At 43.7% G+C, this 72,089-nt stretch overlaps 1 protein-coding gene across 1 annotated transcript; it reads right to left on the bottom strand.

Annotated features, from left to right (window-relative positions):
• Window positions 1-10,798: 10,798 nt before the first annotated feature.
• Tspan5 (tetraspanin 5) lies at window positions 10,799-50,542 on the bottom strand. The gene is made up of 9 exons (XM_019210193.2): window positions 50,385-50,542; window positions 46,751-46,790; window positions 43,721-43,771; window positions 23,577-23,723; window positions 18,775-18,945; window positions 16,583-16,708; window positions 14,697-14,744; window positions 14,486-14,602; window positions 10,799-11,031 (listed from the first exon to the last, which is right to left on the bottom strand). Exons 1-9 carry the CDS (start codon window positions 50,540-50,542, stop codon window positions 10,966-10,968), a joined length of 924 nt encoding a protein of 307 aa, XP_019065738.2. The 3' UTR covers window positions 10,799-10,965.
• Window positions 50,543-72,089: the final 21,547 nt, after the last annotated feature.

Raw genomic sequence — 72,089 nt, forward strand, 5'->3', positions numbered from 1 at the left:
CTTTTCTTCCCCTTTTGTGGCTTTATATAGGAGCTTATCCATAAGTGAGAAACTTGGGATCCAAATATGGCAGAATTCCATTGCTCCCAGAAAATTTTTGGGGGGGTACTAGGAATTAAACTCGGGACCCTGTGCTTACAAAGCAGGTGGCAGAAACCCTGAGCTAAATCCCTGGCCCAGAAACCTATTTGGCACCAAATGGTTGGGATTAGGAGGGCACAGACAGCCTCTTCTACTCTATGCCTATGTTATCCTTTGCCACTATGAAGCCTAGATATTTGATCTCTTGTTGGCAAATCTGTGTTCTCATTGTTGGGGCTGCTAAAACGAGGTCATCTACATACTGCAGCAGGGTGTAATTGTCCCCTGGTATGATGAAAGTTTGAGGTTAACAGTCAGTGCCTCTCCAAAGATTGTAGGAGAGTTTTTTAATCCTTGGGGGAAGTGTAGCCCAGGTGAGTTGTTTTTTGATGTCCATGACAGGATCACCCAATTGAAATGAAAAGATGGGCTGACTGATCAGTGTAAGGCAGAGACAGAAAAAGTCATCTTTCGAGTCCAACCAAGTAAACCAGGCAGCATTTGCTGGAATGAGTCAATTCAATGTGTACAGATTTAATACTGTTGGGTGTATGGTTTAAGTGGCCTGATTTGCAGCATGAAAGTCCTGTGCTGGTCTATATTCATTAGTTCCTGGTTTGCATACCAGCAAGACCAGGGTGTTCCAGGATGACTGGCATCTGGTCAAGATTTCATGTTTTAAGAGCCATTTTAAATATCCTCTAGTGTCCTGTATGATTTCCCAGGGGAGGGGGTATTGGTGGACTCAAACTAGAATTGTCCCTGGTTTTAGTTCCACAATTATCTGGTTTATAGCTAACTTTGTTTTACAGCCAACATGGGTAGATTCTTTAATCCATACTCCAGGAATCTTATGTGCCAGCCCATATAGTTCATTTGATCCCAGGTATAGGGGCTTATCTAAATACAGTCTCCATTCCTCAGTTTGGGGAATGGTAAGAGTCAATACCATGGCCTCAGGGTGAGTCAAATTTAAAGTCATCTTTTTCTGTGGCTCAAAGGTAATTTTGGCCTGTAATTTGTGGAGTCTCTTCCCAGCAGAGGAACTGTGTAAGACTTGAATAAACTAAAGTGACTCAATGCTAATAGGCCAGAGACTGTGCTTCTTCATATGCTAGTTGCTAACTTGGTTAACAGCCCACCCAAGGGCAAATCGTATGACAAAAGGTGACCATAGAACATTTCCTGCATAAGATAAGCAATGTGTTTAAAATCTTGTTCTCTGGTAGTTCTGTGAATGCCCTGACTTTTTGTTTAGAAAAACCCTATAAAAAGGATCTCAGCCCCTGAGCAGTTGCCTCTCTGAGCTACCTGGCTCTGGCAGTGCTGTCTGGCCAGACTAATAAAGGTCTGTTTACCATCTAGCCTGGTATGTTCCTTCCTGGGTTTCTCATTCCTCCGTCGAGCTCCTGGAGCCTCACTGGGTTTTAGGACCCAGCATCATGAAAGCCTTTTCGGCTGTTCACGCTCCATGGAGTGGAAGTGAGACTTAGGTCTTACAATTGGGCAGTTTGGAAGATACAGGTACTCATGTTGGACCTCTTTTCCCCCTATGAAACACCTCTTAGAACAGAAAAATGCCCTCTTTTCTGGGACTTTAGGGGCTCTGACAATAGTCACATGATTTTTGGATATCAACTCAATGGGCTGTGTCTCTACTGAGGGATCAGCTTCACTATCAGAAGGTCCATCAATTAGCCCCTGCTTTCATTGTGACCATAGGCTCTTGGAGGCCTAAGCAGATGGAGCCTAGTCTTGTCTAGTTCTTGTAACCTTTAGTTCCTGCCAGTCCATTGAGGCCCGCATCTGGTTCCTCCCAGAGGTGACAGCCTTTGCAGGTAGCCCCTGGTTTTAGAATTTTTATCATCTCTGTCATCATTTTCTGGGCAATCATCTTTCCAGTACCCATACTTTCTACATCATGAACATTGATCCAAATGTAGCATCGGTTGACCAGCAGATCCTAGTTCTGTTTGGCTCCTATTCTGCCTGTGTTCCCACCCCTGCCCTTCAGTGATTTCTACCTTTTGTTTTCTGTTTTCATGAGTACTGCTGTCAACAGTTTGTTGTTGTTGTTGTTGTTTTTGGTACCAGGGATTGAACTCAGGTACTCGCACTTGCAAGGCAAGCCACCAAACCGCTGAGCTAAATCCCCAGCCCTGTCAACAGCTCTTATTATATTTTGTTTTGGTGTTTTTTGTTGTTTTGTTTTGTTTTGTTTTTGGCTCTGGTTGGCCTCCTACTTTGTTTTCCAGTTTCAGTTAATGTACACATTGGTGGACACTTCTAAAAGTTGAATTGTTCATACTGGCAAAACACTCTAACTTCTGTAATTTATACCTGATGTCTCCTTGAGCCTGTCCGCCAAGGCTGCATTTACCATGTACTGATTTAGAGCCTCTCATAAAATTGGCTAGGACTTACACTAGTTTTCTAGAATGGTTTTGAGATTTTCTTTCATATTTATTGCTTTCTTTCTGCCTTCTTTGAGAGTTTCTCTGTACTTTTCTAAGCTTTTTAACTGAGCTGAAACATTAAGTTTCAATTGGGATTTGCCTCCCAGAAATTGGCCCTGAGTATACTTGAATATTCATCACACCCTCTGGGGGTATTATTTTCTAGCCAGTGGAGGGCTGTTTGGGTCATTCTTTTGTGCTCTTCAGTGTTAAACAGTTACAGAAGGAGACAGCAAGTGACACACAGAGAGGCAGTAGAATGGAAGTAAAATAAAAAAGTTTACTCCATCCATGGGGATCAACCACACCTAACGGAGGTGCCCTGATCGACTCCCCCATTGGGTTACAACTCCTTCTTTTATAGGGTTTTACAGCTTTGATCTTACTCAGTTCATTACAATGCATTTTCACAGATACCCAAAACATGATAGCAAGGCAGTTGAATTTTTTTTTTAGTTTTTTTAGTTTAGTTTAAAATTGACATGTATAAGTGCCAAAAATGAGATGTTTTTAATACTTTGACTCAGTCATTTCACTATTAGGAATCTAATGTAAAGAAATAACTAGAGCTCTGTACATAGTATAAGTCATTGCAACTGTATTTAATTGAGAAGAGTGATGTTCTAATAGTGACAGGCTAATTAAAGGTTAATATACAACAAAAGTGCTCAAATGTTGTAGATTCAGGACCCTGTTATACTTGTGAAAATAGTGTGGTCACTGAGGCATTTTTGTTTATGGGAGTTATTTCTATAACTATTTACCATATGAGAAATTAAAAGGAAGAAATGTTTTGTGGGGTTTTTTTTGAGACGGTTTCTCTCTGTAATTTAAAATGGCCTTAAACTCACTATGTAACCCCTCAAACTTGCAGCAACCTTCTTGCCTCGGCCTCTGAAGTGCTGGGGTTACAGGTGTCTACCACTATGCCTGGCTATTTGGAGTTTTTTGATTTTTATTAAAACATCTTTGTACTACATAATGACAGCATTCATCATAGGGAGTTAGTCTATGTGTGTAACACATCTGAATTCTTCTGACATCTCCTTGCCTTCCTCCAAAAGCAAGAGCTCTATACAAGCAATAACAGAAAATGTAATTCTAGGAGAAATGACAATAGCAACAAGAAAGACAGAAATAAACTAAAAGATAAATATACCTAGCCTAGCCACATAGAATAAGAATTGGTGGGGTTGAGGGGAAGAGGACAGGATGGAGACTAAGGTGAAGAGGAGGTAGTTTTTCTATGGGAAAATCAGAGTTAAAAAATTTTTTTTCTACAGAGTATCTTTTTTTATTGGCAAGTTCATATATCATGATCACATTTCTCTTATGGAGAAATGCATGCACATAAGACATCTTTTTTTAAAAAAAATCTCTTTCCCTCACCTTTCACTCTTCCCTCCATCCTTTTGTTTTTGTTTATTTTTTGTTGTTTTTGAGACAGGGTCTCACTATGTAGTTGAGACTGACCTGGAACTCACTATGTAGCCCACGCTGGTCTGGAACTCACAGTGATCCTCCTGCCTCAGCCTCCCGAGTGCTGGGATTACAGGCATGAGCCACCATGCCCAGCCTTCCCTCCATCTCTTGATCCCCTTTCCATATACAAAACCTCTGTCTCGTTACTCCCTATCATCTATTTATTCTTCTCTGAAATTACACTTTGGGTTTCTCATATAAGACAAACTATGTGCTATTTAAGCTCATGTGTCTGGTTCACTTCACTTAACATTATGATCTCCAGGAGCATCCACTTAAAAGGAAGAGATTTCTAAAACCCAGAATATACAAGCACAATTCCCCTGCTGTCAGTGATGTCACTGTGACAGGGAGCCTCTGAAGAACTGCACAGAACACTCAGAATGGAGAACAACAAAATGGGGGAAAATGTCCTAGGGATTTAAAATACTTCATACTGGATGAACTTTTGGCATCTTAGGAACTCCAAAACAAAACAAAACAACAAACCCCATGGACAAAAGTTTGAGAACCCTTGATATACATCAACTTATTAAGTAATCAAAATGTTTTTACTGTATAAAATATTCGTGGACACTGAAAATACTCTAACGTAAGAGACAGAAGTAGGAGGACTATGCTGGGGACTGAACCAAGAGCCTTGCACGTGCACTACCTGAGTGGCCCCGCAGCCCTGACAAGGCTTGGTTCCTCGCAGCCCTGGGAGGCTGGCCTGGAGCCTGACCCTGCTCCTTTGGGTGCAGTCTGCAAACCACAGCACCAGCATCACCTGGGAGCCTGTTGGAACAGCCCACCCAGATCCCGACAAAGACCCTACACCAAGGCTTATGTGTGCAGCAGGTTTGAGAACAATGTCAGCACAAAAGAATGACTTGAGACCTTAGACAAGGGGTGTAGGGGACTTTAGCACTTCCTGGTGATGCCCACAGGGGATTTTAATGTGCATCCAACACTGAGAAAACACTTTCTTGCAAGGGTCTGGTTTTACAAGACGGTCACCTCCGACTCCCCAGGTGCTTCCCACCTCTGCAACATGTGGTGATCTCCCTGGTCTCATCCTAACTCCTTCAGACAGGATGATCTACAGACAGCTGAAACACTTGCTCAGGGTTCTGAGGATGGGAAGTCCTAAGATCAAGGCACCCGGGCCAGGTGTCTGGTGAGTATAGTGCCTTCCTTGCATCACCAGGTTCCCTCCGGACTTTGTGAGGACACCAGTCCCACTGTGGACTCAGCCTTCCTGACCTGACCTCTCTCCAAAACTGTCACAGGGGAATGAGGCCTCAATAGAGGTATTCGGAGGACACAAACATTCAGACTACAACAGTTTGGTTCCACCATGTCTTCCAAGAATCTGAAGAACAAGAAGAAAAGATGTATTTCTTGTCACCCACAGAGATCTAAGGCAATCTGACTGCAGGTTTGCAAAGTCTCAGGGAATTTTTGCCATGGGGTGGGTGAGAGGTTGAGACTAAAATTAGCTTATTTGCCTTCCACAAAATACTGTGACAGTTCTGGGCAGGTTTTTGGCTTATTTTCTAAAGACATTCCTTTGAAATCAGGTTTTTATACCTACACTATCCAGTTCCACCAAAATTTCCACTTTCAGGTCATCTTCCCAGATCAGGTGCTAACATCATTTCCTAGGCCCAGTGGCTCAGGGGGCTTTGAGCACCTGCTGGTCTCTGGCTTCCCCAGCTGCAGTCCCCAGGCCCCCCTTGCTGGACCCTCCTGCTGCTCCTCAGGGCCTTCTCACCCTTGCAGCACCAGAAGACTCCCTGCATTGCAGCCCCAGGTCCCTTTCCTCCTCCCCAGCAGCACCACTGTGGAGGAAGGTAGTTAGCTTTTGATGAACTCTAAATTTCCACCCATGGGGCTCCCCCTCTTGCAAAGTCAGTTACACCTTTTTTGAAACTTACACTGCTACTTAGCACAGTGCCTGAACACAGTGAACACCCTGTCATTTTGAAGGAGAGATGAGTTATGCAACCTGGAAGACAGTTTGCAGCTGGGAGTCAACAAACCAGTGGGCTGATCCAGTCATCAGACAAGATTAAGAAAAGCACAATTTATGCAAGCAATTTCATTTATACAGCTCTGATCACCATAGCAAGGTTCACATCTTCAAATAAATACAGGAGGCAGCCCTGGACTTGTAATCACAATGAAATAAAGCAAAAAGTTCTAATTGTCTTACAAAACATGGCAAGGCTACAGGAGAGCAGCCCCATGCTGTGTCAGGTGTCTGTCCTGTTCACAGGCAGCACGTGCTTTCTGGCCATCCCACACAGCAAAGGGCAGCAGGCCTGTGGTTCCCCTGAAAACCAGCACAGGTGACCCAACTGAGTGTCAAGGTGCTAGAACAAAGCACCACCAAGTGGATGGCTTAAACAATCACTTATTCCCAAATCCAAAATCAAGGTGTTGGCAGGTTTGGTTCCTTCTGGAAGCCTAGGGAGCCCTGAGCATTGGCGGTTTTGGTAACCTTGGCTTTCCTAAGCTTGTGGATGACTCACCCAAGCTCCACCTCTGTATGGTGGCCATCTCATGTGCACACCTGTGCACCGCCCTGCCCTTTTATAAGGCCACCATCGCCCTGGGTAGGAGGGAAGGGCCTAACTACAAGCTGGCCTGCACGTCCCACTACAGCTCAGCTGCAGGGTCAGGGCACAGACATCCACAAGGGCAAGATGCCATCCCCCAGCTTCACAAAACAAGCTGTGTTGTTTTCGGCAGTGTGACCAAACAAAAACAAAAACAAAAACCACTTACCTACCTAAGCAAAAAGGGATAAAACACTTACTTTTCCTAAGGACACGACATAAACCCTAAACCTCCAGTGTTTCCTACGTGTGTATGTAGTTGCTACCTCCCTGAAGTTTTGACACAGTCCAAGTCGTGAGCTGCAGTTCTACATAGTGCACACTAGAGGGCAGGCCACTAAAATGTTCCTGTTGGAAGGAGTTGCTGGGCAAAAAGACAAACACTATATTTAAAAGGTTTCTCCCAAGTATAATGTGAGCGCGCCTTGGGCAAAGGGCACCTGCTGGAAACACCATGTTGTTTGCAGCTGCTGTTCCCTTCAGGGTTAATTTACACAAGCTCGTCCTCCGCGTGTGTTCCCAGGAAAGGAATGTACTGGCCCTGGTTGGCTGTGAGGGGCTTAACGTGAGCTCCTGGATGTGGGAGTGGACTGACCACGCTTCCTCTCACTGATGGCAACTTCATAAGTGGTCCACTCAACAGAAACACCCCAGAGGAAGCTGTAATTAATTCCTTAAATTAAAATGTCCTGAAAACTAGTTTGATAAGTTCTACCTCTGTAGCAAAAAAAAGGAAAGCGAGGCGAGTGTAAAACAGCTTCCGCCCGTGCTGAGCAAGGTTCTCTTCCCTGTTCCCTGCTCCTCCGCTCACAACATTTGACCCCGTCTGTGGCCATGCATACATTTTCCACAGTTTATGTCATGAGAAAACCAACTCGCTGTTTCCAGGCCAACACTGTCTTCTTTCTCAAACCCCAGGTCCCCCTGTGCTGAGGACAACACCTAGAAACAGCCCTCCAGCCTGCTCCAGGCTGCTGGCCAGTGCTGTGGACAGGTTCCCAGTTCTTCCTCGGTGGTCTGGACAGGATCTCCCTGGAGAAGGAGCGCTTCATGGAGTAAATGACAAAGGTCACCGGGGAGGGCTCCTCACTGTTCAGCCCGACTTCCCAGGGCTCTCGTCCAAGTGAGCCGGAAACAGTTGCTGAGAGAAGCTCCACAAAACTTCAGAATTGTCCCATTTCTGCTCATAGGAATACAGAGCATGAATGATCAAACATTCTGCATAATAAGAAGACAAGAGATGCTTTTAAGAATCCCCTTCAGGGAAGAAGGCCTAGGACCATGAGCAGGAAGCATGTGGAGGGAAAAATCTAAGCCATTCGCTGGGAGAATGATGAGAACTTCCAAGTACTCTGCAATGAAAAGTTCTACTTTTAAATCCTATTCTTTAGAAATAATTTATCATTTTTATATTATGGAAGCAATAATGTTTGTGGTAACCAAACAATAGAAATAAAGGGAAATCGAATAATCGTCCTCCAAAGTCTACCATCATCTACACCTCGAAAAAATTTCCTGCACACTTTGATTTTTGTAGACTGAGCAGTAATCTTTCTCCTTTTTAGGGCAGAATTTGTAAGAGAATCAAGGAGGGTCATCTCATGTAGATGATTTAAAACTTCAAGGAAGGAGGAGTATTTAACTCCAACCACCTGACTATTTTCCTTAAAATCAAAGTAACACTTTTGCCTTAAATACTCAAAGAAAGTTCTCAGGGTACCACTGCAAGCAACTACTTCTTTCTTATGAATGATTTGTCTCCACCTAGGTTCCTAACTCCTAAGTCCCACTGAGCATTAAATGTTCAAGGGAGCTTTAGAAAAACCCCACAGCTCCCCACCCATGCTGAGGGCAGGGCCTACGGGTCAGTTTTATGTGGTTCTCGGTGACTGTACTAAGCACATGACAGAGATCTATTTAAATGGTGATGCATCTGTCACTCAGCAGCCTGGATTTGGTAGCACAAAGGGATGTTTCCCTCCAAAGCCACAAAATTTTACCTCTCCCCTTCCTGTCCCAGAAAACTGGGTCCAAATCAAAGTGTGGTTCCCAGACAACAGCATCACACAGGAACTTTCAGAAATGCAAATGCTCAAGACCTATTCTGGACCTACTCTATTAGACATCCTGGGAATGGGGCAAATACAGTCCTTTTTGGTTTGTTTGGGCTGCGGACTGAATCCAGGGCCTGGTGCATGCTAAGCATATACACACTCTACCACCAAGCTACAGCCCCAGTGCCTCCTCTGTGCTTTAATAAGCCCTTCTTGTGATTCTGCCCCACAGCTCAGTCTACAAACCACTTAGATAATTTCACAATTTCAAGAAAAAAGTAATGAAGAGACATAACACCATGTAAGGTAGAACCAAGTTTATTAATGACCGCCTTTATTACAATCTCTCTCAAGTGTAAAAATAAAAGGTGATTAATTAAAATTTATAACTCGCTTGGACTTGCTGTTTGGCCTAGACTAGATGTGTCAAAGGGTGGGGAATCTTGCCTGATTCTGAATCAACTGTTTGGATGGAGTTCATTGGAGAATGAGGTAACAAAAGACAAAAGTGCCAATTAGAGAGCTCATTCCTTCTCCGTGTTGGAAGGACATTACAGTAAGCCAGCTGTGCTGTGGGCAGGACGAAATAAGTACTCTCACATCAGAATGTGAAGGTGAAGTGAACAGCTACCTGTACAGAGACACAAACACTCATGCAGAGTCACACACAAACCCACACTGTGTTGACAAGACTTTGGAGGAACTTCTGTCCTTTCTCTGACACAGTCATCGGCCCCCAAAATGAAATCTGCTGAATTTCCACCAACTATGCCAGCTGGCTGCCCAGTTATGTGCTGGCAAATGTGGCACCAGTGTGAAATATGTTGTTCCACACACTAACTTCTGCTCCACAGAACACCAGTCAGATTAAAACCTTGGGGGCAAAAGGGGCCCTTCCTCCCTGGAGTGGGGCAGGGCTGGAGCCCATGAAAGTGGCCTCCTGCCTTGAGTCACAGAACACCCGCCAGCGTCTCCACCTCTGCTCCAGAGGGCATGTACCTTGTCCTACCCTGGTGGCTGCAGGAGGAGGACAGAGGAGCTCTGCTGTACACTTAAAAGAAAGAAAATCAAATGAAGCCCTTAAGAAGAAAATGTACGAGAAGCATCTGATTGTGTCAACACTACTTTGGAGTTGGGTTGAATTCCATCCAAAAAGAAGGGAGAAGTGTGGAAGAGGCCGCTGAGCTTGACCCTGGAGAGGCAGCAGAGCCCACAGAAACCAGAGGTGGCAGCACCAGTCTCTTCCCAGCCAGGCTGGGACACCAGGCCACAGCGCCCCAGACTGTGACCCCACGGGATAAATGCTAACCCTCAGTTTTAAGGGTCTGTAGAAGACAGCAGGAAAGGGAGATGGTGAATTCAAATTCACATGTCATGCAGGTTAAATTTATTAAAAAAAAAAAAAAATCCAGCCCAGTAAAAAAACACTTGCAAAACTTAAAAGGAACCACATTATACCCTTCACCTTTTGGAAACAAAAACAAAAACCCCCACAAACACAACAAAACAACACAATCCAGAGTATTTCAAAGAATCCAACCACTAATTTGTTGGGGTGTGGGGTGAATTTTTAATTAATGCCTCTCATTAACCTCATTTTCTCCTTGGATTTCAAAGATAAATAAAGCTCAGGTCTACTTAGAAAAAAGATCCTGCTAGGATATGGTGTCACAAAGTCTCCAATGCCTGTCTGGTGAACACGGCTTCTCAGAAGGCTATGCCCCAGGACAGACCACAGACCCACCCATGTCCCTTGCTCTACAGGACAGCAAAATCTGAACCCATAGGCAATCCACCCTCTTCTTCAGCTGATAGTTGCAGCAGTTTCTTGAGGCTCAGGGAGGACGCCTCCCTCCACTGCTCTCCCAGGAAAGGGGCTGGATCTCAGCAGTCACCCATCACTAGGCCACAGGACTCCAAGTCAGCCCTCCAGGGAGTGACGGGAGCAGACCTGCCTCTGCCTGCCCTCCAGTCACTGGGGAGGAGGCTGGGAATGGGTTCTCCACAAATTCACGTAAATGTGGACTCCCCGCCCTCCCTTCTTTTCCTTTTTGGCAGGCATCTGTCCACCCATAAATTCATGGCTACAGTAGAGATTCATGGCGCGATAGCTTTCATACTGGTTTAACAAAAAAATTCTGTCAGCGAGCAGCATTTCCCAGTTTTAGCCCCACAAGAAGCAAGTTTTTGGCAACTCTGTCTGGTGGGGTGCAGGACACCTGTGCGGCTGTGTGGGTCCATGCGGCCTGGGAATCACAGGGCTGGGTTAGTCCAGTGTCTCGCAGGGCTCTACCAGCTGGCCCGGACGGCTTCAATGTCACTAACTAAGTTCTGGGCCAGGCATATCCCGAAAACCTGAGGACGGATAAAGAAGTGAGTCAGCAAAGGCCTTCACGCGAGGGTTCTCCTTGGCCAGTGTCCCACTGTTGCAATTTGACATTCTAGAAACTGGCATACAACTCATACATGGTAATCACATCCTTTTAAGGTAACTGCAGGCCTCAGTATGTTCACAAAGCTGTCTAATTACGAGCATTTCCACTGCCCTCAAACAAACCTTGTACCAATGAACAGTCTTCCCGTTTCCCTGTCCCCACGCCCTGGCACCTACTCCTCTGCTGTGACTTAGGGTCTGTCCATCGGACATCACAGGCTGAGAGGCCCACACAATGTGCAGTGCTGGTGTCTTCTTCTGTGGAGTAAAGCTTTTCAAGGTTCATCCACATCTATCAACGGTCCACTCCTTCTTTGGATTTTTTTTCTTTTTGCTGTATTGGGGGCTGAAGCCAGTGTCTCCACATTGAGCTACATCCCCAGCACGTTTTAAGTTTTTAATCTTGAGAGAGAGTCTAAATTGCCCAGGATAGGCTTAACTGTGAACTCCTCCTGCATCAGCCTCCCAGAGTGCTGGGATTCTAGGTGTGTGCTACCACTCCCAGCCCCAGATTTCTTTATTTGGGTCAGTAGAATACAAATTCAAGTACTTTGGAGAATGTTCTGGGATAACCTACAGAAAAGCTGAGGAGAGCATGACACATGCCCAGCCTTGGGGACCAGGGAAGGCACCCCAAATCTCAGCTGTCTCTTCTACCATCTTCCAGGCTACACTTGGCAGACAGTTTCTGCTGCAGCAGGTTCAGGGGCTCCAACCTGTACACCTCTGTCATGTGGTCGGTCAGTTCTGATGGAGTTCCCACAGTGGGGTCATTTTTGCCAGTGGTCAGTGATTGGGGCTTTTGCCCCAGTGTAACCCACACCCCACTGTGCTCAGTGGTCTCCCTGCCAGGTCTGGAGTCTGGTGTCCTGCAGGCTGGCTCCACAGTCCTATTGGTGTATGGCTCCCTCTCTCTAGACACCAGAGACTTGTAAAGTTCTGCAAAGATACACTATCACCAGGAAAGCTCTGCGTGTGGACAGACAGACACAGAAGGCACTGAGCTACAGGGTGACATGGAAGCCAAGGTGGCCTCAAGTTCTGGTGCACATGAGAGGGGCGTGGGCCTAGCTGAGAAGAAACAGCACTGCAGTAGAAAAGATCTGAGGCAGTGAAGGACCTGGCTTTGAGTGGCCTACTCAAGTGGGAGGCGACTGCCATGTTCTCTCTAAGCACTGTAGAAGCAGAAAGTCATGCTGACTCTTCAAAACAATGCCTGGCCAGCCTGTTCCTTTTTGATGGCTGAATAATATTCCAGCTTATGTATATCCCACATTTTGATTATCTATTCATCAGTTAAAGGATATTTGTACTGTTTCTATTTTTTGCTATTATGAGTAATGCTGCTATGAACATTTCTTTGTGAATAAAAATTTTCAATCTTTTGGGTACATTCCTAAAAGAAGTGCTGGTCTTGTAACTCTATGTTTAATTTTCTGAAGAACTGACAAAGTGTTTTCCATTTGTAGTCCCTCTGGCAATACCTGAGAATACTTGTCCACATCCTAACCAACATCCTTTATTGTGTGTCTTTTTAATTATAACCACCCTAGTTGAAATGGAATGGCATCTCCCTGAAGCCTTGATCTGCATTTTAAATTACTAATGATGTTGCTATCTCTTTTTGTGCATATATACTGAGACCCTTTGTCCATTTTACAACTGGATTTGTCGTTTTTATAGTTGGGTCATAAACAATACTGTGGGTTATCTCTTCACATTCTTGGGAGCCTGAAGATGACCCTTGCCTCCTCCCTACTCCCTTTTTCCGCCATAGATTAGATAGTCAGACACATTGTAGACGCTGGATGGCACAGCCCCGGGAGACAGTTACACAACTATGCTTCGCTGTTCCCTTCCTGGGCATGCCCCATCACGAAACAATCATGCTACGTTCTGCCTAGGCCACATAGGCCACGTAGTACTATTTGCCCCGCCTTCCTGTTTGCCTTTCCCGCTAGATAAAGAGTGCGTGGGACTCCAGGCGGCCATTAGCTCCCACAAGCTCTGGTTCCACCTGGTCCCACCCTTCAAGAATAGTCTTAGTTTGTTTCTTTCTTTTACCATGACTCTCCCCAGCTTTGGACCCTACACCGTGCAGGATATAGCATGAGAGTATCATTTTCAACACAAAAAATTTTAATTTTGATGAAATCTCATCTACGTACATTTTCTTTGGTTGCTTGTTTTTGCTGTCATACCTAAAGTAACACTGCATAACCCCAAATCACAATGATTCATTATCTATGCTGTGTTTTATTCTAGGCTTTCACACCGCTTTAAATCTTGTATTTAGGTCCTTTTTTTTTTTTTAAAAGATAGGGTCTCGCTATGTTAGCTAGACCGGTCTCAAACTTGTACACTCAAGTAATTTACCCAAATAACTAGAGTACAGGTATTCTCACCATGCCTGTCTATATTTATAGCTTTGATTTATTTTATGTTATATTTATACATGAGATGAGGTAGGGGTCTAATATTCAGTACTTCTAGCATTATTTGTTGAAAAGACTATTTTTTTTCCCCGTGAGTAGTTTTGGTTCCTTTGTCAAAAATCAACTGACCAGACACAAGGCCATGCCCAGACTTTCGATTCTATCCCAGGGGTCTATAGTGGCTAAGCTTACTGAAGTACACAGCATCTTCACTGCTGTAGCTGTGTAATAAGTATTGACTGGGAAGCATGAATTCTCCCACTTTGTTCTTTTTTAAAGTTTGCTTTGATGATTCTGGGTCCCTTGCATTTTCGCAGGGTAGCTTGTCCATTACTGATAAAAAGCCAATTGCAATTGTGATAGGGACACCTTTCCATTTATTTAGGTCTCCTCTATGTGCCCTGTTTGTGATCCTCTAAGGAAAGTGTCATATCAACACAAAGAGCCAAGCCACCACCTGCCTCGCAAGTGCAAGGACCTGAGTTTGATCCCCAGTACCAAACATAAAACAACAAAGAGCCCAGCCATAAGACCACCCACAAGGACACATGCCCTCCCTCTCTGGCTGGCACTTCAGCAAGCTGGTCCAGGAAGACATCGAGGAACTCCCAAAGCCTCAGGCCCTCTGCAGGCTCCATGCTGACCACCCACATCTGCCCCAGTTACCACATGCAGTGTCACGAAGCCTACAGAAAGGACAGAATAGCAGAGGTAACCTGTGACCCAGTCCTCCACCCTGCAAAGGAAAACAGCTTCCTAAATTATTTCAGGATCTCGGCAGACCCTTAATCAAATGCAAAGCAAATACTTTAGGTCTACCCCCAGCCCTCCAACATGTCTTAAGCAGTGACATGCAGGTGAGTCAGTGAAGCTCCTGTCCTGGTGAGGGCTCTCCTGGGCATCGCTCCCTGTACTTCCCCCCTCAGGGTGCCTGTCTTACCTGCAGCAGTGCAATGCCTATGAAGATGCCAGCCACGATGGTTAAATTGTCCTGGAGCCACTTCTCAAACTGGGGCACACAGCCTTTCGTGTAGATTACAATCTGCTGGTCGACTTCCTTCAGAAGGGAAGAGGACAGCAGAGGTCACCAGTACAGCCCTATGCGTGTGCAAAGCTTCTGCTTACCCCCTGTGTGCTAAGAGTCCACTTACTGGTTTCTGCCTGGCGTCATAGCCACATTGAGTGTTGATGACATCTTCCTGGGGAAGAAACAAAGAGAACAGTGACACTCACTCCCAGGAAGCAGGAAGCTCGGGGAGGACTGCACAGAAGACCGGTCAGGGGCCTTTGTACAGGAGCGTCAGGTCACAGACCAGGCTGTAGGTAAAAGCTTTGTATGTGTTGTGCACACAGTTCTTCCCTTTCACTTTTCATTTATTGGTATGTTTCCAACACATGGGGATTCCAGGACACTGCTTGTGGGGAATTGGTACATGGACACAACACATCACAATGCTTTTTCGGCCCCTTCCTCCTTCTCATCTCCTAATCCCCTTCCCACACAGGGAGCATCTGTCTCCCTATTTCTTATTATTTATCTTTTATTTTCTCTTTACTTATATATTGGGTTGCTCGTGTAAGGGAAACCACGGGATATTTAAGCTTGTCATCATTGTAACAGTCTTCACAAGTTGTAAAACATGCCCTGTTTTACAAATGAGACAGACTGAAGCTCAGGGAATATAAAAAAAAATTGTGAGTTCTTTTGGAAAAAAGGAAGCTCAGGATTCAAGTGTCACGAACCTCAAGAAGCTTATGGGGTTTAGGGCAATGTGGGTGTGGATAAAAACCAAACAGAAAGGACACAGAGGCTATGCTCTGCTTTTTAGGGTTACCCTTTTCTTCCTTCTGTGGCAATAAAGTGGGTTTTCTTAGCTCTGAGCTCATGGAACAGGAAAACCTGTGACTGAAGGAGAGGCCTAAAGCTTTGAGCACGTCTGAGTTCCTCCAGGGGACTGCTAGCCAGGCAGGTGCTGGAGATGGGAAGGCACTGCACGGTGGTGATGGGGGTCTGGTGGGTACCTCAGGCTTAGAGGTGCGTACCATCCACCTAGCTGGCTTCCTGGGAGGAATGAGGCAGCAGGAAGGAGTCAGGGCCAGGGAGCACATCCTCAGGGATGCTATCTCCTGCAGCCTGAAAGAACTGTGCAGGATGACTCCCAACGAGCAGCCTGAGGAAGGTCTGCTGCCCCCAAGACCAGGCCTTCACCACACTCACTTAGCTCAGCTTCCCGGGACAAGGGCAGGCCTTGGGCAGGACACTGGGGAATAAAAGGGCCACAGAAAGGCTGACGAGTCCAGACAGGCTGCAGCCACGAGCTCCCCGGTGAGTGCAGGAGCACCCCTCACACCCACATCCTACCCACGGGTGAGCCTGGCCTCTCACCTGCAGGACGGACTGTGTCTACAGTTATTCTACACACCAGAAGCATGGTTTGACCCATCTCTAACCAAATCCGTGGTGGAAGGGGTGGCTTACTAATGGATTTTACATATCTTTGTTTTAAAAACAGAACATGAACAGTAGTAAGTATGACACTGAAGTCTGGGCAGCTGTGGTCTGGCTAAGGAGTCCAGCCCGATCCTGTCTTACACCCCTCCTGCTCTTCGTGTTCCCCCTGGAATTTACCCAGAAGAAAAGGGGTTACAAATCCCAAACCACGGCTCTGAGCTCCCTATGGAAGAGATGATGGGTGACAAAGGAGGGCACCTGGGCCGGCACCCCATTCAACCCCTGTTATGGGTGTGAGCTTGGCAAGTCCCTTTCTTACCTAATAGGGAGAACAGCAGTGGTGGCTCCTACTATAATGTTATGAACTTAAATGAGCCAGTGCACATAGGCTTTGAGAAAGAGCCTGAATGTTTTGCCAAAATAACCCCTGCAGTTATTGCTTTTCTCAGAAAGATGTGAACGTTGCACTCACTAGAGAAGCTACAATTAGGCACAAGCAGGTAAGAAGCAGTTCCATGAGAAAACTCCTGTAGCCATCTGCACACAGTGTGATGCAGAGGCCAACAATCTGTGGCTTTTGCTTACCGCTGGGTCTTTAGTGCAGCAGGAGAACGGTACACCACATCGCTCTCGACTTGCATTGGAATCTGTGCAATTGAAGTAAATATTTAGGTTCCAATCATCAGCTCCAAAAGCCCCACAGCACTGCCACTAGAGCAAACAGGAGAGAATTAGAACATCTCCATTTGGAGCAGCCAGGCAGCTGCGCTCACACCCTGCACGCCCTCCAGAACAGCTCCCAGCCCCTGCCAGCTCCAACATTTTCTTCTGTCTCAGAATCATTTTTAAGCCACACTGCACCTAAACAATCCCTGTAAAGAGCTTCCAAAGTAAGACTGAAGGTGTTTCAGCATGTGATTTAAACAACTGATGAGCCCCACAGAATAAGAGGGAGAAGGGATTGTACAGCCAGGTCTGTTAGAACAAGACATGTTTGGCTTGTGTACATTCTAGAAGGATAAATCAGAACATTCTAGAAGCACAAATAAGATACCAACAACAGTGGTACAGTCTGAAGAAGGCAACTGAGGTTGTAGTAGGGTTAAAATTTTGATCTCCACACTTTAATGTTTTTTAAAAACCCAATTTATTGAGGTATATCTGACCTACAGTACCCCACACATTTTCAAAGTGTATAACTTGGTAAGTTCTGACATACATATATTGTGAAACTGTTATCAAAATCAACATAGTGGCTATGTGGACTAGGGTGTAAGTCACTAGTGAAGCACTTGCCTGGCATGAACAAGGCCCTGGGTTCAACTCCCAGTGCCACAAAAGCAAACAAAAGATAGGGAATACAGTATGTCCTTGGCCTCAGGTTTAGTTTTCATTACAGTTTATTTCTGCCTTGAATTATTAAAAACAAAAACATAAGTTTGCATTTTTCAACCTTAAGTAAGTTATCTAATTAAAAACGATAACATGAGCTATTAAATTCAGTCATAATGAATGGGGCTTGATTTAAGGGTTACCCCAGCGGTCCCTTGCTCACTCCCCTGAGCTTACCCACCTTTAGATCTTAGTTAAATAAATACTAAGCCTTGACTTCTTCAAAACATTAAACCCCATGCTACACAAATATAATCATGTGAAACAATAGTATTTTGGAGCAGAACAAATAATGTTTCAGGAGAACATGTAGACGCATGTTCTTGAGCCTCATCTGGTCCTCTGGGGCTGGGCTGTGCCTGGTAAGTACAAAGCTCTATCAGATGTGTCATGCACAGTGCAGGAAACCACCTGGGAGGTGTAGGCTTGCACTCATAACCTAGGCTCAAGCTCACACTGAGCCACAGCTTACCCCAGGCAACTGCTGCCACCATCAAAGAAAACTAACGCAGCTCAGCTAGGTGCTGGGCACAAATAAGGATGCCCTCCCTTTGTCCAAGGTGGCCCCAGTGCATAATGGAGAACTGTTGAACCCACACAGGCCTAATATAAAACCACGTACATCTTATGAGAGTGTTATGACTCCCCGCAAGTTAGACAGTAGCTATTATTACTTCCATTTCACTACTGAGGTTCTATGAGCCCAAGGTTCCTGAGACCTGGTATTTCCAGGGCCCTCCATTTTACCATTTTGATTTTGAGTGCAATGGGCTCTACCACTCTCTCTGCATGGCAGAAGCCGTCATACAGTCAGGTTCAGACAGCTGAAGGGTGGGCAGGACTCTCGCACAGATTCTCCACTGCTTAGAGCTTCTCCTGGGGCTGAGAAGCTTCTAAACTTTGGGTTTTAATTTCATTTGCTATAATAGCGGGTAGGCATCTTTTAGGAACCTTTTGGACAAATATCCAACTAAGTATGTCAATATGACCTGTAAAGTACGGAAAGTTACAAAACAGGGTGGTCAGGAACAAGAGAGAACCCATATTTAATAACCAAGTAAAACCTTATTATGCCTACTGCAAAATAGCTGTCTTCAAAGGCAAGTAGGCAAGGACAGCTGTGATTATCACCTTTTGCTTAAGAATTGTCCTCTTTGTTCCTCTAACTGAACAGAAATTGAAACAAGTAAAAGCAGAATATTTCCATGTAGGGTACAAATCCTGTGAGTCATAAAGCAACTGAGAAAAGAATAAACAAACAAAAAGCCATGCAGAAAAGTCAGAGGCAATTTCCAGCTGGCAGAGATGCAGAGCCAGAAGAGTATTACAGAAACCATCCCTTTGTTAAGATTGTCAACTTGAGAATAAACCAAATTTAAACTTACATATTCCTGGGTGAAGTCTATGAGGTTTTGCAAATCAATATCATCCCTGTATGCTCTGATGTTGTTGTTTATAAAGAAATACAGCTGGTCTTTGATCCAGTCTTTGAAAACAAATGCCAAAACCCCAGCAGTGAGCTCCAGGAAGAAAATAATTCCCAGGAACACAGAAAACTAAGACAAAAGACACATACACAGAGAGCAGTTACAAGGGCTGTTTTGATCATATGTAGTTAAATGGTTCGTTCCCCTCTGAAAAGGTTTGTAATTATATTTGATTGTTACACATCTCCAAAGCAGATAATCTTCAGTTTCTCAAAATTTGTTAATAGAATATTACATTCCAATAAAGGATTTTAAAAATTAAAAATCACTTCATAATCACATTCTAGAGTCTCTAGTGTTTTGTTTGATAATTAACCAGCTAAATCCATAAGCAAACATGAATAATAGGAATTGCTCAGCAGACCCACATCAAGGCCTAGTGAATTTCTTGGGATTAATACACTGCCAGACTCTTCAGCAGTGACCTGCCCCTGCTTTAATAAGCCTTCTCCTAAGTTAAAAGATAGATCATCCCAATATTTTGCAGTTGCCTATCACTCTTACTGTGGTATTGATGCTATGTGCAACATATCCCTTTTATGGATTAAAACACCATTTTAGTTTTCCTTTGCACCTGCTGTGCAGTGTAAAATAACAGATCTAGATGGAGAAGTCAAAGAGGAACTGTGTGTGGGGATGTGTGACCATGACACGAACATAATTTCCAACCACAAAAGCAAAGCGAAACCAAGTTAAAGGTGTTCTTGTAATGCCAGCTGCATTCACCTTCCTCTTAGGAACACCAAGCTCAGGAAATATTTTAAATAACATCAAAATTCAGCCGAAGGGAGACTTCTGGCTAATGGAGCCAACACAACTTGAAGGCTATCACCCACGAGCGCTGTGCTAACTGCTCGTAACTCTGGAGAAATTTCTCTTCCATTTAGAGGTCTTGGGAGAGCCTTGTCTTAGTCATACTGACATGTTCATGCGCACAGATCCTTCCACCTCCTACGCTCCCACATCCTGACCTTCTGCAACTTTCACGCCAAAACAGCTTATGAGAAGTGGGGCTGCGAGGGAGCAGAGGGACGCCGCAGGCAGACTCTTCTGGTGATGACGGTGGAGGGTGACTCTGGGTCACACCTACTGGGCAGCTACAGAACAGGGAGTAGCTGAGGAGGCAGAGGGGACTCAGCAGGCAGACACCAAGCAGTCAGCCAAGAGGCTATGTACAGGGGAAGAGATGCAAAGGAAACAATATAATTGCTTAGCAAAAGAAAAAATAGCAAAAACAGTTGTTCATTCAGCAAATGTTTATTGTATGACCCACAGTGGGTCACACTCTGTGGTAAAGTGGGCTCTGCAAAAGCAAGGGTAAGACTAGGCTCCTGCTGTCGAAGACGACACAGTCTTATCTCATCTGGGGTGGGTGGAGGATGCAGGTGGGAGCAGGAGACGGGGCCACTCCACTCATCACAGGGCAGAGACTCATCTAGGGACCATGGGCTGCGCTGTGAGGAGGGGAATGGGAGGAGGGCCAGGGAGAAAATCAGCGCCTGGCGAAGTCGGGGGCCCCAAGGCCAAGGCCCCACTTCTAGATGCCTCAGTTCAGCCCTTTAGAGCTCCTCATTATCTGTCCTCAGTGAGATCACAGGAAATGAAAGCTAAACAGTTCTTAATTATCACTCATTGTTACCAAGGACTTCAAATTAAGCTTTACTTAATAGGGGAAAAAAGATCAAAAAACACTTCACACCACTTTTGATCCATGCCCCCTCCTAGTGTGAAACAACCCCCTTCTCTTTTCTGAGGACCACCCTAAACATGCAAATATGCCAGCAATTACACCACAAAATGACAAAAATCACAGCTGGTGTGCATCTGAGCCCATACAAACCATCAAGGCAGAAGCTGTGTAAAGTTCTTAGGAGATATTTGCTCTCACCGCTTTAACGGTTAGTAAGTTCATCTTCCAGTTCCCCTGGTAAATTTTCTCATGAACATAATATACATATCCAATACACTATCCAAATTCAATCCATACGAAGGAACATGCACACCCCAGGCCTGTGAGCCCCTTATGTTCAAAGGTACAGAAACTGAGTTGCAGGCTTCATTTTGGGTCTCAACCAGGAAGCTCTGCTTCTATTTCAGGGTCTTGGCTCCTCAGTTTCCCCCTGCAACCCTCCAGAGTCTTGTGGCATCAGCTCTCCGAGGCTGTTCAGAGGCATGGTGACATTCACTTGATTCTCATAGGCCCCAAAAATTCTAGTCCAGTTTTTATATATAGAGGCCATTTAAAGTATTGCCAAAGATGTAAAAAGGCCAAGAAATAATACAGTTCATTTCTAACAGTGGATTTTATAAAGGGAGTGCTGTTGTAACTGAAACTACATTCAAATGAATCATATTAAAGGGGTCCCACATTTTGGGCATGGAAGCTACACCTGCAGGCAAGTAAGAGGGCCCGAATACGCTACCTGGAAGCTGAGTGAGGTGGACTCAGCCTTTAGAGCTCCCTCATGCCATGAAGGCTGCTAGGCTGGCAGCCGCATGGTCAGGGACAAAGTGCTCCCGGGGCTCTGTGGGTTGTTGGCCAGGTGGAGGATGAAGTGTGTGTGTCTGTAAAAGGATGATCTGCAGGTCAGCCAGAAGAAACTACCCACTCCCACTCTCAGCAGGGTCCACATACCAGGATTGAGAACTAGCTGTCATTGAGTTGCATCTCAGACCAAGCACAGGCACCCCTAGATTTCCCTACTAGCATGAGCCACATGAACTTTCAAAAGAATCGTCTTCCTGACCTTCATGAGCCAGAGCTGCCCAAATCGGAAATGGAGGAGCCAGGGCAGGCACAGCGAGTCCTATCTTATTAATGCATTTTCAAGGAAAGGTGTCAGAGGATAACAGGGAGGAGAATCACATATGGAATGGCTATTGGAACTAGTTCTAGAATATGCTCTGGTTTTAAAGGAAATGACCCTAGATCAGTGATGGTGAACCTTTTAGAGACGAGTGCCCAAATTGCAACCCAAAACTCATTTATTTATTGCAAACCTGAATACTGAGGTTTTAGTTGAGAAAGGACAACTCATACATTAACATATTTGTGTATTAAAAGAAAAACACATGTGCCAAAGGTATGCCATCAGTGCTTTGGATTGAAAGTGATTCTAGTAATCTGCAATGTTATAGAAAAATGGTTCCTGGAAATTCCTAAGCATCTTCCCTCACCACTGGAGGATGGGAGGTCCTTTTGATCTTTTTTCTGTTCTTGAGGGCCGTGGACACTTCACACATGGGACCATAGTGCCAAGTCACACACTGATGAGCACACTCATGTGTCTCTTAACCACAGTTCTACTTCACTACACAAAAACGTGTCATATGCCAAGTGTTCTTGGAAGGGGTCTCCAAATGGAAGGCTTTTACTTTTTATTCTCTACCTTCACTTCTCATATTTATGTACCTCCTAGTGAAATCCCTCGTCTACAAATAAAAGTGCTATCTTGGTTCATGAAATTGATTCTTTCCACAATTCTAGTTGCAAACTGAGTTGGACGAGAACTAAATCAAATTTAATGGTTAAGTTTAATGTAGATCTTATGGGGACAGTTCCAGTTCAGTGTGTGACCAGAGTCATGTGCAAAATGGAGTTCATGAACTGAGGCAGCACTGTATTCCTGTCACAGTGGACCCTTGGCTTCTGAAGTCAATCAGTTTTTGAGGGCTGGCCGTAACTAAGTCAATACAGCTGAGTGCTGGATGTTTACCTCAGTACATGCTGTAGATAAGAGGAGGCAGATGAAGCTTCCATTAACTTAATTAACACAAGCGGTTCATGTGTCAGGCCAGTCATAACTTGAAGGTCCACTGTAACAGTGTTATTCAGAGCATAAAGATTCCATAAATAGTCTAAACATTATGTCAGTCCTATGAAGGAGAACTTTGTACTGGCCAAGAACAACAGAGATTTACTTTTACTATTCTCCATATTTACTAAAACTTACTACTTACATGTTTAACCTGGACAGTTCAGCATCCCTGTGCCCATGCATGGTTCTCTAGATCACCCACCTGCACAGCTTGCTATTTATTGTAGGGGGAAATCATGAAGAGGAGGAGGACATGCACATACTATTAGACCCTCCATGCATGGCACAGGTAGGAACATTACTAGCACGAAGTAGGCATGTCCAGGGTGGAGGTGGAGGGAGCACAACACACAGGGCCTCCTTCAAGATAAACAGGACCTGGCCCTGCTTGTGTGAGTGGCTGTGGTACGGCACCATCACCTCTTCTTCTTCTTTTTTTTTTTTTTTTGGTACTGGGGATTGAACTCAGTTCCTTGCACCACAAGGCAGGCAGGGGAACCACTGAGCTAAATCCCGGCCACCATCTCACCTCTTAAGGTGAGAGTCTGGATTCAAGCTGAAAGCAGAGACAGATACTTACAAACTTCAGGAGAAAGGTGTTCTCCCGCAGTGCCCCAATGCACCCTGCAAACCCCAAGATGAACATCACTCCTCCCACCACTAGGAAGAGCCACACTGGGTCAAAGCCGCCGAGGTCGGTGATCGAGGAGATGTTGGACAGAACTCCTTTTTTTTTTTTTTTTTTTTTTTGGTACTGGGGATTGAACTCAGTTCCTTGCACCACAAGGCAGGCAGGGGAACCACTGAGCTAAATCCCGGCCACCATCTCACCTCTTAAGGTGAGAGTCTGGATTCAAGCTGAAAGCAGAGACAGATACTTACAAACTTCAGGAGAAAGGTGTTCTCCCGCAGTGCCCCAATGCACCCTGCAAACCCCAAGATGAACATCACTCCTCCCACCACTAGGAAGAGCCACACTGGGTCAAAGCCGCCGAGGTCGGTGATCGAGGAGATGTTGGACAGAACTCCCTGGAACAGAAAAGAACACATAATGCGCCAGGATGTGAGAGCTGTGTGCTCACAAGTGTGCAGTACTGCATTTGCCTTTCTCCCTCTCCCAAAGAAAAGCTTCAGAGGTCAGCTGATTATCAGGCAGCATGTGTGAGACACTGCAAAGAAAAAAGGAGAGGGAAAAGGAGAAAGGGCCGGGCAGGCAAGGGAAGGAAGAAGGAAACAGAAAAGGGCGAGGAAGGGAGGAGAAAAAGACAACAAGGAAAGGGAAAAGGGAGGAAGGAAATGTATCTGCTGATTTCAAGATCTAAATATATTTATCTTTTTGGCAAAATTCTACAAAGCCAAAAAAAAAAAAAAAAAAAAAAAAGAGAGACCCCCTCAGACCTTGTACAGAGAGGAAACATGGATGTTACTTTTTCTTCTATGTCCTCAAGTATAAATAGTGTTGAGCAAAAAATGAGTATGAGAAAAACACCTGTGACACCCTCAAAGGAAGGGGCATCATCCTCAGTCCCAGGCTTGCAGATGTTGGCAGCTGGCCACTTCAGGGTACCTCCCAGCTGTGTAAGGAGAAACCCAAACCCCAGGACCCATCAGAGCAGAGCCTGTGACGATGCAGAGCCCCAAAGCCCACTTATGTGATTCGTGCTGATGGGTGCTCGTTCAACCTTTAGTTCTCAGAAGCAGTTCCTAACAAGTGAAAAAAGTCAACCCTATTATTCTTCACCCCAAACTACCAAAGGAGCCCAGAGTAATTTAATTGTATTTCTCCACAAATAGTGCTGCCACTTACTGAAATCCTTTCTCTCTATAGTGTGAAACCACACCAAATATCCCCGGAACCTGTTAGAAATGATGAGATATTTCCCTTCCAAATGATGTATATACTTATTATTCATGCACAGGGACCAGCTACTACTATTTTGAAACTGAGGCTTAAATAAACAACATTATCAATATTTTAATTTTTTGATTAGTTTTCAAGTCCCACATCAAAACATCTCCAGAGCATCATGGTGTAGCTTGCTGCAAAATAATATTAAGCATTTGTTTTCAAGGCACTTCCAACAACTTGGAAGACTAGGAACTACTCATCTGATTTTATACTGGAGGAAAATGGAACTGGTGATGAGCTGAAGGTCACATGATTAGTTATTCTGGAACCAGAACAGAACATCTATTTCAGAATTTCTTATTTACCAAGCTGGGATCTCATGTACTTCCTTCCCAGTGCTAATCAATACCTGAGGTTAGGAGTTTTAAGTTTCAATCCACTTTAATGTTGTGGAAACATTTGGAGTATTCTGTTAGGTTTTTCTGTTTGCTTTTTAGGAGCATATCAACTTAAGAACAATAGCAGCATGTTAGTAACAGAGCACACACAAATAAAAGAACAAAGAGCTCCAAAAGGTCAAGGGTCTAAGGACTGAGAAGTTATCAAAGCATGGGGAATGGAGGGGATGCTCACCCACTTGTCTAGTGACATCACCGAAGGCAGCCACACCCTCTATGGGACTGCACAGTCCAATGGCTTGGTCCAATCTTGTGTTTCATAGACTTCCAAGCTCTGAACTAGGAATGCTCACTACAGGTGGGCAAAGGCTGAAGGAAACATAGATATAAGGAGGCCAATTCTCCACTTATATAGTACAAATGACACAGAAAAATCTTGCTAGAGAAGTCAAGACAAAACAGTGTTAAAGGCCCAGTGTTAGAAGAAAACCAACCTTTTCCTTCACCAAGGTTAAAGTCTTAAAAGTTTTGGACCTGTTCAGCTACTGGAGAGAGGGTTTGAAGGTACATAACACTTTTAAAATGTGAAAAGCTAACTTATGTATGGGAGAAGTAGTAGACTTGATTTACCTGGCACCAGAAAGAGGAGGTAGCCACAGGGGAAGCACCAGAGAAGGACTGAGTTCCATCTCTATTGCCACCAGGTCTCCAGCAGTAACTAGAGATAGCTGTGCACAGAAATATGGGTTCCTCTTATGGGCAGCTGATGCTGTGACCTCTCAGCTGTGTTTTCAGCAGGATTGCCAAAGTGGCTGGGAAGCTGGGACTTAATGACTCTCAGGCTCCTTCCAAGTTAATACTATTCTATGATTTCATCCATTTTTAATGATCTTTTTATTTCTCACTTGTACTCAAGTCTGAGCAAGGATCAGATTGTTCCCACCTTCCATGATCCACAGCTGCACACAAAGGATTTAACCTTAGTAGATAATAGGGGCAATTATCTGGGCAGCTCCGCAAAGGAAGCAAACAAGCAAACAAACCTCCTCATGTCCAAAATATCAAGACAAAATTCATCTCCAAAAGGCAAAAATTATGACCCCAATTATCAGTAGATTCCTTGATCATTTGACCTTTCTGAGTTTAATTGGGTGGTGAGAATTTGGCTTCTCAAACTCATTTTAATACTTATTCTCCCTAGCCTGCAGGGACAGTTTTAATTGAGAGGTCTTCAATGGTTTCTATAGAAACTACAATCATTTGGGGACCTCCCTAGACTGCAGATTCTACTCATTTATTTCTAAATTCCAGTAAAAGATGGCTAGAGACAGATATTACTAAGAATTGGGGTGGGGAGGGTAATATTCTATAAAGCATAGGAAAGACCATTAAGCACTTTATTTTAAATGGATTAATAATATATCCAGGTAGCAACCAACTGTAAACTAATTCAAATCTTTTTTTCAGGGGGGTGGTCTGGGTGAAAAAAAAATATATCCTTTATTTTATTTATTGCATTTTTTAATCAATAAAGTTGTAGGTAGTTACCCTCGCAATATGTTTTGAAGTTATATACATTGCGGAATGACTAAATGTAGCTAACTTACACATTATCTATTTTATGATGAGAACACATTACATCCATTTTCAGCATTTTTCAAGTGCTCATAGATTATTGCCAGGAAGGGCAGTGCACACCTATAACCCCAGTTATGAATTCACTGGGAGGCGGAGGCAGGATGACAAATTCAAGTTCAGCCTGGGCAACTTGGTGAAACCTTGTCTCAAATTTAAAGAGGGGGCTGAGAATGTAGGTCAGCACCCCCTAGGTTCAATCCCCAGTACCAAATGGAAACAAACAAAACAAAACCCTCATAGTTAACAATATAGTATTAACTATAGCCAGAAATTCAAATCTCAGACACACTGTGAAGTCAACGCCCAAGCAGTTGTTTCCCTTGGCATGAGGCTTACCACCTAGACAGAGAAGTGGAAAAGACATCTGCACAATGCAGCTTTACTGTTTCTAAGAGCAGGAAGACTGCACAGAACCAAAGAACCCTGGCAACAACAATGCTGGGTTATAAATATGATGCAGCGCTAACAGGCCAGCCCTCTGGAGGCTTCACAAACGGGGCCTCTCATTGGACTTTCTAATTTTGTTAAGCTCAATTTAACAATCGAGGAGTCTAGCACAAGCTTGTTGAAGAATAAATATAATTAAGGCTTGTAGTTAACAAGAATCTGAAAGAAGGACAGTAGAAGCCGTGCACACCTTCTGCTGGGCAACACGTCCTCCTCAGAGCGAGGCTTCCTTCTGCCCTCCATTCACTCCGCAGCCCCCTCCGCAGAGCTGCCACTTCCCTCACTGAGCCCCTCCTTGGAGGCCTGGACTTAGGCCAGGAGTCTCTGTCCAGGGGTTGAGCCGGTGTTTTCACCGTGTGGTCTGCGTCAAGAAAGCCAGGGCTTAGGAAGAAACAAAGCCTGGGGCGGGGAGGGAAGATTCCAACAGCATCCTAAATCCTAGGTCCCTGGGTGTCACTGCTTGTTACTCCATGGCTCTTAGAAGGGTTTTCTCGGGTCCTCGGAATACAACAGCACGGAATAAGCCAGCTGCAGCATTCCCTGCAAATGCACCCATGTGCAGGGGTGGCACATATGTGGCCAAAACTAAAGCTCACTTTTTAAATGTGGCGGGGATGGGCAGAGGGGAGTGCTGGCTTTAAAATGGTTGCTTTACCCAGTGGGCTATTTGGAGTCAACCTCGCAGTGAAACAGTGTAAACAGTCTTCAGTGAACTCACGAACGCGGACGGTGAGCATTTCTGATGAAAGCTCTAACACGCAGCCTGCTCTCACCCCACTTCTCCATGTAAACCAGAATGTTCACCTCGAATTTAAAAACCAACTTTTAAAACTGCAGCTTACTGGGAAAACAAAAACAAAAACAAAAACAAACCAAATGCCATCTAGTCAGTCTTTTCTCTATCCCGAACTGCTGCTGAGTTAGCAGGGTACACAGAGTGCCCTGGCATGGGAAAGGCACAGCAAGTTCTTATTTTTCATGTATCTGAAACCTGTATAGGAGGTTGAGCTCCGGAGCTAAGGGAGTCAAGGTATGGCTGGGCAGGTAATGTCAGAAAGCTCCACTTCATGGAGCCAACTGTTCAGCAGATGGGGTACACAGGCAACAGGCTGAGCTGCTGGCCAAGGCATCTCCTGTAATCATTTGTTTTGGCTGATACAGAAATGGGACTTTGACCAGCAGTAGCAGAGACAAGGAAAAAAGTAACATGAGAAAAATACATTCAAAAGAGTGCAAATTCAGAATACAAGAGGAATTCTTACACATATATTTAATAATATATGAAGACTACTTTTATAAGAACGGGTATAAAGGAACATGTTCAAACATCCTTCATATCCACACTGTATAGCTCCATGTCATTGTTCCTAGGACCTCTGGTCTTCTCTCCTGCCTCTAACCTCACAGCTGTGCAGAGATCAGAGGGAGAAACAAACTGACCATAACATAAAGCACTGCTCTAAAGACATATGAATAGCAGTCAGTTTGAAAGAAAAATACATCCACCAGACTGGCCATTCCTCAAGTCAGCTTCTGGACAACTAGCTCTCCATGCATCAATGCCTCCGTTTGCAACTTACAGAAAGGGTGCTCCAGGGGGAACAGTGATTTCCATTGTGCATGAGGTGCCACACAGTATCACCGGGAAAAGGGGCCAGTACGCGTCTGCAGAGAAGGAGGATGTCCGAGGCAGCAGCGTTGTAACAAAAGTCAGGGAGACAAACAACAATGTGCCCGCTTGTGTCCCTCAAGGTGGAAAGAGACTTTGATGCCCCAGGAAGGCAGACAAACATGCCCGAGTGGGTGGAGAGCCTTCCCAAGTCAACCCACACAGCACTCAAGCCCTCGGGACGCACTCGAAATTTCCCATGTCCAGGCCACATGTGAGGCAGACAGACACTACCACAGTACTGCTATTTTTTAATTTAATTTTTAAACTAATACATAAAAATATAAAATTGTACATACTTTTGGAGTACAATTTAATTTTTTGAGACATGTAAACCTTGTGTAGTGTTTAAATCAGGGCAAACACATGTATTAGACATCGTTTCTTTAGGATAAAAATATTCAAAATCCTTTCCACTGGCTTTCTGAAATAGCTATTATTTATAGATATGGTCACCCATTGTGCAACAGAGCCCTAGAACTTCTTGTTCCTAACTGCAACTTAGCACCCATTGACCAACCTTTGTCTCTCCACTTCTAAGACTAACTTCTCTTATATCCCACCCACAAGAGAGATAATGAAGTACTTGGGTTTTTGCACCTAACTTCTTTCACAACATAATGATCTCCCGTTCAATCTGTGTGGTCACAAACGACAGAATTTCATCTTGTGACTGCACAGTATTCCACTGTGTGTGTGTACCACATTTTCTCTGTCCACCCATCAGCTGGTGGATACTTAGATCACTTCCACTTTCTCGCTATTGTAAATAGTGCTGTCTCTTTGATTGCACATGAGTGCAGATGTCTCTTTGATACACTGATTTCATCTCATTTGAATATATACTCAGCAGCGTGACTTCCAGGCCATTTGGAAGTTGTATTCTAAATTTTTTGAGCAACTGCCACACTGTTCTCCATCCTCCCCTGTACTTGTTATCCTTTGTCTGTCTGGCGTTGAATCTCAATTCTACTCACTTCCTAGGTATATGATCTTCGTTGAGTTACCTTATCTGCCTAACCCTCAATTTTCACATTTGTGAAATGATATACTGTGTCATAAGGTTTTTATGGAGATGAAGAAAATAATCCAAGTAAATCCAAACACTCTTAAGAATTCAATAAAACTCTATTGCTGTCTTCGTTATCATCACTATTACATGAGAATGAGACGAAGTTGCTGCATGTTACCCAAGCTCCTGAGAAGAGAGTTTAATCGAGCTGTGTTGCAGAGTTTTTCTCCGAGCACTTTCTTCTCTGAGCTCCTCTGAAGGAAAGTTGTGGTCATGCCAGATGGAGGGGTATGCTAATTATCTTTTGAGGGGAACTGAAAATAACCAAAGACTCATAGAAGAAAGGCGGTAGGGAGAGTCGCGAGTAGGGAAAAGGCAGGGTTGGGTGGAAGGCGAGAGCACATGGGGTGGGGCTGCAGGAGCCAGGGAGTCAGGGTTGTGGCAGCCCCTGGGCACACTGGATGTGGGACTCACTGCTCTGGGGTGGCCTCCCTGCAGCAGGGCCACACCCTACCTGTGTGATGGGCAGTGCAATGGTTTGAGGAACACAGCCTGCCTCAGTAAAAAACAAGACCAGCCCTCCCTCGCCCCATGACTCTGTAATAACAGAATATGTTCTTTGCAGTGATTTCCTCTTGAAGAGGTCTCTACGCATGCATAGAAAGAAACAGGCAAACAAAGTTCCAGAGGGTTCCAAACCAATGCACTTCAGGGGTGTCTGTGGGTTTTTTGTTTTTTTCCTTTTCAGCACCAGCACAGAGCAGCCTCTGTATGCCACCTGGCAAGCTCAGCTGCTTCTCTGTCAACCCACACAGAAAAGAAACACAAAAACAGCGTGAATACCCTGAGGCATGGAACTCTTCTGTTTGTACACATAGAAGCACATTCTTTTCAACTGCCAGATGAGAAATAGGGGACGCGCTTGTGAAATGTGTCCCCAAAGCCAGGCCAGACGGACCCCTCTCAGACTTAGGAGCCTGCATCTTGATTCATCCCGCCCTCAAGGGCCTGGCTCCACTGGGGTCAGACTGACAACCATTTGCCTAGAGGAAGAGGGACAGAAGTGTTTCCTTACTGAAGAGGGGTGATAAGGTAGGACATTTCACAGAAAATGCAGATCCTCAGAGAAGCATGGTCTCAGAGCCCTGGAAATGTGGTTGCAATGTCCACACAAGGAGCAACTGAGAATCAGAGGCCACAGAGAAACCTGCCACTATAAAAACACATCCAAGACCCTCGAAGAAAGCACACAACAAAGCCACACTGCCATCTCCCTCCAAGAACTGCAGAGGCCAGAGAGAAGACTGGGGTGGGAAGGAAGTGTGTCAGACCCAAGCAGGCCCAGATGTGAGGAAGCAAGCGCAGCTCAGCTTGTGGCCTAGGCAGAAAGAGGTGAGTCCTGGTTCCTTTCCAGGTTGTCTGGTCAGGAAAGAGCACAGTGAGGCTCAAGTGATCATTTTCACGGCCTGTCTTTGAGGGAAGTAGGAACAATAATCACCTTTTAAAAAGGCCTACATAACGGCAAGCAGCCCCAACAGCTGGTACTGCTCACGGGCAGGTGCCCCCACACACACACTCAGCCTGCCCCCAAACACAGCAGTCGCAGGCCCCAGTGGCACCTTGCCCAAGTCCCCTATGCTCCCAGCCAGTGACAGTTGTCTTCAGGTGCACATTACTAAGATGTAGGGCACACCTACAGATGTCCCAGGCTAAGTACAAAGTTTAAACTGCAAAAGAAACGAAAGCTCTGTTAAAGACCGAATGTTCCCCCACCCAGATCCTATGTTGAAACCCTTGCCCTCAATGTGATGGTACCCAAGATGGAGCCCCTGGGATGCAATGACGTCTTGAGGGGTCAGGAGGATGGGGCTCTCGTGAGGAGAAAGGGGTCCTTATAAGAGAGGAAGAGGCCTGAGCTCACCCTCTTTCATTCGGCTATGCAAGGACACAAAAGAAGCTATCCCTCCCCGTGAAAAAGAAGCTATCCATTTGCAAACCAAGTAGAGAATGCTGTCCAGAACTGAATTGGCTTCCACCTTGGTCTGGACTTCCCAGAATGGTGAGAAACAAATGTTTGAGGCTAAAGCCATGTGTCTGTGGTATTGTGCTACGCAAGACTAAAACAGGTCTGACCATGCTTCCCTAAAAACAAAGTGAAAAAAGCAGTCCGGCCTCACAGCAGGGTGAATCTGTTCTGAACTGCAGAGGACACTATTTATTCACTGAAGAAATGCTCACAGTGTAACCTGTGAGGGGCCAGGTACTGAGTCAGCTATGGACATTTGGAATGGTAGATGTGTGACACGCTGGGGCTGGGGTCTAGAGATGAGTCCAGGGTAGACCAGGAGGGTAGAGGTCCCTAGCAAGCAGGCATCATGGGGCTCAGAGGGAGGGGTAGAGGTTGTGTCAGAGAGGTGGGAACAAGGTTGCAGGGCCCGGCCCAACAAGGTGTCTATGGGTGTAAATGTGACATGGGTGGGAGAAGAGGCTAGCAGCCTTGGTAGGAGAGGAAGGCATCCCAGCACTGGAAAGGCTGCATGAAACTGGGGGTGCTGGTGTACACCTAGAATCCTAGCACTTGGGAGGCTGAGGCCATACTTTAAGACCAACCCGGGGGGGTGGGGAGTGCCACAGAACAGCTGACGGGGTGTAGTGACCCAGGTGAGAGCTGCTGGAAACCTCCACAGCATACAGTGCACACTGTTGATGCCACTCTGGGCAGTGCCGGCCTGCCTACATTAACTCACCCTCCCAGTGCACCTGGGTGGGGGCACCATCAGCCACACCAACACGGAGGGCACAGCCTGCCAGGTTCCCCGGGGAGAAGGGCACTTATGTCAATACTAACAATACTCATTTCCACTACATGCCTTAACCGTTGAGGGGAGGACCAAGGGAACCACATGGGCTCTGCAGTGGAAATGCCAGGGAAAGACCCCTTTGGCCTCGGAAATCTGAGACCTCAGAGGCAAGGGAGGGTATTCAGGAGAACTGACCTCTTCAAGGGTGATCACGTCTGAGAGGGCAGCTCGGGGCCATCTTGATCTGCCACAAGGGCAGCTTGGGGCAGTCTTGACCCTGACGCAGAGGGCAACCATGAGGGGAGAAGACTTTGGATGGCAGGCTCTAAGTGCTACTAAAGAGGGCCAGGCCTGGGCAGGGACTGCCAAGCTCAAGGGGATCGCTAGGCAGAGGGACTCAGCAGGAAAGCTTCCAAAAGACCAAGACCTCACCTCCAGTAGCACCCAGACAGCAAATTTCTCCCTGCTGAGGGTTCTACCCAGCAGGAAGTAGGAAGGAGCCACCAGCAGTGGGGTGATACTGAGGAGAACAGGGACACCCTCAGCCTCCTCAGCCCCACGGCAGAGAGAACGCTCACTTGTGAAGCGAGGTTCAGTGTTCTCCTGTTAGCCAGCCCTGTACAGTAACGGAGAGGAAGGCAGGGATAGCTAAGAGTAGATATTCTGATCTACTTGAAGCTTTGCCCTATGAAATCCCACTGGATAAAGCTTAAAAGGATCTACACAGAGAAAAATAATTTTTTTGCTTTTTTTAAAATAAGAAGCATGAAAAAATATATAGGAAATTTATTTTTTCGGGTCCTTACGCTTGTGAGGCAGATGCCAGAACCACTGAGCTAAATCCCCAGCTCTATATAGGAAATTTAAAAGTACACACACAAAGAAATACAGTGTGGGTCCTTGAAAGAGGTGCAATGCAGTTTGGAGCTTGAAATAGTTACATGTTTTTGGTGTTAGAAATGTGCAGAATTTGTGAATCTACTGGAAGTTCTGTCTTGGTCTGGGGTGGGGGAATGGTCCTCTCACAAACAGAGGCCCCCTTTTTAGGTGAAACCCGTGAGTCCCACATCTAAGATGTAAGCCTAAAACATTTTTGAACTCTTTCAATCTGTCCCTTTATCTTAAAGGCTGGTTTCTGCCTTTTACCGATGAAGCTAATTTATGGATGAAAGAAACCTGAGTATTATCAATACATGCCTGCTGATACACTGGCCAGAACGTGTAAAATCACACAGTGACCTTCCAGGCACTGACCAACAGTTATTCAGTTTCCACCTCTGCAAACACAAGGGTGAACGGGAGGGGTTTTGTGGGTAACTGGGGACGGGACAGACAACCTCACTGCTCCTCAGTCATTAAGACCAAAGCTGTGCACAAGTCCTCTCAGCATCATAGAGCTATCTCCTGAGAGTGATTCAAAGTCAAGAGCACCCCACTCCCACCTCTGGCCCCCCACCACGAGAACTTGTCCTCTGCCACTGTGCGCTGGTCTTCTGCTGCAACACTGAATCACGCTGCTCTCACTCTTCTTCCTGGGGAGACAGAAAGGCTTTTCCTGGCGACAGGACAGGAAGCAACTGCAGGCTCTGGGGCGAGTCAAAGGCGGAGCAGGAAAAGAGCTGCCAGGAGAAAGGATCTTGCCCATCCACAGGAAAGCTGAGGGGAGGATGCATGGGCCAGGCTCCCTGTGTCCAGCTCTTTCCTCCCTCTGACGGCCCTTAGAACCCCATGCCAGGAATGGGAGGGAGGGTGAAGGAGGAGGAGACTGGAGGGTGAGAGCCAGGTTTCCAGCTTAACACTTCTAGGCCTCAGTCTCCCCACCTCCGAAACAGAACGCCAATCTTAAGATTAACTTCAGGGCCAATGTCTTCCAGAGTTCTGCCCAACTTATCTTCCAGCAAGTTTAGTGTTTTTGTTTTAATGTTTAGATCCTTAATCCACTTGGATTTTAATTTAATGCATGGTGAAAGATAAGGGTCCAGTTTTAATCTTTGGCAGGTTGAAATCCAGTTTTTCCAACACCACTTATTAAAGATACTATCTTTCCTCCACTGAGGATGGTCAGCTCCTTTGTCAAAGATGACATAGCTGAGTACATCTGGATTTGTTTTTTTGTCTTCCAATCTGTTCCACTGATCCTCAGATCTGTTTCTTTGCCAGTACCATACTGTTTATATCACAGTGGCTTTGTAGTATAGTTTCAAATTGGGAATTGTTATACCTGCCGCCATGTCTCTGTTGCCTAGGATGGCTTTTGCTATTCTAGGTCTCTTGTGGTTCCAAATGAATTTTTGGATTCTTTTTTCTAGTTCTGTGAAATATAGTGTTGGAATTTCGATTGGCATTGCATTGAATCTGTATAGCAGTTTTGGTAGTATGGCCATTTTCACTATGTTGATTCTTCCTACCCAGTAGCAGGGGAGATCTTTCCATTTTCTTTTATCCTCTTCAATCTCTTTTTTCAGAGTGCTGTAGCTTTCACTGTAGAGGTCTTCTGCTTCTTTTGTTAGATTATGATTCCTAGATATTTCATTTTTTTGGATACTACTGTGAAATGAATTGTTTCCCTAATTTCTCTCTCAGTAACTCTGTTATTTGCGTACAAGAAGGCTATTGACTTCTGGGTGTTGACCTTGTATCCAGCTACTCTGCTAAAAGTGTCAATTAAGTCTAGAAGTCTTTTGGTAGAGTTTTTTGGGTCTTCAATGTAGAGTATCATATCATCAGCAAATAATGACAATTTAACTTCTTCCTTTCCTATCTTTATTGCTTTAATTTCTTTCTCTTATCTAATTGCTGTGGCTAATGTTTCCAGAACTATATCAAAGAGGAGTGGTGATAGTGGGCATCCTTATCTTGTTCCTGATTTTAACATGAAAGCACAGGAACTAGCACAAAGAGTGAACAAGTGGGATCTCATCTTATTAAAAAGCTTCTGTACTGCAAAATAAGCCATTAACAGAACTAAGAGACAACCTAAAATGTGGGAAAAAGTTTTAACCAGCTGCTCCTCAGACAAAGGACTACTATCAAGAATATATAAAGAACTCAAAACAATCAGCACCCCCCAAACATAAAGACCCAATTCTATAATGGGCATCTGAAATGAACAGACATTTCTCAGACTAAGAAGTAAAAGCACCAAGTAAGTATATGAAAAAAACGTTCCACATCACTGGTCATTTGAGAGATGCAGATGCAAATAACACTGAGATTCCACCTCACCCCACAAAGAATGCTATCAAGAAATCAATCAATAGCAAATGTTGGCAGGGTTTTGGGGAGAAAGGAACCCTTCTCCATTGTTGGTGGGAGTGCAGACTGGTGCAATCACTATGGAAATCAATATAGAGATACCTCAAAGAGCTGGGACTAGAGGTTCCATTTGAACCAGCCATCCCTCTGCTGGGTATCTTTCCTAAAGAATTAAAAGAATCATACCACAATGATATATGAACACCAGCTTTTATAGCAGCACAGTTTGTAATAGCTAAAACTTGGAAACAGCCCATTTGCCCATCAGTTGGAAACTGGATAAAGATGTGGTTTTTCTATAAAATGAAATACTACTCAGCCATAAAGAATGAGAAATTAGATTCATTCATATGAAAATGGATACATATTGAGAATATACTCCTAAGTGAAATAAATAAGTCACACATGTATAAATCTTGAATAGTTTCTCTGGTGTGAAAAAGTGTAATAGTACATAAGACCCTAATGATATAATTGACCATGTGAAATAGGAAGAAAAAGGCTAAAGGTGCAGGGCAGCCATAAAGAATGAGAAATTAGATTCATTCATATGAAAATGGATACATATTGAGAATATACTCCTAAGTGAAATAAATAAGTCACACATGTATAAATCTTGAATAGTTTCTCTGGTGTGAAAAAGTGTAATAGTACATAAGACCCTAATGATATAATTGACCATGTGAAATAGGAAGAAAAAGGCTAAAGGTGCAGGGAAAATGGAAAGGGTAGGGGAAATGTAATAAGGGAAAAGAAAAAAAATATGACAAAATGAAAAAAATGGAAATAAAGTGTCTGTAAATGGGGAGGGGAAGAGGGGATGAAGGGAGGACATGGACAAGGGGAAAAAAATGAGAACTAAGACCTGTCACGTAAAGGTGCAAGATCCCAATAATGAATGTAACTGTACTGTATACCTTAAATGTACCAATAAACTCAGTTAATAAAAAAAAAGATTAACTCCAGGGGATCAGAGGGTATGGAAATCCTTTGATAGAGAGCTATCATTTTTCCCCCTGTGAAGAATTTCATTCATTTATTCACAAATTCCCTCTGGGCAACTGCGGATGATGCTTGATGCTGGGGCAGAGATGACAGGGTACTGTCCTCTGGGACTTTCCAGGCTGGAGAAGTAGGGTCAGGTTAACCACATGAAATGCTGCTTCCTTTTCTGCTGTAACCAGTTCAACATAGTAAGCTTGGTAGAGACCTGAGGCCACTACTGAAGGTGTCAACTCAATGACAGAGGCCACAGAATGGCCAGGGTCTACAAGAATGCTTTCACTGTTCATTTGCTTATTCATTCTTTCATAGACAGTATTTCTTGAATGCCAGGAGCTGTTCAACATCACAGGCACTGGGCAGTACCAGCAAACAAAAACTCCTTCCTTCACTGAGCTGGCTTCTTAGTAAGGACAGACAGACCATTCATTTGGGGGGCCATAAGTGGTTAAGTCCTACAAGGAGGAAAAACAAAAGGAGAGGGGAAGAAAGTTGGAAATGGCTGAGGGTAGATACCTTATACAGGACAAGGGTGGCATTGAGCAGAGACTCAGAAGGAAAGGAAAGCAGGAATGGAGGTCCCTAGAGAGCAGTCAGGCAGATGAGCAGGGATAAAGGCCTTTGGATCCTGAGACACATTTGGAATATTGTAAGACTGATAAGACAACAGATGTGGGCTGGTGCACAGGGAGAAAAGGTTCCAATAGGAGATAAGGTCACAGGGGTAATGATAAGCCCTATCAGAGGGTTTGCAGGGCAAAGCAACAGGATCTGCCTCACATTTTAAAAGAGTCACTCCAGCTGCTACATGAAGACAGACTCAGGGTGAGGGTTGGGAGAAAAAATAACTGGAAGGCTTTGCACTCACACAGGCAGGACGCTAAGGCTTAGTGAAGCAGGGTATGCAAGCATGGAGGGGGTGAGAAGAAATCAGATTCTTTTTTATAAGAATTGTAGGTCATCAGACACTAATTGCTGATGGACTAAATGTGGTAAGAGAAAAAAGGGTGTCAAGATACCTGAGCAAGCAAACTGGGAAGAGTAAGTCTGGGGGACAGGAGTGTGTTAAGTTTCAGAAGCCCCATGGTCATTTAAGTGGACCTGTGGGTGGGCTACTGGGTATGTGAGTTTGGAATTCAGGTGAGGTCACAACCAGAAATATAAATGTGGGAGTCATGAGTGACAGGTGGTGTGCATGCCCCAGGCTCAGAAGAGATCACACAGAGCATGAAGGAAGCAAAGAAGTAATGTCAGGACACAGCCTGGGTACTCCAGAATTTAGAGGTCCGGTGGACCAAACCAAGTTGAGAAGGTGCTACCTGAGGTAGGGAAACCAGGAGCGTTCGACATCTTGCAACCAAGCAAGGAAAGCCTTTCAAAAGTGGGGGATGTGCCATGTCTGCGTCCTTGCAATACTGAGAAAGGCTCCTGAGGACCTAGGTGAAAATGTGATGTGCTTCAGGACCCAGCATGGGTTCAATAAGCAAGTAATGAGTTCAACTAGGCAGATTAGTCAGAGAAAAAGTGAAGGATATAGTTTATTTACAAAGACAGGAGGCAGAAAGATCACCTGATATAATGACAAGTAGTTGGATCAGACACTGCCAGAATGATGACACCCAAGGGCACACGTAAGTGGATGAGTGTCAGCCTCAAAGGAAAGTTCTAGTGACATGTCATTGGGCTCTGTCCTTGGCCTGCTCAGTGCATCAGTGCCTTATAACCAAGCAGGATTTCCAGAGTAAATCAGAGGCTTGTTCAAACAGAGCAGCCCAGGGTCTAACCCAGACCCTTGGAAATGGAACATTCCCAGGTGGCAGGGGCAAGGAAGAGATTAAAGGAAGGTCTGATCAGGATGACAACAACCGGGGAGGCTGATCTAAATGTGCAGCTGAAGCCAAGCTGAGTAGGATGGGAGCCTGTGAGATGACAGGTGTGGGCTGTGGATCACTCTCAGCAGGAAGGCTGATGTGTCACCAAGTCATTGTGTAACACTGCATGGCTCTGAAGACAGCCAGACGTGGGGTGGATGGGGTAAACCAGGTAATTCTGCAACAAGCTGGAGGCCCAATGATTAACAATGGGTTTCAAGCTATATGCATGCTAGGGGAGAGGAGAAGTGTGCCCAGCAGTACACTCTGTGGCCCCAAAAGAGCCCTCTTAGGGGTGCAGAGGACATACTACAGGGAAGCCAGAGGTGCATGGCTGTGATGGCAAAAGGACTTAGTTCATGGCTGGTGAGGACCACCCAGAGAAACCAGACCTTGACCTGAGATTCCTCAGGACAAACACATGAAAGAACTTATTCTGTGGTCCAGCAGGGTGGATCCAGAATCACTAATGAAAATTAGTGGGACATAAACAGTAAGAACAACCCAAAGAGACAGAAATGGTGAATATTTTGTTGTGGGGACTTGTTTTAACTATATATATTCATTCATTCCTAACTAGCATTTATTGCAAGGTGCTATTGTTATGTTTCACATACATACCCATACCCTTCCTGCAATGAGGTAAATTCCCTGAGGACTGAAAACAAGTCACTCCACATTCCTGGGCCCAGCACAAGCCCTGTCACATGCTATGTGCTCAATAAATGTCATCTGAATGAATGCTTTTGTTATGATTGGAAGCTGTCAAAGGTGTTACAGAGGTGATTCATCTATACGATTAAAAGTTTCTTCCAAAGAGCAGATCCTGCAATCAATGAAAAACTATGCTGAAGCCAGTGTCCCTGGGAGTCACAGGCATTTTTTGCATCTTCATGCTTGATTTGGAATTTAGATAAAATTATTTATAATTATTTCTTATATTCAACTGCAATATTAGCCCTATTTTTAAAACTGATGGATATAAATATAGTTCACATAAATATGTTTAAATCTCCATCTATGAAGGAAACTTGATCCTTGCAGTGGATATCTGATTCTTCCAGCTGTGACCCTGTTGGAGGATTCAACTTTCCAGGCCTACTTTAAAGTAGAAGTAGATCTTGGTCTGGGAGATTCACTGATCCATGATCTGGCTTTATTGGTTTATAGGTATACATGATCCACCAACCTTGACCTGGCTAGGGTTCACCTCAAAACCTCATTCTGGCAGGGCATGTAATACCAGCACTAATGAGGCTGAGGCAGGAGAACTTCAGTGAGTTTGAGGCCAGACTGGGTCACAGTGAGTTCAAACCCAGTCTGAACAACATAGCAAGATCCTGTCTCAAAAACAAAAACACATTATTCTGCCATCTCATCAGAGGCCTGGCCCTGTGAAGAGGTTAGCCCAAAAGACTGAATGACCCTTGTAGTTATTAAAGTGATCAACACTTATCACATTCTCCTTAAAAGTCTCTCAAATAAAACCAATCTTCTGTTCATGGGTTAGTGCCCAAAACTCTAAAACTTGAGATAGCTTTCAAAACCACCTTTAGGTTCAGCCATCAGGTAGGAGTGAATGTGCTATGTGTACACATCAGGGTGAGGCAGCCATGCCTCCACTGTACAGAGGTTATGCAGAAGACGTTTCTCCTGGCAGCCTGCAGCCTATCTGCATACCATGACTGTGGAGAGGGAATGCTGCGGACCAAAGCCCAAACTTACCTCGGGCTCTTCTGAGAGCCATTTTCTTTCAATTTATCATCTGACTTAACACTCTAGGGACTACCAGATAGAAACCTCTGGAATGTACCACTCAACTGAGCAGATCTCTAGCTCTACCAACCCTGAAAGCTACAGAGATTTCACCACTCTGCTGCAGTCCCCCTACCTCTGTCTGATGTTCCTATAATGCAGATGATAAATACACGGATTCCTAACTTTCTTTCTCCCCCTGCCCCCTTCTATAAGTGTAAAGATTCATGTAACCTCTTTTGGAATTGGATGTATCATTCAAAGTAACTTGAATCCATGTTCCTGGGCCAATGTTGCTCACACATGGCTTAGAATAACTATTCTCTTACTTCCTTAAAGAGGAATTGCTGTTTTTACAATGAGACCAGTGAGGATTTACCTCATAGAGGGCACTGCAATGGGATCCATCTCAGTATCCTCCCAACAGTCTTCTCAGGTGAGATCCATTATCTCCACTGCACAGAGGAGGAAAGGGTATCCCAGAGAAGTAAATTTAGTTGCCCAAAGCCACATAGATGAGATGGTAAATGGAAGAGCCAAACTTTGAACTTAGGTTTATTGAGCCCCATCTTAGTTCAGGCTGTTAAACTGATGCCATAGATTAGGAGGCTTAAAGAATGATTAGTTTTCACAGTTCTCAAGGTGGGGAAATCCAAAGTGAAGAAGCCAACAGACCTGGTGCCCAGTAAGGGCTTCTTCTTGGTTATGTTTTCTCTTGCTGGACAGTGGGATCATCTGGCTCCAGTCCTTTCCAGTGGGGAGTAATTCTATTTGTAAGCATGCTACCTGCATAATCTAATTACATCCCCAAAGCCTACCTTCCAAATATCATACCAGGGATTAGGGCCTCCGCACAGACTGGGTGTAACATGGATACTCAATCTATAGCCAGCCCTACAGCTTCCAAACAGCAACTGAGCAATCTTAAAACAAAGGAAGACTGGGCCACTCCTTACTAAAATGCCCAGTGGTATTCTCCTTCCTAGAATATATTCAAACTTCTCCAGGAGTCTGCCAAGCCTGCCTCAGCCCTACTTCTGTCCATGTTCTCTCCGGTGTAGCCCTCCTGGCCTTCTGGGCCATCAGTGGGATCACCAAGACCTGACTATTCTCTCGCCTGGACTCCTTTCATTTTATCAGAATGCAGGGCTCTCTTTCTTTATCGAGGTCTCTGCTCCAGTGCTAATACTCAGAGAGGCTGTTGCCAGCTACACCTCAAATAAATGTCGACTACCGTTCTTTTGTAGTCCCTGAACTATAGTTGGTGCTTCTTGCTAGCAGTCTGGATGCATACCCTTGGCAAGTTACTGGCCTATCCAGTGCTTACTAGAATGCAAGCTCCAAGAGCAGGGACTCCACACCATCCCACGCTGTACCTCCCAAGCCCAAGGCTCAGACACATGTGCAGTGCTCACCATACTGTAATCCTGCCGGGCCGAGCACCCCCTTTAGTTTCCCCTGCACTTGTCCTCCATTGTACCTGCACGGCCTTGGCCAGCTGACTGGCTCTCAAGTGAAATTTCCTATTTACCGATGGTAGCCCTGACAAAGAAGGGACTGTTACTGCATCCTTCTCTGACACTGTCATCCCTCGCTCTGACTTGTGAAACATTGCCAATTTTAGAAGTTTGTGACTTTATCTGAAAAGAGACATTTAAAGCAACCAACGAAAAAAAAAGATAATTATATTTCACAAAGTGAAAAAAAGTCTTCAAAAAGACCAGTTGTCTGTTTATTGCTAAAAGCAGTTGGCTCATTGAATGCCTTCTAGCATTCTTTTCAAAGTGGACAAAAATGCATTCTTATTAAAGGACTTATAAAATGTTGGGTTATCTGGCATTTAACCAACTGTAGGGCTTTTAAAAGAGGAATTTCTGAGATTCCACCAATACAAATCCCTAAGCTTAACCAGTATAAGGCAGAAGCTAATCGCAATCCAACAGAAGATTAATATTCAACATAAATGTTTCTGGAGATAAAGTTATCACATTTGAGAATTAATTTGTCTTATACTTCATATATAATCACTGCTTTGCCTCAAAGGGTTGTTTGCTGGAGGGGGCATGTTTATTTTTCATAAAATGTTTCATGTACCATGAAGGCATTTTGTAAATAAACAGAAAGTGATACTTTCTGAGGTGGGTAGGGCCACTGAGAAAAGCCCTCTGCCACTAAGCTACACCTTGGCTAATGGCACATTTTTAAAACTCAGGATTTACTTTGAGTTTAGTTTGATATGGTCTCTCTGAACATTGTTTTGATTGTGGAAATTTCACTGGCATCTGAAAGTCTTTTGTTTGCTGGAATTTTTCAGTTTGTCTTTCCTTTCTATTTACTGATAATGGCTCTTAACACATTTATCACTTCAAAAGAATTTTTCCCTTCAAGTAGTAGTCAGGCTCATAAAAATGACTACCCAAGAGATAAGAGAGTGGTTTTTCAGGAAAACTTAGCTAACCCTTAGTTTACAGAAGTGTTAAGCCATTGCAGTACCCTCCACTTTCACAAGGTGAGATAGGCAGTCCTTACTATAGCCAAATACTGAGAGAGATAAAACACTTTAAGTACTCCCCTCAAATAGGAACCAAGAGAGGGTCCTATTTCATTTCTGAATTCCAGTGATGGCCTCACAAGGAAAGCTGTACAGAAAAAAAGGTGCAATTCAAAGTTTGGGAGGTGTGAGCACAGTGTCCTCATGTATACGCGCACCTTTGCTGTCACTTGAGACGTGTTGCCTGTATTTCCAGAATTTTCCTTTGATGATAATTGTAACTGACTCTGAGTTCTTCTTAATACTTAACAACCAGCAGCCACTACTCACATTAGTTAGCATTAGTGACAAGATGGACATTCAAACATGAATTTTTACCTGGCTTTCTTTATACCACAATGGTAACAGTTTATAACACAACACACTATAAAATACTGTACCATTTTCAATGGTCTGAATCATGCTGCAAAGAATTTAAAAACAAGAGACAGAGAGACAGAGAGAGGGGTGTGTGTGTGTGTGTGTGTGTGTGTGTGTGTGTTCCAGGTAGTTTAGTGATATTTATAAGCACTACTGAAATTCTTGAGCCTAAGTGAGGAAACATCCAATGGGAACATGGGTCTCAGGCCAACTGGCCAGATTCTAAACAAACAAACGACTGTATACTAACATTGTTACTTTTTAAATTATTCTGATGCAGTGGTCATTTTTGGCTCCATTCCTCAAGATTCTCTGAGAATATATCATTTATCTTCTAAGAACGCTCTTTTAGTGAAGATCAAGCACAAAATGTAGACATATAACATATATCCTCTAATCTAAATGATAGCCAACTTACTTTTTCATTCCAGGCCCACAGTCCAATTCCAAGGAATGCTATTCCTAAAAACTGAAACAAAGAAAGAAAGCAGTGTAAATACAGGGCAAACACCATGTTTTTACTGAGAAAAATGCGAAAGTTTTCAATCTTTTGTCACTTTACTAGAAAATAGCTTTCTCTAAAATCTGAGTAATGATCTCAATCAGGAAAATAATCACACTCATTTGCTTAAAATTATTAGACCATTAAGAAGGGCTGGAGACTCATAGGTACTTGGAAGTCATTCAAATTATGAGAAGTAATAATAGGTAGAATGAGTTATTATTCTTTTAAAGGGGAAGGAGATGTAGAAACGAGTGTCTCATAAATGAGACCCATATGCACTAGCAAATGGGGAGGCAAGCGGAGTACAGGTGGAGAGCAGCCAGGGTCTTCTCCTCAGCACTGTACCATTATGACGGGACAGGTCACAGAGGGCACGCAGAGGTCACACAGAACCCCCCACTGCTCAAGCCCCTTGTCAGTCCTTCACAGCTAACAAGGACCTTGGCAAGTTCAGTATGATCCAAGCAAATTCCTAGATTCTTCTGTTATTCAGAAGAATAGGCTACTTCATTGTAGTTCAGAGGGCTTCCACAACTCTTCCTCGTCTAAGCCATAACTTCATGCATAACTTGGTGCACAGGCTAACAGGGGACTGAGCTAAGCACTCACTCCAATACAGAGCTCAGAATTCTGTCACGCAGCTGTACTCAGGATGGGAGGGCAGTGACAGGGGAGCACATGATAACCAGGGACTCTCCACTTTTACCCAGTTCTCACTCCAGCCATCTACTCTGAGATGTATATATATAGGCTTCTCCCTTACATTTTCATGTCTCTGAAATTAGGATGTGTCTTACAATTGATAGAATTCATAATTGTTTCTTTTTCCTTAACAGTACTTGAAATAAGAGTGTCTTGTAATTGGGGTGCCACAGATTGGGAGACATATTTTATCAGATGTCTGGATACTAAGTGCAATGACTGGGACTGAGAGTGACTGGTCACGAAGAAAGACAAATCTGATTCCTGAGCTTTACAGTCAATAGAAACTCTAATTTCCTTTCCAAACACTGATGTGAAAAGAAGAGTGGGCAGGCTGACAAGTAGTTCAGTCTGATGGCAGCAGAGCTCACTGTTTATTTTATTAACATCTTGATTGAGATAATGTCGGGAAAGCTGTCCAGAGAATGCATGAAGAAAATGAGTGAGAGTCGTTATTCTTTACAGTTTCAGGGAAAACTGAGAACTGCGCACCCGTCCTGGTGGGGTCTTGGCTATTTACAGCAGGGAGTTTGACCTGGAGGCCAAGGTTAATAAATCCAAATGGGGTTAGGAAACCAGCAGGAGCAAGAGGAAAGAGGAGACTGAACAGTGACTGTAACCTCTGTACCATGGTGGTATATTTAGAAACAGAATTTTCCAAAGCTCCCCCAAATTATCTCACACTGAATAAGATAGTATGCAATGCTTTCTGAGCCCCTATGCAGAAAAGTTTGAGCCTATCCCTGGTGTGGTAAAAACTGTTCTTCCTATTTTTTCCCTCACAGGAGGGGCTGTTGAAAAAAATGTTTAGAAAGCTTTTTTTTCTTTTTTAAGAGTAGGAAAATTTTATTGAGAGTAAAAAAGCTTCAGAGGGGTATCAGAAAGGGTGTTGCCTCCCCACCCCAATTTTCAAAGATGTTTTATATAGCAAAGCCACAAGGTGAGGCGGGTACAAAGTAGGACAAAACTATAAGACCCAATGGAAGTTTACAAGGTGGGCAGGAAGTGGAACAAAACCACAAACAAACAATAAGATTACAATTACAGTCACACAGGTAATATTGATTAAATGGGTATCAAATGGGAAAATAAGTCACATACAAGGAATTTCCCATTTAGAATAGCAATCAGTGTGATAGACAGCTTTCTTGTATTCAACACCTCAAAAGAAAACCTGTGGTCAGTTTCTCTACTGCCCTGGTCAGAGTACTATTTCATTTTACCTTTCAGATCCCAAATAACAAAACAGAAAAATAAAACAACTCATCATGTTCCAGTCTTGCTCATAGGTGCTGGGTAGAGTTACCACTGGCTGGTGAGTATACAGGACCCACGGCCACCCAGAAGGCGGTGAGACCCAGAGTTCAGCTGTCACTGACGCTAACACCGACCTCACCGAGTATAACCAACTGTGCCCACTGGTGCAGTATCCAGCCACAGTGTCTGCAGACACAGATCACTGGGAGGCTGTCGTGGCAGAGGGTGTGTTCAGCCACTGACCCGCTTGCTACTTCATGTCCTGGGGGCCCCTGCTATCTACCAAGTTTTATTACCTGCCCAGCACTGCGTTTAGTTCTCTGTAAGCAACAAAGTCTCTTTTAAACTCACAGTCGTTGTACTTTGAAATAGATTCATGTTACCCGCTTTCTTGGAAAGAGGAAAATGAGGCTTAGAGAGCTTGGATAACTTATTTAGAAGCACACAGCTTCTGAGTGGCGAAGAAGTTTGATTAACCTGCCCTTACCATTCCGATAAATTCTCATTGTCCTCCTTGGAACAGAAAGTTTAGAATCAGAGGGAACAGGATCAGGACACCACCCATTCCTCCCCTATCAAGCAAAGAAGGCATTAAAAGGTAAAAAGACAGAAACCTAGCCAGAGGCATAAAAATCCCCCATGCTGGGGTCAGACAGAGGGAGGAAGAACAGAGAAAATCAGTGGGGTGGGGATAGGGGATTTGCTTTTTCCTCTCTAAAATTCTCCTCTTGGTTCTTCCAAACAAAAACTTCTTTCATGACTCATATAAGTAGCTTAGAAACCAATGATTTTCTACAAAGAGGAGAAAGAAAATAAGATTTAAAGAAGACTCACAAATTCCTTTACAATTTTACTCCAGGATCTCCTGCTTTGACTGCAGCTTTCAAACAAAGATTTAAGAATTTGGAAAAGGAACACAATATGAAGCTAAGGAAAACAGTACCTAGCAAGGGTGTAGAGACAAGGCCTCAACTTTGTACATACCTTCAGGGCTACATCACCAGCAAATGCCCTTCCAAGCACTCTCAGTCCATATGTTTTGTTTTAAAATCAAGTTGTTCCAGCTCCAAACAATTAAACAGAGCAGAGCCAAGAGCCAGAGACAGGCTCGTAGCAGCTGAAGCACATTCAGTTCCCCTTCCCACCTCCCCAAGAAAAAAATGACCATAAACTCCCACAGTGACCTCATTCATCCTGAAACCCAGAGAGGCCACCTCACAGGGCAAGGCTGAGAACTCTCAAAGAAAACCCTTTATTTCCAGACAGAATCAAAACCAAATCTGAGGCATCTTCCCACAGCAACGTATGTCAATGTGCAATACAAATGTTTGTCCACTAGTTCTTGATGTTTCAAAATAAATAACAATACAGGCCGGGGATTTAGCACAGTGGTGCGGCCACCTGCCTCACAAGTGCAAGGACCTGAGTTCAATCCCTGGCACCAAAATAAATAAATAACAACAATTTTGCCAACATGTGTTGAATGTTAAATCCCTAGGGTACCAAGGATTGAACTCAGGGCCTTGCAAATGGTAGGCAAGTACTCTTATAGTTGAGCAATACCCCCAGCTGAAGGTGTTTTTTGTTGTTGTTTTTTAAAAAATATTACTTAGCTAGAACAGCATGACCCAACGAGGCAGCCACTAACTACTAGGAACCTGAAATGTGGCTAGTTCAAACTGAGATGTGGGACAAGTATTATATATACACTGACCTTAAGATGTAATATGAACAAGAAAAATGTAAAATACCTCAGTAATTGTTTTATTGTATGCTGAACAGGTGATATTTTGGATCTATTGGATTAATATCAAATATTATTTTCACTTGTTTCATTTTACCTTTCAAATATAACTACTAGAAAGTGTAAACTACATTTGTGGCTTGTACAGAAAAATGCTGACCCATTAAAATAACTCACAATGATCCCATGGTATGGGTATTCTCCCTATTCTATAGATAGAGGCTAGGAATATTATTTCTCCCAAGATCACATAGGGAGTCTGAATTCGGTTGCTCAGAAAATTTGAGTCCATATCCCAGCTTAAAACCATCACTGTACAGGCTGAGTATTTTTTATCCAAAATGCTTGGGACTGGGCCAGGGAAGTGGCTCAGTGGCATCGCACCTGCCTGGCAAGTGCAAGGTCCTGAGTTAGATCCCTGGCACTGGAAAAAAAATCAAAATGCTTAACACTAGAAATATTTCAGGTGTCATAATTTTTCATATTTTGTAATATTTTCAGACTTTATTGGTTGAATAATACAAAAATTCCAAACTTTCTGAGCATGGGGTGCTCCAAAAACTTCAGATTTTGGATTTTTAGAGATGTTCAAGCTGTATTTTCCCTAGCGTGGATAAAATGTTTGTTCACAGAATCAGCTCAGGGATAGGGTAAAAAAACTCATGGGCTGTGAGTCTAAATTCTCCTTTAATGTCAAAGGCCGGCTTTCTCAACAGGAGTGATAACAGCCCTTGCTGGAGACACAGAAAGTGTTTCAAGACGATGGGAGCCTACCAGGTTGGGCAGAACCAGAGTCAGCAGAGCTGATCCTCAGGCAAAGTTACAGAGGAACACAGCCTCAGGAGGCATCGGGCAGGGACACCTCTGTCCCCCTTCCTCTGAGGCCTCTGGTGGAAGATCTCATCTATTCTTTCATGTCTGGTTGTTTTCATCCTAGCAGACTTTCCACCATCTTGGAAATGGAGCAGTGCCCCATTCTAACTAGCATAAGAATAGATATTTCTAAAAGCCATTCATACATCCATCTATAATCCTCAACAAATCTTTTTGAGGGTCAGGGATTTAGCTCAGTGGTGCAACTGCCTGCCTTGAAAGCACAAGGTCCTGAGTTCAATGCCTGGTACCAACAAGCAAACAAACAAACAAAAAACGAGTTCCCATTTTGTGCAACACTGCTTTTCTCTTGAGCTAAAATGGAGATAAGAAAACAGATACAGTTCCTGCCAGCAATGAGCTTACAGTCCAGTAAGAGAGACTATAACCAAACAATTGCCCAGGTGTGCTAGAAGTAAGCCTATAAAGGCCAAAGAAGACTCTAAAGAAGGGGACTGACCCAGAGCATGATCTGGGAAGGCTTCTGGGTGAGGGATACATAAACTGGGGTCTGAAGGATGAGGAATTAACTGGAAAAGAAAGGAGGGAAGGGTGTTTTGGCAGAGGGAATATGTAAAGCCCCCATGGTGAGAAGAACATGGCAAACAAACCAATCTATTCGAGGACTGGCGTATCTGGAGCACGAAGTGTGGGAAATGTGTGGGAATGGCAGATATGCAGTTAGAGATGCCAGCACAGGGCAGATATGCAGGCATGGTAAGTAATCAAGTCACAATCCAGCAGCAATAAGAAGCTATTATGAGCCCTCTGTGCCTGGAGGACAGGCAGGCCTTTATCAGGTCTGGCTTTGGAATAATCATAACACAGGCTACAGAAAGATCAACATCCAGAGTAGGTCCAGAGGGACCCACGGACCAGAATTTGGACACGCAGGCAAGACTTGGTCTTGGCAGAGTGTGGGGAGTGGGTGGGATTTAGAGTCACTGAGGAGCAAAGGTGAAGCCTTCAGTGATGACTGGAGCGGAGACTCAGGCAGGAAGTGTGAAGGGCAGTTAGTGCCCATGTTTCTGGCATCTCCCACGTGGATTCTATGGCTCTTCAGGTTCCAAACTCTATGTCATCTTACAAATAACTCTGGACTCCCAGTTTCACAGGTAGCTTATCTAGTGGTGCTTCTGAAGGACAATTTGTCTTTATGGGTATTACAGATACTGTTTAAATTCTCTCTAAGGAAAATTTCTGCTGTGTACTTTTAAAAACTATCCAAAATCCTCTATACATTTCCACCAATCCCTGCTGCTTTTATTCACAAAAAAGCAGATATATACATGATGCACAGGAAAGTTCAGCAGTAGCTGGTAAATTGACACTTTCAGTCCACTTTTTTTTTGGTACCGGGGATTGAACTCATCAGGTCCTTGGCTTGCAAGGCAGGCAACTGAACCGCTGAGCTAAATCCCCAGCCCTCAGTCTTCTTAGTTTAAAAAAAGCTGCACCAGTGGCACCTGCCCAGCATCTTGTGAAGAGGTAAAACAACAACGTTCAAGATCAACACAGCAGAGGGAAATAAAAACCAGGTCAATCTCCTCACCTCAATTGAAGTCTCAAGAATATTATCCTAAATAATAACAGAAGAAAAAAACTGGCATTCTAATGAATCATTTTTCATTCTAATGAATTTCTAAATTTTAAAAATCTTATCTGAGTGAACAGGAGAGATGCATTTTAAATATTTGGCTCAGAAGAGAAGAGCAAATGTGCCAGCAGAAAGGTGTATTTCCTAAAGCTGCAGAACATGTACTTCCTGTTAGCTTTTGTTAGCAGACAACGTCTCGGCTCTAGCAGGCAGATGGAGCAGTGCAAACAAGTGCGCCAAGTACTTAGGCTAGCAAAATACATGTCTTTATGGAGAAGGCACTTGTATCAGGAATAAAAAGCCTCTGGGCATAATTCCTGCAACATCAGACAAGTGTGGGAAATGCAATACACAAAAGGTCAATCCTAGTGTCCCAGTTCTCACAAATTGTCCACAAACCTCACGGTAAGATGGCATGACAGATGATGTTTGCATCTCCAAACAGCACACTGTCCAGCAAGGCCAGGGCCCCCATCTCTCCTTCACTTTGTCTTATCAGATGCTTCTGTGTGGCCCAAGTGCACCTTGCCTGAATTCTGACTTCAGCATTCTGTGGCTCCATGATCTTGCGAAAGGCTCTTTATTTATTTATGTGCCAAATAGTTACTAAGGATCTACCATGAACATGTAGTCATCTAAGGACTTTGGGTAAGTCAGGAAATTAATAAAAATGCCAGCTTGAGTGGAGTTGACATACTAGCTAGTCTGTGCAAGGAGAGAAAGACAATGAAAAGAAACAAGTCAGTAGATTAATGCAATGGCTTTTAGAAGACGAGGTACACTACTGACAGAAGCAGTATAAGGAGATCGGAAGTGGTGGAAGGCTGTGGACAAACAAGATTCATGAGAGAACTGTCTGGTGGACATCAGGGGAACAGCATCTAAGGCACAGCGGGTAGCATGAGTTGTGGCCTAAGACAGAGACAAGCAGTATGCTGGGGACTCCAGCACCAGGGGCTGGGTGTGCAGGGTGGTAGAGCCTGGGCCAGGCTGTCTCAGGCTCATAGCCGGGGAGGATTGTTATGTTTCTCCAAAATGGAAAGAACCTACAGAGGCACTGGGGCACTCGTCTGTCAAGTGGAATCGGACAAGGCAACTGTGGGCCCCACATGGTCTGTGAGGACAGAGAGGGGTTCAAAGAGCACCTCTCCTCTTCTACGATTCTTGATCCACCCCTCTACACCTGTCAGCCACAACTGGTCACTATGAAACCCAGCTCCAAATCCTGCCCCCTCCTCTTGGGTAAAACACACCCTGGTGCATGGTGATCAGATGCACCCTTTCAACTTCAAGTGGGCCCTCACCTGACATTTACACACAGAAGACTGTAAAGGAGCAGCATCACCTGGTGTCAGCCAGCAGGAATAACAAGGGACCGATCACAACCTGAGAGCATGTGCCCAAATAAATCAGTGGTGGCAGTGCCTGCCCTCTTAATTCTCTTTTCACTGACCTGAGCTTAAAGAGCGAGCATTCTCACAAACAGTGTGTATGAGATTCACTGTGCATTTAAAATAAGCAGTTCTAGTTTGAAATCTTTTGTATTTCCATTCACAGTATTCTGGCCCATGAATTCTGGGTACATGGCTCTATAAACTTGAAACCCACTTACTTTGAATTTCCACATTATGTTTTTCCTCATGGGGGCATCTTGATGTCTCTTCTCTCCCTAACTTTATCACCCCTAGTTTTTATATGATATCCTATATAAATGGGTTGGTTTTACTATACTCATTTTTTAGGATCTTTCTGGGAAAATGTGGAATTACAATATGTCCTTTCCTGAAAACCAGCCTTAGCATGTACCCCTGCAGCCTGTTTGTTCAGGAAGGCCCACCCATGCTTCGCTCTCTAGACAGGTTATTCGACTAAGCCTGGACACATGATCAGCAAGAGCCATTCCACTCAACATCAACTGTCTTAGTCACTTTTCTTGTTGCTAAGACAAAATACCCAACACCCAAAGTTGAAGGAGGAAAGGTTTATTTGGCTCAGTTTGTAGCAGTTTTTTTCCATAGTTGGCTGGCCCCAAGGCAGGGTAGCACAGCAGAGGGGCATCAGGGAGGAGAAATAGTCCACAGCAAGCAGGCAGATGAGAGCACATTAGCCCTCTTTCTGTCTCCTATCTTACGCAGGCTACCCACTCTAGGGTAGGGTAGCACTACACCCTTAATGCTAGCCAGTACTATGCCATACCAGTGGACTGATTTCATAGTCACACACTCTTGATCCTAGCACCACACACTCTAGATCCAGCACCTCTGAAAAGACCCCCTCAATGACTGCATGAGGCTTTGAGAGGATATCTAGACACAAGCCATAACAACGAGTCTCTTTTTCCAGAGTCTGATGTTAGGTCACAATGATTTCTGGTGGCTTCAGTCTCCTATCACTAGAAGCTACTGGGGGATTCTATACTATGTGCTATAAAGAGAGCATGTATATTGGAAAGAAAAGACCAAAAAGTACCTCATGTTCCTGACTGCTTCTAGTTCCTTATGGCTAGGACCTAATGGTACTTCCGGATTCTGGGTTCCACACAATACCGCTAGGTTTCTATTATAAGTAAAACCCTTGGTAGCTTTCTATTACTTGCAACCAAGGAGTACTAAGACATAAATAAGAGACCAGACTAATTCCTGCCATGCTTTTCTCCTGTGAAAGCTCACAGTGAATTATAAAACAGAAAGCAGGTTTAAGATTCATGGTGCTCAGGGAATAATAATCCTCTGGCCCAGGGTGTTGTTCTTTTCCAAACAACTGAGTGGAAATGCAAGTTGTTCTGAACTGCTGAGCCAGCTGTTGCCACCTGGTTTGTAAGAGAATACATAATTCAGCCACATGTCCACCGAAAGAAAATTTTGAGCTATCCCCTGCTTGCTTGTTGAATTATAGAAGCAGAATGCTATATAGCTCAAATCCTGAAGCAACAGGGCCTGGGAAGGAGAAGGGTAGATACAGCAGGGGAGGAGGCTTTTTTGGAGGTGCCAAAGCACTGGGGACTAGTGTGTATTCCTCCATTTCCCCAGAGAGGAGGAAAAAGCTCTTTGCTTTGGGACTTGCACTGGACCAGGAACAGGGTAGGGTACTCCTCAAAGAAATGTCTGCTGTCCAGGGACAATTGTGTCTGGAAATTTCTTTATTAGAGTTTGGAGCTTGATATTTTGGCAAGAAATAGTAATCTAAGATGTGAACAGAGAGAAAAGCAAGGGCTAAGCAAACAATAAAGCTTATATTCTTAGAAATTATCCAACTCATGCAGGCACATAGAAGAAATATGAGGGATTAGCTATCCACTTTGGGATGGAAACATGGATGCATCATGTTTACAGCACACTCATCTTTGCTTATTTCAGTAAAAGAAGACTTAGCCTGCCTGGCCATTCCATCTGTAACCCCGATTAGATAGAGCCAAGGTTGAAAATATACCAAAGAGATGTTCTAAAGGCTGAGAAAGACCGAGGGATAACTTGAGTATTTCAAACTATAGGCAGGAGAAGTAAGTTATCTTTACACAAACATCAGAGTTTGTGGGAATAAGTGCCTGCTCTTGGTGTTAAATTGCTAAGAGATACAGTGGTTATTAAGGCAGCTTTGAAAGTTTAATATTCTCAGATGTACAGCTATTGTGTTGAAATATTTTGATGTTAAAAAATCCTTAGGCATGATTTAAAAGTTAATAAAAATTAAAATAGGATTACTCCATTTGAAAGCATATGTAGGATTATATCATTCAACTTATTTAATGAGTATCTTCAGTGTGTATTAGGCATTGTGCCAGGTGCCAGGGATAGAAAGGTGAGTAAGATACCAGCTGATCCCTTTTCTTAAAGAGATAAAACCACAACTGAAGTGCAGGGAATGGAGCCTTCCCAAGGACAAAGATGAACAGACACAGAAACACAGAGGCCATGGGATCACTGTGGGGTGGTCGGAATGGGATCCTCAGGATACCATAATTGCACTGTATCTTATTTTTTTGCAAATAAAAATTTAATTTCAGAAAAAGTTCACTGTTTATAAATACACTAGAGCACATTCCACACAAACAGGTTAAGTATAGGTATAATATTTTAATAAAATGACAACTTTTCTAAAAGATCAATATTAAACTGATTTGAAATGAGAAAATGAACCTTTTCCCAGATGTTAACACAAAAATGTTGAGGACATACTGATTGCTAAAGGAACCTGACAACCAATATTTTATTCTGATGTCACTGGGATTGGATCTTCCCTAGCATAAAAAATTCAATGCCTAAGGCTATTTTCACAACTGCAGTACCACCAGCACTTTTCCTGTTTTAAGAAGCCATCTCCTTTAAAAGGGAGCCGAGCTATAACTGCTCAAATTGGGGGTCTGTGCACACGTGTGGGGGATGGCTTCAGAGCACAGCACTGCACAATCCACACAGAGACTGGATCAGTGGCTGTCTGCTACGAATGTCTCATTTTATGCACTGGTAAATCATAAGCACAAGTTTGCAAACTTGGATCCAGTTTCGAGAAGCTCATGATACAGAGTTGGGGAACCTCTGAGTTAACTATGTAAAAACCTAAATACAAAAGTCCAGAATGGAACATTCTGGTGACCAAATGACTGACGCTCTGCAAGACCTCACTTCAGTTTCATTTGAAATGCCCTGTCCCTGTTAAGAGTCAGCTTCCAGAATATTCTCTCTGTTCAACACTTACAGACGATAGATGAGAACTGCTCGGTCAAGATGGCTTGAACTCCACCTCCTGTTCACACCTTTCCATGGACAGCCACAAAAGCTGTTCTGCTGCAATCAAAGCAATGTTTAACTGAAATACAGTACCTGATTTGTGGTTTTTAAACAATTGAATAAAAGACCTGCAGAATAAAACTGTTTATGTCTTCTTTCCATTCTAGTAAAACAAATGACTAACCCCTGACTTTTAAAAAACTTTAGTTGTGAATTAAAATCTGACCATACTATTTCATTACCAAAGAGAGGCTGTGGCCAGTGGACTTCTGAAAATGCACTGCAATACCTGGCTGCAGGAGGAGTAAGGCACATGTGGACACGATGTGAGAGCAGGTGGGTGACCCCAGAGGCCACCTTGTGTCCCACATGGTCCCACCAGACAAGTCATGGCTGGTACAACAGTGCACTACCAGGGGCACCTCTGGTCTGCGGCTCCATGGTGGGTTCAATAGTGCAAGTATAGCAAGGGCAGACTCACTTTCAAAAAGATGAGTTTCTCAAAATGCTCTATCAGGAGCCAGGGTTGTTCGAAGCTGCTGTTCTCCACATGGGTGCTGAACAGCTTCTCGGAGGTGAGGTGACTTGCACTGTATTTTAAAGAGAAGGCAGGAGGAAGACCTTATCCCGCAGGGGCAACAACTTAAGCCAAGGGATCAAAGCCTGAAACAGCATGTCTCTTCAAGAATCTGCAGGAGCTCCTCAAGGCCCTCAGCAGGCATGGATTCTCACAATGTGGTTCCTCAACAGCAGCAGCAGCACCAGGGACCTTGTCAGAAATGCAAATTCCAGGCAGCCCCAGACCTTGCACCCTGCGGGCTGTGTCTTATTAATACACCTTACCTCTGGGACTAACAGCTAAGCAGGGGCTGGATCAGCATGCTGTACTGTAGATACTAAAAGGCCACTGCATCTGGGGACACCAACTGAGGGTTTAAGCCTCTCCGTACACATTCCCCACATTCAGACCCAGAATATACTTCTGGTTAGAATTCAGACTACTACTTTACAATGAGCACTTACTGATAAAATTAGTAACAAAGACATCTGAGAAATCATCTTTGAGAACTTCAAGTTCATATGAAAATAGGGACTGCATTCCCCCCAGTGGGATTTTTGAAATGTCAACTCTTGAGAGAAAAATCATCCTAGAAATGCCAGTAGCCTTCCTAATAGCCATCACAAGTTATAATTCTGATCAAATCAAACAATCACAAAAGGAATGCTGGCTGGTACCTTCATTTCAAGATCTTTCTTTGCATTTCCATATTCATGGTTAAAATTCCCTTAATTTTTTACTGGATTGATATTCAATCAAAACCTAAAATATCTTGAGAGATGAATACAGGACACATGAAGCACATGGAGGAGACCCAAATTTATTGATTATCATGTGAAAGAAGGCCCAGAAGCAATTAGTCCTTTGTTGTGGATGACAAATAACCTCCACATGAAATGCTCTATACACTGAGGCATCTTTGATCGCTCTTACTGGCTCAGTGACTCACAAAGGAGGAAGGAGGGGGTATCTGAAAACAAAAGGGCAGCCCTGAAGGCCCCATTTAGTTATTTATTCTGTATGTTCGGCTCAGTTTTTCCTCTTTCCAACTTTTCATGACACTATAAAAAGAAATGGAATAGATTCCTTTCAGCCAAGAGCATCAGCTTTGCATACTAATAAGCGAAGTACTGGCTGAACACAGAACCCGTGTAAGCCAACAAATATCAACCTGCTCTCTGCAGTTAGGGATGGGAAATGAGTTTTGACAAGTCAGTCTTTTATATATTTTTCTATATGAGTTTATTACACAGACTCTTAGAAATTAATTTGCATCTAGGATAAGCTGAAGCCATACAGTCACAATTTTAAGATTGAAGGCCAAGTGCTAAACAGGGCTGCCTTGAAATCTATCCATGTGTGCACACTCTGGAATTTTCCTTTTCTGTTACACTTATTTGAGTCTCATAATGAAGAACAGCATGAGGGATATGAATAAGCTTTGTTCCTCTGGAACAAAGATGTCCATAACTTTTTGTTCTCTGAATAAAAGCAGCATGATATAAAGTGATTTGAAGATGGGACACATCATACTACAGATCAGCATGCATCTGAAATGGCTTTATTAACTCAGAGGGGCATAAGCATCCATGTGGAAGTAGGAAGAACATGAAGATTAAGACCAAGGGGCATCTCCTCAAAATGAAAAGGACAGAATACAGGGACTGTATGAATTATTAACAGCAACACTGCCAAGGAGCATGAACTTGAGTGAGAAAGTTCAGTTCACATCTGGCCCCAGCATTTCCTACGTGCAACCCTGAGCAAACTGACAGCCTCTCAGTGTCCTCACTGGCATCGGAGAGAGCAATAGGATCCACACGGGACAGATGTGAGCACTGCTGGGTTAGGCTATGTGCTTTGTCTAAGGAGCCGCTTAACAGACACACAACTATTTGAATTAAAAATGTAAAGAAAAAGGCCTTGAAGCACTTTTCAGTGAATTATCATGTCATCTGTGCCTTACTAAATTAATCTATCTGATTTTGCCACAATTCCAAGTTTATGCTGTGGGATGGAGGGAGGTTACAAAGGATTTAAAAATCTTGCTTTTTACTTTAGTAAGAAACTTCTTTTCATTCCCAATATAAGATTTCACTGAAAGCCTTTTAACCAGAGAGGGTCCTCATGGGAAAGTGAACCACTGACAGAATAGATTAGGTTCATATTAATTTATAGTGCTAGCATAATGCTCAGAAAAATATGCTGGCTGCAAGCCCACAGTGAGGCCTTGTGCCTCAGCCAGCAGGGGAGGCTCCTGGGGCAGTGTGATCAGTGAATGAGGTGGCCCTGGGTGATTTATTAGTGCACCCCACGAACCCTATCAAATGAGCTTTCTGCCAGCCGTGTAAATAAGCCACCTGATTTTAACTTCCTCATTTAAAAAACTGACTTCCACGTGAACAGGACTCAGCAAGCACTTTAAATACTGAAGGAAGATTTTTCTCAAAATCTCCTTTAAGACAAACCCTGCTTCCTCTGACACACATTTTAGTTGTAGTAAGTGGCAGGCAGGATGGGAAAGAATCTAAATAAGGGAGTTTGTCTCAAATTCTCCGAGTACTGAATTAATCCAAACTCATTTCAAAGTCCCTCCAAGTGTCTGATGCTTAAAAGAGAAGAATCTGCCTATGGATGAACAGATTTGTTACATGAATTAGAGGTCCATCAATCTTGAACAAGAAAGTCACTGTAAAAACTCATTCCAGATTTTCTTATGCAGTTATCACTGCGTTTTTTAATCCTTTAACTTTGTGTCTCCTTACATGTTTAGTAACCTGTTTTTATAATTTCCTAGATATTCTGGCATGTATTTTCACCAAGGTACTCTCTGGAGACAGACGCTGTCAGAGCTAGATTTGTTAGTTTATACAGCTGCGTGGGCAGTTCTCTGGTATCTATTACTATGTCAGTCAGGCTGATTAGATTAAAAAGGAAAGGAAAAAAAAACTTTTCTAAAATAAATCCATTTCTTTAAATGAAGTTGACCTTTGGGTAGATAATTTGTGTAAACATACAATGGATTCTGCTCCTCTCTTAATTTCATCATTAGTCAGGATCACAAAACTGGGCTCCAAATGTGAGAAATGGTAGGCAATTAATATAAATGTCCTATTCTCACTCACATAATATTTTTTTATTGTAGATAAAAGGCTCCATGTGAATAAGCAATCTACTCTATATACAGACCCTCCCTGTATCAGTGCATGCACAACAGAAACAGGTAAAAGTGTTATGCTATGGAATGCAGGTCCTCAAGGCTAAAGTCAAAATCTTTTACACACCGCAAAGGTCCAAGGTTTAAAGACACAAGGCTGGGCTGAAGCAGAGAGGAAGTTGGTGTTTGCTCTGAGATCTGGCAGAGTCATGTCAGGGAACAGGTAATTGAGAACCTGCATTTAGAAGCTGAAATTCCAATTCCCACCTAAGATAAATCCTTTTCAGATTCATAAGGAGTCCAGAGCAGCCCAGCAGAAGAAAATGTGTAATCTAGGCTGCAGTCGTGGTGAGAAGCGACCTGCTCTCAAAGGTTCAGACACAGACTCACGTCACGCCTTGCAGATCTCAGCACAAAGGCAGGGGGCCATCCGGGACACCACGCAATTTCCTAACAGATACTTTGGGGGTTTCGGTGGGCTCAGTACTCCACTGCATATGTATAGGCATGCTTATTAGTAAGGGCATCACAGAGTTCTCACCCTGGTGGTATTAACTGTGTAGCCACAAAGGTAGGTTATGAATCAATAATTAACATATAAAGCAATTTTGCTTTTAATGCCATAGATGAGGCTGAGAAAAAAGGACAAGTTTAAAGAAGGTCACCAGATGTCAAGAGAAGGGAAGACTTCATGAAGGTTAGTTCTCAAGGGAGGGGTAGAATGCCAAGAAATGGGATGGAGTTTTCTAGGTCACAACCTGCTTGACATCTGTTTGATGGGCCAGGGCCAGGGCCAGGGCCAGGGCCAGCGTTTTCTCCCTCAGTGAATGGAAGAGAATGTGGCTGTGTGTGGGCAAGATGAATGAAGTACTACTTTAAGAAGCTTCTGTCTCATCTGTGAAATTATTTTCCTGCTGATACTTTTGGCCAAAAAGCTTGTTTTGTGGCAAGTGAAGAGTAACACTGACTGTCTAGCAAATAAAAACTCAGTTAAGAGGCTAGCAAATAAAAACTCTGAACCAGTGCTTGAATCGTATTAGAAAATTTGGATTTGACCCCATAGTCAAAGAGATAATTTCAGGTTTTTAGTTTTTATCTTTTTAAGTTTTACTGACTCCTGCCATGCTTAGCATCTTGCACATGTGATTTCCTTACTGACCAGTCACCTTTCCAGTGCGTATTACTGTCCCCACCATAGAGAAGGTCAGCGAGACCCAGAGGGTACACGCAGCCAGGGTGTGAAGCAGGTCTTTTGAGTCCAAAGTTATAAGGTCTAAAAGAGAGGCAAAACAAAATCATGAAATGTTCAAGGGTGGGTTTTAGGAATATTAATCTTGCACCTTCAAAGCACTAAAGTGAACAGACTTTAGACAGCTGTATTATTAGAGGCGTTTCTTTTGATCACTCAGTTTCGGAATATAAGATCAATTTTAATACTCCCCAAATTCCAGGCAAGAATTACACCAAAAGTGAGAGTTAGAACTTCTCTTTCCTAATAACCCAAAAAGCGTTTTCAGCAAAGGTTCTTATTTCTCAGTATCAACATTAATATCCCCTACTTCATTCAGCAACAATGAAGTTAATGACTGTTATCGCTTGAAAAATGCTTTGAAGAAAATGTAACAATAGGTGCAAATGCAGAAGGCTGCTTCAAGCAGAAATGCTAACATGAAAGAGGTAACCACTCCTTTCCCAGACTCCCACACTAAATCCCTCTGTGCTCAGCCCCAGAGCCATTGGGAGCCACTGTGAAGCCTAATGGTCAGGCTGTGCACAGCAGAGCTCCCTGGAAGCCCAGTACACTCTGAGAAGCAGCTGAGAACATTACAACAGTTGGCTTTCTAATATAAAAATGTAAAAACAAAAACAAAATCACAAAAGCAGTAGATAGAATAATGGTGTGTCTACTTTAAAGAGGAAAAAATAAGAATCTGAAAGTAACTATTTCCAATGACTGGAATATGGAAGAGGCAATATACTGACCAATGAAGGGGGAATAGTCCCCTTTCTGCTAAAATTGTCCTTTGCAAAAGTCAAAGCTCTTCTGCATACCCAGAATAAGCTGACCACCCAGTGGGCAGAGGACCCGGTGCTCTTCTGTCCAGCATATGAGGCAGCTGCACAGACAGATGTGCCCTGGACACCAAGGAAGTCAGAAAACCAGCTGCACAAGGTTCTGACTCTCCCCGCATATGCCCTGAGGGATCTGTTCAAGGGTTTCCAACTAAATATGGCTCCACTCAACACTCACAAACCCTTTATGCCAACTTATTTTTATGAAAATATGCTTTAAATGTACAGAAATAGAAAATTGGTATAAAATTTCAAATGCATTTATACATCAACTACAAAGAACACCATAAAACCAACAGAACTCAAACTAGCCACAAGCTTTAAAAGTAACAGATGATGTTTTTTCGCTGTCACTAAAACACTGATGTGGCATCCAGCCCGGTTCTATATTTAATTTGTTTTGGTATTTTGACTTTCACAAATGTTTACATAGAGAACACCTGTTTATATAAGTATGTTGAACAAACCAGCAAAAAACCCAGAGGCCAGATTGGGATAATTAGACTTCATACTTAACCCAAAGCCAGCCAATTATGGTGAGGTGTCACAGGACAACTCTTACTCATTTGAACAGAGTTAGTACCACAACAGTTACTAAAATCTGCATTGAATGAATGTCAGTTCTAATTGCGGCTGACCGTTTCCTGTGTGTTTACTAGCTATGCTGACTATAATGGCTATTTACAAGGTACCCACAAAGGCTGGACCTGTTCACTACTGGGCTGGAAGTGGACGGATGGTGAGGACTTGCTAAGGGTACTCTGCAAGTCCCTTTCTGTATATCTGTCTCATTCACTCTCTCTTTACAATTACTCTGGAGAAGAGGTATGATTAGGGTATTTAGACACATTAATACATTTAACACCTGAGAGAAGAGTTGGGGTAAGTAACTCACCCATGGGAAAGCAGGATGCAAAACTCAGAAGCCAGAACCCAGACCCCAAGCTCTAAACCACAAATCCCCCTTGACCACTGTCAATGCATGGTGGTCCCCCATGCACCAGGCAGGACTCCCTCCACACAAGTATCACTTACTGTGGGCATGCTGTCTGTGCTCAGTGATGGTTGAATTTTTACCAGCCTACTAGACAGCTCCATTTGTCTAATACTCATTCAACTAACCCACGTGCTAAAATCAAAGAAATTGGAGACTTTCTCTTCTAGCCAGTAGGATCTAAATATAACTATTTGTCTTTTTATTATTGGTACCGGGGATCGAACTTGGGACCCTGAGCTTGCAAGGCAGGCGGTGGAACCACTGAGCTAAATCCCTGGCCCTGAATGTAACTATTTCTAAAAAATACAAAATGGCTAGACCCGTTTGATGCTTTTTAAAAAATGATGCATTTTTTAAATAGTACAAATTTTGATTTGAGTCTTTGCAGTGGGCCTGACCTAGGTAAGTACTTTACCTGTATTATCTCAGTGAAGTCTCAACTTCTCTGTGGATTAAACGTGCACCTCCACTTTCCATCTGTGGATGCTGAGCCGAGAGACAAGAAGAGTCCTGGACACAAGCAGCAGTGCAGAGCTGGGATCCAGACCTGTGCCTGGCTCCGAACCCTGGTCTGTGCCCTCTGAAAAAGGCTAGAGGGTGACGAGCGGTGATGCTGCATTCCTCATTACCTGCCACAACCCCAGGCCTGTTTCACAAGGCTCCTGCAACCAGTTTAATTTTTAACCTACTTGTTCTATTTGGTTGGTTGCACGTATTATGCAGTAGAAAAATAGTAAAATTTTGTAATAATTTGGAATCTTTTGGATTTGAAACAAAAAGCTACTGTGAGTTTAAGAATCATTAAAGGCCTTTAAGACTGAGTATGAGGTAGATCATTTGCCTTGCAGGCACAAGGCCCTAGGTTTGATCTCCAGCAACACACACACACACACACACACACAGGAGTCTGAGCATGCTTAAGCGAAGAGACCTCTACTTCCCTGGAAACACACTCTGTCAGAAAGAAAGCTAACCCTGGTTGCTGCAGATCCCTCCCCAGACTCAGAGATCCTCACTACAGGACCATATCTTGGTTCTGGGCAGGAAAAGGACTCTAAATGCCTACAAGCCTCAGGGTTGCCCACCCAGCCATCTCCTAACTAGGAAGGCAGGTACAATGGATGCATACGATAGAAGCTTGCAAGGTAACCCGAGGGGGAAACAGACACAGGATGGACTGGCTTTGCGGGCACACCTTCAGAGATAGCCAGGGATGCTCAGGGTTAAACAGCCCCCTTCACATTGGCAGACAGAGATCACAATTGCCTTGTGTTGCTTACTAGTCTGTGCCAGTAACTATAGGTTCCTTCTGTAGGATTAATTTACATAATTCTGTGAGGCAGGCAATGGTATAGCCCTCATACAGATAAGGAAACTGAGGCTCAGAGACAATTCAGTCCTAGGAATGGCTTGACTTAGACCAAGTCTCCCGCAGCCATTGCTGTTTCCTCTTCACCAGATGAGCCTGTCAGCCCATCTGCACTCCTGCTATACAATTTGAAATAAGGCAAAAATGGGTACCAGATTTCAGGAATAAAAAAATTTAAGGTAAACTGAGGCAGAGATACTGTAATCTAGATTTAAAATGTCCCTAAAGGTCATTTTGACTGGATGGGGGATTACACTCATTGGTGGACTCACCAGATGACAGATCTGATGTGATGTCCTGATGTGAGGTAGGGCCTGGTTGGAAGTGGGTCACTGGTGATGTGACCTGTAACTGTGTGTGTTTTTGTCCCTGGTTCCTTCCTTCACTCTGTGTCCTGGCTGCTATGGGCTGCCATCCTGGTTCTGCCTTGGAACCAGCTGACCATGGACTGAAACTGAGCCAACATAAATCTCTCCTCCTTTAAATTGCAGGTGTTGGATATTTTGTCCCAGCAATGGGAAAGTGACTAAAACAGATAAAGATTTTAGAAGTCTCTTCATATTCAGATTACACTACAGAGGCTATTATATTTACATGGGCTTAACACAGCTTTTAGGTTTTAAACTAGGAAAACAGTCCTTGTACCTTTAAGTACAGTACTCTATGTCTTATGACAACCCTTTCAGCAGGTTCCCCACTTTAAAGAAGAGGAATCTAAGCCATATGAGTTCACGTCATGTGTTTGAGGACCAGGCACTGTCATATCCAGTGCTCTCCACATGCCTCTCACCATCCTATCTGCTCGTTGTGGCATGAGCCCATGCTTAGGTCTTCAGAGCAGTGTCACCACCGGAAAGTGCTAAGGACTTAGCAGGGAGGTCTGTGACAGGGAGAACCAGGCTGTGACTCCCACCCACACCTCTGCAGGTGAATGCATCACCTCACAATGAAAGGTTGTGGGGTCACCTAGACTTTTCCCCATTTTCCCTGTGGTACTGTCTTAAGAGATGCTAATTCCCCTCAGGCACAAGTTGGGCCTCTCACCCTCACTTGTGCTCTGCACTTGGCTGGCTGGATTCCAGCTGCCAGCAAGACAAAGAGAGCTGTATGGTCATTGGTGAAGGGCTCTGCCTGATGCTCCAGACCAGGCCACTGGTCCTGAGATGCTGGATTGTACAGCTGCCTGGCACAGCCTTCCCTGCATCATCCCCAAGAGGGGCAAATCTGCTGGCAGGAAGGCTTGGGATCCTCACCTTGGTGCACGGGACCAGTATCTGGGACCAGCAAGAAAATGGACTGCTCTCAGGCCAGAGAGCTCAAGGCCTGGAAAAGAGAGTGTGTGAAGAACTCTGAATGTTAAATGTAGGTGATGAAGGTACTCCTCTGTTAAAACAAGTAGCCTTAGACTCTTCACCTTCCTAGGTACTGTGCAGCTCAGGAACAGGAGCACCTACTCTGCACCCTACTGCCTCCCACCCTCGGCCATCAGAAGGTCTGGCCTGGGATGCAGACATCTCCAGGGCTCCTCTGGCTTCAGGAGCACGGCTGAGAGGCTACAACCATTTGGACTGCAGGTCACTGTGCTGACTCCTTATCTGGCAGAGGGTTCACCAGGTGGGGAGGGGCAGGGGCAGACTCCAAGGGGTGCTCAGCTGCCTGGAGGAGGGTCAAGACAATGCCTTGACATATGAGATTCACATCCACTTGACGTCTGCAACCCATGGCTCAGCAGAGACATAGCATAAACACTAGGTGAAAATTCAGTTTGTTCCCCGTGGCTTCGTACATACATACTATTCAGTGAAATATGAACTTTTATTGAATGCATGACATAGAAATTCCCTCAAAACTGATTTTCTATGTTATACTTTGCATCAGTTTATGTTGAAGTATTTAACAATATGTACTGTGACTGCCTATGTACAGATTTATTCAAATTTATTCCATTTCGCTATTTGTTTTGTACTGATTTTTACTGATAAACTTCCTTTGTACATACTAGAAAAGAATTCATTCAAATTTGTTTAATATGACAATCTGCTTTTGCATTATCATTATTCACCATAGAATCATACAGGTGGTTTTTGTTGTTGTTTTTACAAAACAAAGGCTCTGTATGTGATGAAAATGTCCTCTAAAAGTGTGTTCTTACCTACTACTTAACCACAAACTTCCTAATTATGACTTAATAGTTGAGGTTGGGGCTATAGAATATTTTGTTTATTCAGATGTTATGATTTCCTATTGAATTTCAATATACTGTATTTGTATAAGCAGAATGTTACTCACTTTGTAACTTTCAACACATTTTTGTTTGAAGTACTTCTCCTTGAAACAATTATTTGTAAAAATTGGAATTTATTTTCAATAGTTCTGTGTCTTATACTATATCCAAGAACAGCAAAATGAGGAGGCCTAGGAGCCACAGGCTTCTCCCTAATTGGCCTGAATCCTAAATCCTTAACCCCTCTCAGAAATAGAGGATCTCAGAGTCCTTAAAGGACAAATGGTATCAGGACCAAGGTGCAGCCACATCCTTCACTCACTCTATTGCCATTACTGTTCTCTTCCCCAAACTACACACATTTTGTCATGGCAGACTTGGAAGAAAATCAGGAAGCTTGTGTAGGGTGAGAGGAATAAACATCACTCAACACTGCATTTCCCTGGGACTGTTTTTCCTAGTGATCTTTCATATTTGGTAATCATTCTGGGAGGGAAAATAACTGTGGAGGAAAGCTTATGTAATTTTTCCTAACAAAATTGTAATTTACACCCTGTGTTAAACAACCTTCAAGATGATCTCATGTCTTGGCTGTAACACTCTTCTGTAGTCATCTCCTACATCTTACCTGATAGGTTGTATGGCCAACAGAATAAAGCAGAGGTGATGGAACACCATTTCTAAGACTAGCTTGTAAGGTATTTGGGCTTCTGGATTGGTTTCTCTCTAGCATGTGTTTTTCTCTCAGCAACATGGTAATGAGAGAGGCTACAGGCGGGGCTGCCCCTTTGGAGAGAACCAGGCAGTAAGGACCAGACTCCCGCCCACTGGAGCCAACACTCATGGGAGTGGCTCTGAAAGCATTCCAGCATCTCCAGCCACTGAAGTGATAGAGCCTCAACTCACAACGAGGCTGCAACCTCCCAAGGGAACCACCAGCTAAGCCATTCCCAGATTCCTGACTCCCACTTGAGAATATGAAGTGTGTTTTAAACTGCCACATTCTAGAGAAATTCATTAAACTATGACAGAGAATTATTGGTAATATACTTCAGTTTTCATAATCTACCTTGAGCTTTCTTTGGCCATCAAAGTTTCTGATATAAACATGTTACTTTTGCAAACATAAGGAAAGGAAAGCATTCTTACAAAAGTTTTGTCCATAAGATGGTATGAGTGTCTGTGACCCCCCTGGCCAAAGATGGACTGAGTTGTCAAAGATAGGTTCTCTCTTTCCTGTGTCTCTTAGCTCCCAGGCTGAAAACCATTCAGGACAGGTTTGATGGAGCTGTGGCAGAGCAGATGTGAGCATGGATGTGGGTGAGTCAAGCAATATTTACTGTTTTATACAACCTTGGCTATGACTACTGACATCCAAACACTGCCAGCCTGCACCTGCTTTTCCCCTCCAACTGTCTGATCCATTGCTGCTTGTGTTGACTAAGGAATACAAAAGCGTGTACTTAAACTCAAGAGGGACTTAGGATTAATTGGAGGAAGAACTTCTAGCCAAGAAAACTGTTGTTAAACACCCACACAGGATGAGCAATTATCAGGACACAAAGATCATCGATCTCAGTTCAACAGGACTGGGTTCCATGTCTTTCAAGATGTGTGATTTGGGACAAACCCCTTTACCTCCCTGGAGCTCTGATTCCTAACCTGTGGAACAGCGCTGTCATGTTTGTAGGTGCTCAACTGGCTTAATTCCCACCTCCTCTTGATAGGGATGGACATAACCATGTCACTAGACTTTTTCCAGCCCTGAGATTCTCTAGTACAAGCTCTGTTCTGGTTTGAAGTGACAAATGATGATCTGATTAACATTCTGTGTCCATAACTCCAACCTGTCTACTCTCTTGGCAAACTAAGATCCTCTCATTATCTGAATGTTTCTCCGATTACTGGTAAGCATCATTTATATCTAGGAGAAAATATGGAGTAAATCAGGAAACTATGCCTCAAGAAGAACATGCCAATACTATCTCACTCCCTGAATCTTGGTTACCTTGTCAGGATGTAAAGGGTAATTTCTACCTCTTAATGCCTAGACTCTAATTTTAGGGAGATATGAAGCATATTTCAGAAGTCCTTAAGAGTTATGATAAGGCTTTAAGGGGTCATTATTTTATTCATTGTCTCCCCGTCCTCCTTTTCCCACTCTTACATTACCTCCATGCAAAGTGCAGTCATTTCCTCTGCAGAATAGGTGACAAAGCACCAGCCAGCTGAATGGTGGCAGCTGGCAGGCTATGCTTGGCAACTTCCACCTCTCTGCGCACTGTTTTCTTCTGTGTAAAGTGTAACAGGACCTGACATGACATGACTGAAAATTAAATATCCTGATGTATGTAAAGAGTCAAACATACAGCGTCCTCTGCAAGCATCATGGTACCAACACAGACATTCACATCTGCTCTCACCAGTGAGCCATGTGGTTAAACCAGGTGAGCTATTTCCTCTCCAGCCTTTCTGTGCCAGTTGTGCTTGCTGTGCCAGAGAATCATGTAAAAGCAATTAGATATGAATGCCAAAATGTACTTGTTTCTATAAAAACAAAGTGAAATAAATGTCCCATTAATATCTATGAAGGGATCCCATGAAAACAATCTGCTATGGAATGAGCTATGGGAGAGACAACTATGAAAGACTGGAAAAATGCAAAAAAAATCCTCAAATTTAGACAGTGTTGTAAGTATCACTAAGCTCTACATCTACCTTAAGGAAATATAAATGGAAGTTGTAGGCAATAAATTATAACTAGAAAAGGCCAGCCTGGGGCAGTAGGGGCAAGGGCAGAGGCAGACAGACTGACAGATACTGACCAGGCAAAAGACCCTGAACCTACATGAAAATATTCCTGGTGCTTAAAGCTTCACAGCAAGTGACCAGCCACTGCAAGAAAAATATCTGGGTCTCCATGCATACTGCTCTAGTAAAGGAAAAACAAAATGATAATGTGGTACTTTAAAATTATGCTTTCATTTAAATTATTTACTGTCTTTGTCATTCAGCTACATCCTCATATCATTTTACCTCTCTCTGGGTTAAATGAATAATGTCCTGCCCCATGTAGTTTGACAGCATGGCATCAACTGTGTATGATGAGCCCATAGCAGTGATGGCGAACCTTTAGAGATGACTGCCCAAACTGCAACCCCAAACCCACTTACTCATCTGAAGGCACCTCTGCACACTCTTATCCAGTGCTTGGCTGCTGGGGAGACTTGGTTTGCATGCTGTGGAGACAGCTTTGCATGTCCACTGTGGCCTACATGCCAAAGGTTCACCATCATTGGCCTACGGGGTTATGAAGTTCCTGCCAAGATAACCATGTAAATTATATCTGGCGTTTCTTCATATACCCATGTGACACACATGCACAGACACACAGATATGTACACATAGGAATACTGAGGCTTCAGAATTTTTTAATGTCTGTAGAGAATTTCCTATTTTCCCCCAGACAATCCATACTTTTGAGTGCCTGAATCCATATCTTTGTCTATATATGGACCCACATTTGATTTATCTATCCTACATTTATGAGACACTACAGCACAATATTTGGCTTACTACATGTGCAATTTAATTTGCAGGGTATCTGCATGTGGCAGACAAAAAGTGCTGCTCTGGGGTATGTCTTTAGCTTTGTGGCCCCAGACCTAGCTAACTCTGAAACTCCTTGGCAGACACACTTTGCCTTCTGGAGTTCCTACGAAACCAAAGTCCACTATCCACTGCCCATTTGTGTGCATGCAAGTGTTAATAAGAGAGACCTGACCTCAGGTAGGCTGCTAAGTCAATGACCCACAGCCCCAGCCAGAGGGTTACAAAGCTGCACAATGTGGTTCTAACCCTTGGACTGCCTGGATCACAAAATGAAAAGGAGGGACACCGAGAGGCTAGAGTTTCTTATCTTTGAATGTTATCATTCATAACGAGGCCAGCAAATACTAAAAGCTTGGGAAAGCAGATAAGGGAGGGAGGCATAAAATAAAACAGAAGGAAATGATGACTTCTATGTGGTAGCACAAATATAGAGTGGTTGGAAAAGAACTGTTTTAGCAGTGGTCAGAAAAGAAGAAATCACACATCTTTAAACATATCTGTACTGTACATTAGAGCAGAGATGAATAGCTTGGGGTAAGAAGTTCTCAGATATTAACACTGTCCTCCTCTGGGTTATTTAGAAAGTCTTGAGTTCAGGGAAGGGATGGTGGGGTATGTGGTGGGCATCTACTAGGGTCCCCCGTTGAGGTCTGAGTGGAGCTAAGTGACCCCACACATCCAGCAGCCTGTGCTTCCCTCAGCTCAGCCGCTGACACAGCTGAGGCTCAGGAGCAAGTGAGTCTAGCTCCTCAGAGTCTATGCCCACCCCAGGCAGTACAAAACTTAAGCTTCAAAGAGGCTCTTTCTGACAGACAGAAAATGAAAACACTGCTTAGGGAAAGCGTGCGGAAAAATGTAGCCAACAGAGAAAGGCAGAACAAGAAATGAAGAAAAAGATTTTTAGTATCACTGGAGTAGCTGGATATGGTCAGTGCCAAAAGCAATGCTACAGACTTCTCCATCATGGGAAAAAACAAATTCCTGCTTTTGTATAAGCCAGTTTGTTTGGGGTTTCTGTTGCTTTAACATAAAACGTTTTGGATAATTCAAAGTATAAAAATATTTGGGAATAGGGTTTATCCATACATATTAGCCATCTATTCTTACTGGGCTCCAAATGCAATCCAACTGGAGAAACATACAGTATGTATTTTTTAAATACAGTATTTATGATCCTAATACACTTGCTAAACTTAGCAAAAGAACACAGTAATATTTTAACATGCTTGCTATTAATGTATTAATGTGGATATTTATATACTATTCAATTTACATAGAATATGTATCAATCCACAAAACATTTTAAGGTAGTATTCTTATCACTTTTACTTTCAATAAGAGGAAACTGACTCAGAGAGGTGAAGAAACTTGCCTAACACCAGAGAGGGCACTGGGTCCATGAAGCCAGGACAGACTGTAACTAGAACATTTATTCCCGGACACCCAGTACTCAGGTATAACCCAAGCACTGCTGAAAACTGGGTTCTGTTGTGTGACACAAAGAGGTACCATGCGCTGTCCCTCACCAGTGACAGCAGTGCTTGGTGAGCCCCCTTTAATTGTTTATATACACAAGTATATGGACATGACATAAAATACATTTTACTATAAATCATTGCCCAAGTTTAAAGGCCACAGAGCAGAGCAGGATATGTGCATGCTGGCTGTAAAATCACCACAACCAGGATTTAGAAGGACAGGGAGAAGCAAGACACTAGTCAAAGTCAAACAGCTTCGGTGGTGAGGGGAACTAGGGTGGACGCCTACTGAAGGACATTTTCATGGGACATCCTGTAACCCAATCCATGGATTCCCTTGGAGGACCTTTTTCTTTAGCTAAATATTTTACAGCCTAGGAATTCTTTTACCAGCTGCCAATATCTAACACTTGCACAGATCTTAGACCTGTAAGAAGTGACCCAGTGACACAGACTGAGGGCCACACAGCCAGTGCTCTAGGCCACACCGGGTGTCATGCGGAGCTATCACTGGGGCAAGGTGAGGTGGGGCCAGGGCTCAACTCAGGGAAGCACCACCACAGCCTTCACTAAATTACAAGAAACACCAGGCTCTCTCTCTTCCTCCCTCTTTGGTGCAGCCACTAGAGGGAGGAGATACTCAGCGCTTAATGTCTACTTGACTCAAGTCCTGCTGTGGCTTCCTGGCTCCCCTCCTCTCTGAGGGAAAGGAAGCTTCAAGAACTTTTATTAAACTGTGGTCATAAACTGCTTCTGAGAGTAAAGCAACATTAAATGTTATCACTTTCCCTTTCCTTCCAAGTGGCAAGAGGAGGGCCTGCACCGGCTGTGGTCTGAGCCAAAACCAGCTGGCAGCAGATTCCAGTCATTAGGCACCAGGCTGCAGGGCTGTGGAAACCCATTTTATTACAGGCTCATCCATAATATATCCTGTTTGAACCCCAAACGGACTGAATTCATTAACAGAAGCCAACAATCCATCCTCAAACTCAAACTCCTTTGTGATTCTAAACAGCACGGCTTTTCTCTCACAGACAGTGAGGTTATTTAACCTCATGAAGTCAGGAACCACTCCTGCCAGTGTATTTTTCTATCAGTGGTTGTGAGCCTTTTGTGGATAACAAATTTCTTTTGGAGCATCTAGTGAAAGCTATGGATCCACTTTCAAGAAAAATGCACAGGGGTAAGCAAATACAGTATATGTACATAGGATTCTGCTAGGAATTACAGGGACACCCAGAAGCCCTTTCATGGTTCCTCAGCAAGAATATGAACCTATAGTTAAGATCTTCCATTCTAAATTGGGTGTGGTGGTGCATGTCTATAATCCCAGCACACAGGAGGCTGAGGCAGGAGGATCACTAGACATTCGAGGCCAGCTTGGCCACATTTTATAGTGTTAAACATAGTTATGGTTTAAAAAAAAAATTGTCTACTTATAGAGTTAGGTGTTTCTGTTCAAATATACTAAACAAAACTAGCAAATAAAACAGTGACACTTAACATTTCCTACTTACCTCCATGAAATGGCCAGTTAAACATTTAGAGTCCTGTTATTTAGGATTATGCCTACTACTAGGGTATTACAAGTTAAAGATCTGGTCCTTCTTTTTGACAGAATTAATGTGATGAAAACAGTCTATACATAGCAGCTAGATCCCAAAGTATATGGTGTCAGTAATACCTGCATGGGAAGGACACTTCTTTCTTCATTGATCCTCTCACTGGACACCCCAGGGCTTTTCTGAGTGCTTAGAGCCTATCCCCAGCTTCCGTTTGCAATGCCTTGATCTCTCTTTGGGCAGCGCACTGGTCCTCCAGGGTGAGGTGGGGTGGGGAGAGGGCCCTGGGATAATGATTGCTGTGAACCATTTTTCTTGCTTCAATGATTGATTTGGGAACAGCAAGGGGCT

This window comes from Fukomys damarensis, unplaced genomic scaffold (genome assembly GCF_012274545.1).
Source record: "Fukomys damarensis isolate Sample0158 unplaced genomic scaffold, DMR_v1.0_HiC HiC_scaffold_32, whole genome shotgun sequence".
NCBI lineage: Eukaryota > Metazoa > Chordata > Mammalia > Rodentia > Bathyergidae > Fukomys > Fukomys damarensis.

Excerpts from the sequence above, each read along its gene's own strand:
- Tspan5 (XM_019210193.2), bottom strand. The coding sequence starts at position 50,542 with ATGGAGCCACAGAATGCTGAAGTCAGAATTCAGGCAAGGTGCACTTGG. Across the intron at positions 43,772-46,750 it reads CTGGTGATGTAGCCCTGAAG|TTTTTAGGAATAGCATTCCT; the intron begins GTATGTACAAAG and ends TCTTTGTTTCAG. Across the intron at positions 16,709-18,774 it reads TAGACTTCACCCAGGAATAT|TGGCAGTGCTGTGGGGCTTT; the intron begins GTAAGTTTAAAT and ends TGTTTGCTCTAG.